The sequence below is a fragment of the Chanodichthys erythropterus genome, chromosome 11, assembly GCF_024489055.1.
Source record: "Chanodichthys erythropterus isolate Z2021 chromosome 11, ASM2448905v1, whole genome shotgun sequence".
Taxonomy (NCBI): Eukaryota; Metazoa; Chordata; class Actinopteri; order Cypriniformes; family Xenocyprididae; genus Chanodichthys; species Chanodichthys erythropterus.
The window spans coordinates 11,430,943-11,503,031 of record NC_090231.1 but is presented as its reverse complement, the minus strand read 5'-3'; the positions used below and the strand labels follow the sequence as shown (position 1 = coordinate 11,503,031).

The following is a 72,089-nucleotide window of genomic DNA, read 5'->3' as shown; positions in this document are numbered from 1 at the left end:
AAGACTTTAACAGCCAATGATATTAACAGCTGAAGAGACTCTGGACTGATTTTGTTTAGTGTCAATCACTATCTAACTCAGCAAGTTAAGATGTACATTAGATGTTATATGAATATGGTCTCTGGATCATAGGTTTTATCAGCTGGCAAGTTTCAATGCACATTTAAGAGTTAAAGTTACAACAATTATTACAAAATGCTGGGTTAAAAACAACCCAAGTTGGGTTGAAAATGGACAAACACAGCGATTGGGTTTAATGTTTGCCCAACGTCCTGGGTAGTTTTATTTAACCCAACTATTGTGTAAAAATTGCTGTATTGCTTGCTTAAAATGAATCCAAAATATGTTGGAAATTTAATATATTAAATTATTTAAAATATAATAATTCAACAATAAACATTTATTAAATTGTTTATTAATAAATGATCACCTTTTGATTATTATTGTTGCCTCTAGTAATTGTCTGATTTTTAATTTCCAACCTATTTTGGGTTCATTTTGGCCAGCCACAGTTGGGCAAACAACCCAATCGGTGGGTTTGCCCACTTTCAACCCAACTTGGGTTGCTTTTAACCCAGCATTTTTAGAGTGTAACAATAATGGAATATGAGGATTATCAGTATATCCTGCCAGCCTGTCATCATAGTTATGCATTTCAATTCACTAACTTGAAATTCGATTCAATATCAGTTATTTTGGATATACTGGTCTATATGGCAAATTATTTCAAGAAAAAAAAAATCTCAACTAATGCTGTAAAACACATGGGAATCAGTTACTACATTAATATTGAAGGTTAAAATGAACTTTGCATACGAACTTAAACTACACTTAAGGAAATGTTTGTAATAATACAATAATAAAGGCCTACTCACTTTAAAATGATTTCTACTCCAGTTCGTTTTTTGAAATATAAACATTTTGTGGCTGTCAACTTGACAGATTTTTTCAAACATGCATATTGAAGAACATTAAAAATTATAATTAATGTAATATGGTGCATATATTAAGCTAAATGCTCCTCTCTAGATTTCATTTTTCTAGCTGACTAACGAGTTCATGGTCACCGAATATGTTACGTTAATAACGTTAGCCTAAATGTGACATTACCTGACATTGTTTACAAGCTGTTTTATTTACGTCTTTCCGCGGTTGAAACACTGATAGGCTACGCATCTTTCGTATTCACACGAGACATGATATGGATTTCAGTAAGTTGAACCGTAACTTTTATCATACCTTCAGAAGTTCTTTCTTGTTTTTTTCGCGCAGTAACTGGTATTAAAGCGGAGGAGAGACTCAGTTCACGCGCGCTTCACGCTGCCGCTTCTCTTGAACTGATGATGCGATACAGCGGTCACACATTGAAGAGAGCCAAAACAGTATTTAGGCTAGGTTTTTTTATTACGTAGTAAAAAGGGCAGAATTTGAAATATGAGACTTTGTTTCATGTCAAAAGCAACAAACCACAAATCTTATTGTGATTTATTGGATGGTTACGTATCCTCGCGCTTTTTTAAGTGGGTATATGGCGTATACCTATGGCGGGCCGGAAGGTCCAAAAATATGGCTACCGACTTGTCGCGGGAATTCACTATTCAATTCCCAGTAGCCACTGAGTTTACCACTGATAGGCCGGCGGCGCATCTGTATCAAGCGGCAACCTCCCCCTTTCTCTCGTGAAGCCAATACGGAAGTAACTTAAACTGCCATTCATCGACTGGCCGCTAGGGACAGGCTCCAAAAGAGAGCAGAATCTCATAGAGTCCCATGTTAAATTGGCCAAGTTTATAGCAGAAAAAAACATGTTTACAAGTTGGTTCAAATTGTGGTTTTGGTCTATACTGCTATTTTTGCCCTTCATGACAACTCTGAGGGGGGTGATTTTTTTAATAACTTATCCGTTTAAATTATATTAAGCCTTAAAAGTTCTGCATAATTAAGGGCGTGGTCACTTGAGTGACAGGTAGATTGCTGCTGTCTGTGAGCCGTCATGTTACCTCAGCTGCCGCTGAATTTGGCATCTCAGACGTTTTTGTGCTTTTTTTCTCGATTATTTTATACAATTATAAAATATGGCTTGCTGCATAATATTCGAGACTGATGTGTCTGTGTGCATGCATGCGGAAGAAACAGGACACACGTTGGATCGTGGCATTGGCTGAAAGTTTTGATTGCGAGATTATCTACAATGACAATACCAGGAGGATATACAACTCTGACAGCACTGCTTGGATATTATAACAAACTGCTGCACTATTTTGAAAAAAATATATACTTTGGACACAGGCTCATTTGTTTGTTAGATACGATCGCTGCTCAGATTGCATCCTTTCTTGAAGAACGATGACAGAGAGCAGATCATTCAGAAGAAATGTGAAATGTTTTTTTTTTGTTTTGTTTTGCGATGGACATTTATATTTTACCCAAGTGCCACAGATTGGTTTCATCTCGCGATCTCTATTATAAAGGTATGAAGTCCCATTTTATGTTCCATGTTGTTATTTGCACACCCAACACTGGTGTTGGAGCATCTATATCTTAAAAAAAACACCGTAAATTGACAGTAAACCTTTAGAACTTTCTGATGTTAAAACTTATCTTTATTAATAATTTAGATAGTATCTAGATAGATAGCTCCTTTGCTTGCTAACGTGGTCACGTCGAGCTAGGCGGGCGTGGTTTCAGCAACCAATCACATCAGCTCAAACCACCTCCCCGCCTCTTTGCCCATTTTCAGTTATCCGGGAGTGACGTGCGGTGACGCGCAGCTAAGATGGCCGCGTCCTCATTTTCGCTTCAAAACTGCTTATCAGAACTGAGGGCGAAGATGGCGACTGAGTAACATGCACGTGCTGAAGCTCTGCATTCAACTTTAGTTAACAGAAGATTTAATATGTAAAAGGACACAAAATAACTTCTTTATTGGTTTGAGCAAGTCGTTTTTCATTCTTTCGTTTTTCTATCTTTTCAACGAGCGTGATGGATGTAGATAAACCTACTCGTGGTGCAATGCACTCGTACGCAAAGAAATCTCTGAATGCTGCGTTCAGAGTCAACGACGCTTCAAATGCCTCGGGGCTTAAAGTTCCCTTGCCTGAAACTAGTGATGGGCAGAGCGAGGCTTCGTGAAACACTGAAGCAGTTGAATCAAATGTGCCGTGATGATTCGAGGCTTCGAAACAATCTGACACTTGACTCCACGGTGACCCCTAGTGGTCAAAAGAGTGTAAATGCAACAAAACTCAAACTAAACATGCAGTAAAAACACCTTTTACAAATCTATTGCAAATGTTTTATTGAAAGTAAAATCTATTAAATGCAATTAACTAATTCTCTAATAAGATTAGGCTACATATAGAGTGACTGTATATCTGTTCTTTTATCAATTTTCAAGGCTTGTTTCTCTGTTCCATGGCTCAAGCTAAACAGGCCAATAAGAGATTAATAACTACCATTATTCATTTTAATTATTCTAATGTCTAATTAAAACATCTACAAATTTATAAAACTGATCAGAGATCAGGTAAAACCCATAGACACTCGTTCAATGCTTCTCAGGTGAATCTGCATGATTCATGGGTTAACTTTATCATCGCCCTCTACTGGTGAACCTCTGAAATTTCGAACTGTTTTGAAATGTTTCGAAACAGTGATGACGTAATGAAGCCTCGTTTACTAAAATCACGTGACTTTGGCAGTTTGATACACGCTCCGAATCACTGATTCGAAACAAATGATTCATGAAGCTTCGGAGCTTCATGAAGCATGTGTTTCGAAATCGGCCATCACTACCTGAAACTCCTAAACCGCCTCCCAAAAAATCAAAAATGAGTGACAGAGCGGCATCGGATAATCAGACGGTTTCCAATTCGCATTTGATGGAAGTTTTGCAGAGAGTTGGAAATATGCAAACGGAAACTCTGAATCGTATGCAAACTCTGGAAGCAACGGTTAAAGACAATACAAGTTCGCTAAACAGCGTGACTGAAGGCGCTTGAGTTTGAGCAATCAAGTTGAAGAGGTATCAAGCAAGGTGAATGCATTACAGAACAGGGTGGAAACACTAGAAAAGGAGAATTGTGTGCTGCGTGACAAAAGCGAGGAACTAGACTCTTACAAAAGGAGGTGGAATCTGCGAGTGGCCGGTATTGCGGAGCAGAGAGGAGAAGATGTCCGGAAAATCCTACTCGACTTATTCGGCAAAGTGTCTCCAGAGATTACAGACCAGCTTGTTTACACTCTTGATGTCGCCCACAGACTGGGCCCACGTTCTGAAGGAGCGCACTCGAGCCGTCGCATCATAGTTCAGTTTCTGTCACGCAACGTCCGAGATAAAATCTGGAGGGATGCCAGAACCGCGGCCATTCTCAAAGAAAGGAAGATACGAGTTTTTGAAGACTTAACCCAAAGCACCAAAGACGCCAGGAACAAACTTTGGCCACTTGTCGAACGCGCACGAAAGGAAGGGAAGAGAGCAGGCTTCAGAGGCCCCTTCGCATATATCGACGGTAAAAGGATCTCTGCAAGTGATCAGAAAGGCTGATTAAAGCTGTGGCATCTTCATTGAGATATCGTCGCACCAGTTGACTTTTGGCACTCACGGGTAGGCACGAACTGCTCCAGGTTTTTTGTTGTTGTTGTTGTTGTTGTTGTTTTGTTTTGTTTTTCTCAGACATGATGGATAGACTTTGATCTAGCATCACTGTTCTTTTTTACATGATGGATCTTATAATTTTATTTTTATTTTGGGACCAATGCATTAATGACAACGATCATAATGGAATATTTCCATTTTAAGTTACGTTTTCAGCCGACCATATACTCGTTCTGAAGAAGAATCCACAAACTGAATGTCTGATAGAGGAACGAAAGTGTAAATAAACAAACAAAATATAAATGGGAAGATAAGGGAGAAAGACTTGTGCATGACTTACTATTGTTCTTTTGTATTGCAGAGTCAGGCGATCTGTTGCTTTTTTTTCGTATTATTCTAGAGAAGTTTCTTCTGTTCTAATTGATATCCTGTTCTGTACCTTGTTCGTTAGGTATCGGATACTCTTGTTTTCTTTTTTATGTCTTTGTCTCTATTTTCTTTAAATGCCAGGGGTTTGAAAAACAACGTCAAAAGGAAGGCTTTATTTCTTTTTTCTAAGAGGCACAAAGTAGACTTCTGTTTTTTTCAGGAAAGTCACTCTACATCTAAAGATACCAAATTTTGGAGGTCACAGTGGGGCAATGAAATTTGGCTATCACATGGGTCAGAACATTCTGCCGGAGTAGGGATAATGAGGTATAATTTTAATGGTAATATTCTGGAAACCAGTATTGATCCTTCAGGACACTTCTTACTAATGATAATTGTCATCAATCAGTTTATTTTAATTATTGTCAACATCTATGGATACAATTCTGTTGCAGAAAACTGATTTCTTTAACACGCTAGATCAAAAACTCTCATATGCATTAGGTAAATATCCTACTGCCTTTCTGATTTTAGGAGGTGATTTTAACATAACAATGAATAACATGCTAGATAGGTACCCTCCAAGGAAAGCAGTTTCTCCAAATTCAAATCTTGTAGCATTTATGGATAAATTTGACTTGGTTGACATCTGGAGAGAAATGTATCCGGATGTAATGCAGTATACCTGGAGTAACAAAGACCGTTCAAGGCGATCAAGAATTGATTATTGGTTGATTTCGAAAACATTAAGTATTAATAATATCTCTATTAATATTAGCAACAGCCCACTGACTGATCACAATGCTATTTATATGGTAGTTAATTTATCGCAAAAAACAATTCCTACCTCCAAACCGTTGCTCTGGAAATTAAATAACTCCCTTCTTAAATACGAAAAGGTCAAGCAACAGATTATTGAACTAATCCAAATTTACTGGGAAAGGGCTAAATCACAAAATAATTATGGACGTAATTGGGAGCTTTTAAAATATGAATTGGGTAAATTCTTAAGAAAATTTGGAAGTGAGATGGCAAAGCAAAAAAGATTAATAGAGGATGAAGTTCTTTCACAACTTTCTGCTTTATCATTTAAGGAACCACTGACAGACGTTCAAAGTGTTGAATATTCCAATCTACAAAATAAATTAGACGACATGTATAGATCCAAAGCTAAAGGAGCCTATGTTAGATCAAGGAAAAAATGGCTGGAAGAAGGAGAGCAGAATTCAGCCTATTTTTTTAGGTTGGAAAGATCCAATGCTGTGAACGCTTCTATTGATCGTCTCCGTACAAATGACAAAGTTCTCGATAATCCTAAGGACATAGCTTCTTTTTGCTCTAAATTCTATAGTAATTTATATACATCAAGATATTGTGAAAATTCAGCCAAATCCTTTTTTGAATCTATTAATCAAAATAAAGTTATTTCTCTAGAGGACAAAGAAGCTTGTGATTACAATATATCCCTATCAGAAATTATGCAGGCTATTAAGAGTCTAAAAAATAATAAAAGTCCCGGCTGTGATGGTTTAACCTCTGAATTATATAAGATGTTTGCTGATAACTTATCTCCTTTTTTACTAAAAGTATTTGAAGAAAGTTTTGATTTAGAAGTACTTCCACCTACAATGACTCAAAGAGTTATCACCTTAATACCCAAACCCAATAAAGATAAAGAATGTCTAGAAAATTGGAGACCAATTTAACCCTCTTAAATAATGATTACAAAATTTTAGCCCTGATTTTAGCAAAAAGAATTAAAGACGTCCTTAACTGTATTATCGATGAATCACAGTCAGGTTTTATGGAAAAACGTCACATTACAAATAATATTAGATTAGTCCTAGATATCTTGGATTATGAAGATCTTATCCTTAATGACAGTTACATGCTTTTCTTAGACTTCTACAAAGCCTTTGATTCACTCGAGCACAACTTCATATTTCAAGCTCTTACCAAATTTGGGTTTGGAGATTCATTTTGTAAAGCCATCAGGACATTGTATATAAATAATAATAGTGTTATTAAATTAAAATTCGGAACCTTACCTAGATTCAATCTGTCACGCGGAGTAAGACAAGGCTGTCCTATATCTCCATATTTATTCTTGCTTGCCTCTCAATTCTTAGCTCTGCATATTTCTAGTAGTAATTTACAAGGTATTACAATTGACGATAGACAAATTATTGTTAGCCAGCTGGCTGATGACACCACTTTGTTTTTGAATGATGCCTCTCAAATTCCTTTAGCTTTAAGATTGATTGATTTCTTTTCCAGAGCTTCAGGTCTCTATTTAAATATTAACAAATGTGAGTTGATGTCTGTTAAAGGCTGTAATGCTCCCTCCATATGTAATATTCCTGTGAAAGACCAAGTTACATACTTAGGAATTGTAATTAATAAAGACCAAAAAATAAGATGTAAACTCAATTTCGATCCTCTAGTAATGAAAACCCAAAAGAAACTAAATTCTTGGTTGCAGAGAGACTTGTCGATAAGAGGAAGAATTTTACTCTCTAAAGCCGAAGGATTGTCGAGACTAACGTATGCAGCTCTTTCCTTGGAGGTGAACAATAGAACATTAAAAAAGGTTGATAGCATGTTAAATAATTTTGTTTGGAAAAATAAAACCCATTTTATTAGAAAATCTGTACTGATGAATCCATTAAAACAAGGGGGGTTGGATGTTTTAGATTTTACTACTTTAAATAATACTTTTAAGATTAATTGGCTTAAAAATTTCCTTAATAATTCGTCCTCTCTTTGGAGTATTATCCCTAACTATATTTTTTCTAAAGTTGGTGGCCTGAATTTTCTCCTACTCTGTAACTATAATATTACAAAGATCCCTGTCAAACTTTCTAATTTCCATAAGCAGATGCTCTTGGCTTGGTCCCTGATATACAAACACAACTTCTCTCCGCACAGATATTACTTACCGGTATGGAACAATAAGGATATTCTCTACAAAAATAAGTCACTTTTCTTTGACAACTGGTTCAAAAATGACCTTCTGTTAGTTGGACAGCTTTTTAATTCACAGGGCAGACTTTATAATTATTCAGATTTTTTACAGAAATATAAAATTCCTGTAACTCCTAGTGAATACGCTATTGTTTTCAATGCTATTCCTTCCGGTGTGTCTTTTCTGTTGCAAGGTTCTACACTTCCATGGCCATGTACTCACTCTTTGAACCTAACTGACACAATGATTGGAAATGTGTGCTTTTCTGTAGAGCAACATAAAAATAATTCTAAAATCAGAGCCCTCTTCCAGAGAGAGTTGATGACTATTCCTTATATAACACCATATTGGAATAATATTGTAGAGAATTTACCGTGGGAGAAAGTGTGGTCCTTGCCGCATAAGTATCTGCTTACTAATAAAGTTAAAGAAATAACATTTAAATTAATTCACAAATGTTACCCGACCAAAGCCTTTCTTAAGAAATATAAGTCAGATATTGAAGTGAATTGTTCTTTCTGTCACTCTGCTGAGGAAGATTTCATTCACTTGTTTTGGCAATGTACCCACACAGAGAAATTTTGGTCAGATGTTTTATTGTTTATTCAGTCATATTTTATAAGTGACTTTTCCTTTTGTTTTAAAGATGTTTTCTTTGGATTATTTGACTACTCTAAAGAGAACATAGGGAAATATTACATAATTAATTTGTGTTTCCTACTGGCTAAGTTTCACATACATAAACAAAAATTTACTGGCTCTAAGCTTCTCTTTTCTCTATTCAGAGATGATCTTGACAGGTATATTGAAACTATCCAATGCTCTATTAATCCCAAAGCTATGAAAACTGTTTCTCTTTATTCATACTTTTTGTCCTCTTAAGGTTTACATAGCCTATATTGCATTGTTGTTGCTTTATTACCCTGGCAACTTATCTGTGTCTGTATTTTTTTTTTTTTTTTTCTTTTTTGTGTTTTACATGTATTAGTATTGTAATCTTGTATATTTTTTAATAAAAAAAAAAAAAGTAAAAAAAAAAAAAAAACTGCTGTTCAGAACTCTATGGGTGACGTCACGGACGCTACGTCCATATTTTTTTACAGTCTATGATCTGTATACACACTCTCCTCACGCAGCGAACGACTCACTTTCCTCACGCAGCGAACGACTCACTTTCCTCACGCAGCGAACGACTCACTTTCCTCACGCAGCGAACGACTCACGCAGCGAACGACTCACGCAGCGAACGACTCACTTTCCTCACGCAGCTGACCACTGACTCTCCTCAGCGAACGACTCACTTTCCTCAGCTGGCGACTCACTTTCCTCACGCAGCGAACGACTCACTTTCCTCACGCAGCTGACCACGACTCTCCTCAGCTGGCGACTCACTTTCCTCACGCAGCGAACGACTCACTTTCCTCAGCTGGCGACTCACTTTCCTCGCGCAGTGAACGACTCAATTTCCTCAGCTGGCGACTCACTTTCCTCACGCAGCGAACGACTCACGCAGTGAACGACTCACTTTCCGCAGCCGGCGACTCCCTTTCCTCACGCAGCAATTGACTCTCCTCACGTTTCTTTTCAAATACTGTGATGATGCAATAACTAACTACATCGAGTAAAGTTTATCATTTTTTGTGTTGTAATTGTAATTTATTCTGAAGCAATATTCCAATCAGTGTTCTGTAAACTGTTAAGATGTAAACTGTAAATCATCAGATTTGTAGCTATACGCTCCCTTAAAGGGATAGGTCAATCAAAAATAAAAATTCTGTCATCCTTGCCTTAACTTCTAGTTGTTCCGAACCTGTATGAGTTTCTTTCTTCTGTTGAACTAAAAATATATTTTGAATGTCAGTAAACAGACAGCTGACTGTAGCCAGTGAGTTTCATAGTAGGAAAAAAAAATACTATGGAAATCACTGGTTACCGTCAACTGTCTGGTTACTGACATTCTTCAAAATATTATCATTTTTAGCTAAACAGAAGAAAGAAACTCATATAGGTTTGGAACAACTAGAGTGTAAGTCAATGATGATAGAATTATCATTTAGGTTTAACTATCCCTTGAAATTGATTGTCATGGCATTTTTAATAAATGATCCTTTATAAATGGCCTTTATAAATGATCTTTATCTTGATCTATAACGCGAGATGGGCGCCGCCATCTTAGTTTGCCCCGCAGTTTCCTGAGTCCTGTCAGTCGGATTTACAGCAGGTGAATTCATAATTTTCTCCCGAAATATATGCAAGTAAGTGGCTGGTGAACTGGAAGAATAATAGAGTAAACTTTGTAGTTACTTGGGCCCGTTATGTGTGTCTGATATGAACAAATATCGGCAAATTGTATATGAATGGATTGTTATTGCTCCTTCCACTGATGTCTGACATCAGTGCATTTTATAAACTCCAAATATATTGTTTTAATGGTGCTTATGCGTATATAAATGTCTGAAATCTGAAAAGAAACGTTATGTTGCTGAAAACACTGCATAGTTGTGATATATGACAAGAGCTGCGCGCTTCCGTCTCGCAGCCAGAGCGCGAAAGCACAGTTTGAATCTGGCAGTTATGTGATGTCGCTGAACGTTCGAAATTCCTTATGTAGGACCGTACGCCCAGGGGCACTGAAATAAAAATCCCATATGTGGGACCGTACCGCTCAAAGGGTCATACAGTATGCTGCTACGAAAACGCAATAGAAGATTGTTCAATGTAAAAAAAAAAAAAAAAAAAAATCATACTTTGTTAGTTTTAATAAATAAAACATAAAAAAAAATCAAGGAAATTTATCTGCCAATTTTTTCTTTTTGCTGTATCTAAAACGTACCGAACCGAACCGTGACACCAGTGTATCGTATCGAACCGAACCGTGAATTTTGTGAACCGTTACACCCCTAATTTTGAAGAATGTCAGTAACCAGACAGTTGACGGTAACCAGTGACTTCCATAGTATTTTTTTTTTCCTACTATGAAACTCACTGGCTACAGTCAGCTGTCTGTTTACTGACATTCAAAATATATTTTTAGTTCAACAGAAGACAGAAACTCATACAGGTTCGGAACAACTAGAAGGTAAGGCAAGGATGACAGAATTTTTATTTTTGATTGACCTATCCCTTTAAGGGAGCGTATAGCTACAGATCTGATGATTTACAGTTTACATCTTAACAGTTTACAGAACACTGATTGGAATATTGCTTCAGAATAAATTACAATTACAACACAAAAAATGATAAACTTTACTCGATGTAGTTAGTTATTGCATCATCACAGTATTTGAAAAGAAACGTGAGGAGAGTCAATTGCTGCATGAGGAAAGGGAGTCGCCGGCTGCGGCAAGGGAGTCGCCGGCTGCGGAAAGTGAGTCGCCGGCTGCGGAAAGTGAGTCGCCGGCTGCGGAAAGCGAGTCGCCGGCTGCGGAAAGCGAGTCGCCGGCTGCGGAAAGTGAGTCGCCGGCTGCGGAAAGTGAGTCGTTCACTGCGTGAAGAAAGTGAGTCGTTCGCTGCGTGAGGAAAGTGAGTCGTTTGCTGCGTGAGGAAAGTGAGTCGTTTGCTGCGTGAGGAAAGTGAGTCGTTCGCTGTGTGAGGAAAGTGAGTCGCCAGCTGAGGAAAGTGAGTCGTTCACTGTGTGCAGAAAATGAGTCGCCAGCTGAGGAAAGTGAGTCGCTCGCTGTGTGAGGAAAGTGAGTCGTTCGCTGCGTGAGGAAAGTGAGTCGCCAGCTGAGGAGAGTCAGTGGTCAGCTGCGTGAGGAAAGTGAGTCGTTCGCTGCGTGAAGAGAGATGCACCGCCGGCCTATCAGTGGTAAACTCAGTGGCTACTGGGAATTGAATAGTGAATTCCCGCGACAAGTCGGTAGCCATATTTTTGGACCTTCCGGCCCGCCATAGTAATGTAAACTAAGCGGTGGCATATTCTTTCCTAATCATCCTGTCATGGCAACATCACAGGCTTGTTTGAGATGAGCAAATTCTGCGCAGAACCGATCACCGGTGATCACCGCGAGATGCATGCCGGTTAGAAATGTGTCCGAGGGTGGTCCGCCTTGCTCTGATGTCATACTGACGTGTGTCAAAAACCTCTCGCGAGTGCGAGGCGGACGTGTCGGATTCTGCAGTCGAGCGCAGTTGCTCTCCACTGACTGCGCTGACTAAAAGCATGATGGGAAATGACTTGATGACGACACAGGATAAAGCTTATTGGTTTAAACAACCGTGATGTAATGATCTCTTTTAAAATGTTTGATTTTAAAACACTAATACCATGATTTTATGTGTATAAATTATGTGTGAATATTCCAAAAGTCTCTGACAGTGTGATCTCTCTATGGGTTATGTGATTGTTATCATATTTATAAAAAATATATAAAAACATGTCTTTAATTAAAATAAAATTGACTGATACACACATCCTTCGAATGGAAATAAATATCAAGTACTTTGGGTGTATTGTTCATTATGTTTGTTTTCATATAAAAGCAACAGAACGTAATTTACATCCAGTTTATCAGCAACACAGCGCACAAGTGTGAATCCCGCGATATCCGCCTTAATCTCGCAGGTGTCTGATGCACTACGAGAACGGAGAATTGTCCGTCTTGCCTGCACTTTTTTCACTCCTCCCCTCACTGCAGCCGCCTACTCTCGGCTGAACTTCAGGCGAGGCAAGGCGCATCTCAAACAAGCCTTACTTTTCGCCTCGACGAGAAATCTCGTCACCTATTAGTCTCGCGAGATCGTCACACCCCTAGTGGCAGCCTATCACGGTACCACCTATTTTTTTTTACAGTCTATGGGTACCACGCTTGAATTCACTGAGCTCCTGAGAGCGACCCATTCTTTCACAGATGTTTGTAGAAAAAGTCTGCATGCCTAGTGCTTGATTTTATACACCTGTGGCCATGGAAGTGATTGTAACACATGAATTCAATGATTTGGAGGGGTGTCCCAATACGTTTGGCAATATAGTGTATTTTGAAAGTAGAAAATAATATAGTAAATTGAGTAAATTGTAAATTGAGTGATAGAATATACAGTAAGGAAAAGCCCCATGAGCACTAACAAAGTAAAACCTGTAAAAAATGATGCAACATATTCTTATTTTGCTACCTTCATTATTTTAATAACATAATATCTGAAAGGAAGCAAAGTTTCACTGCTTCTCTTCATCATGTGATCAAACACAATATGGACAGACAATGTTTGTCACACATCTGAGATACAGAAAATATGCACAATTGTACTATTACTACATTTTATGGTATAAAAAGAAATTCCTCGCAATTGACTTGAGATTGATACATCAAGACTGGATATTTTTAAAGCATCCAAGTAACAGATACATTCAATATGTAAAACAGAGCCATTCTACTTGTGTTAAATTCCATACATTTCGAATATACCTTAAATAGATGTCCGGATCTGAGATCTGTTCATATTCATCTGTTAAGAGCAAAAGACATAATGAGGAATTATTGAAAAGCCATGATAGTAGTGATGCTACAATGCTAATATTAAATTGAATTCAACAGTAGAGAAAAAAAAATTAGTGGCTACTTATAACAGGTACCTTCCATAGACATATGCAGTTGTGCAGTAAAAGGAGTCAAATCAAAACTCGTCCTTTATCAACCCTGTTGCTTCACGTAATGGCTTTAGATTTGTTTACTTTGTAAGAACAAAATATGTATATGTATTTATCTGTCAGTACTCACAAGCTGGTCTCTCTGAAGACTCTGGAGATTAATATCAGGTTCAGGTGAGAAATTCTGGTTGCATTTTCGATCCGCAGATAAATTAGGTTTATCTTCTCCGAAACTGTTCTTCTTACGTATGCCTCCTGGTGAGTATATTGGATTATCATACATGCCAACAGGAAATATAAAAAGGCATGTTAACTAATCAGAGACTTGTTCAAACGAGTCAACACAACTGTTAACAATATTGTTAGTTGTGCACAAAAATAATTTGGTGAATGATTTAAATGTTCAATTACTGCCTACAGGCAACAACTGTTGAATGAATTGTTAAATGATAGGGTACCTGATGTTTTCTTTTGTGGTAGCCACTTAAAGACATTATCTAGCTTTTGCACAATATAATATTTCCTGTAAAACAAAGAAATAGAGTTATGGACATAAGAACACTTACTTTTATTCCAATACACATTTGAAAAAGATAATGTTTTCAGTAAACCTGAGCGATCGATTGCATTTTCCCAGATTTTTAGAGGGACTGTCAGAAAGATTGTAGTCCTCATACATTTTAATGGTACAGCTAAATAAACAAATGGTATTAGAAAATTATCAAACAAACTGTCCAAGCAAACTGCCTTTTCTGGACTTGAGAGTAGCTGATGGATAGTTCCCTTTCGAAGGGAACTTCTACTCTGTGTTGTTGACGCAATGGGGGGAACGTTCACGTGACCCAGTGTTTCGAAATCTGACTACCAAAAACTCCAATCCTATTGGCCGGCGACAGTCATATGGCTCGACCTGGAAGAATAAAGGTGCGCCTATGGAAACAGTCGGTATGCATCGTCTTTTCGGGACTGCTGTGTCTGCTACCGTGTATTCTTTGTTACTAAGAATCCGTGCCAATCCTTCAATATGTCTGAGAAAGGTAAGAGCTTTAGGAAGTGTGCTGATCCGTGTCCGGATTCTTGACACCAGAAGATACACACACCCTATGTGTTCATTGTTTGGGGGAAGAGCACGCACGGACAGTGCTCGAGGGCGCTGTCTGTGTTAACTGTGAGGGTTTCCCTATCAGAACGCTCCATTCTCGCCTGGCCCTCTTCTCGTGCTGAGGCAGAGCGAAGACTGCGTTCGTGGGGCTCACAGGTGGAGCTCGCCGCCGAGTTTGAGAGAGGTGTAACCGTCTCTCAGCATCAGGCGGTGGCTGGTGAGGACGCGATCCTGGATGATGAAGATGCCGTATCTTTGACATCTTCAGATCCAGGAACGAGTGCTCTTCTGGCTCCCAGCCCCCAAGAGCAGGAGATGGCGTTGGAGGAGGAAGCGAGTGAAACAGCTTCCTTCTCCAGACCTCCCTGTTCAGAGTACGCTGAGTTACTGGAGGTTATGGAGCACGCTGCCGGCAGGCTGCAGCTGCCGTGGAAGCGCGAGAGGAGAGAAACTGTTCGCGGCAGGCTGGACGAACGCTTTCTCTCTGACCATAACCCTGTAACTCCGGTGAGCCTCCCATTCCTTCCAGATCTCCACGTAGAGATCGAGAAAGCATGGAAGAGCCCATACTCGGCGAGGATCCATACACAGCAGCGAGGTAATTTCGCTGATGTGAAGGGATTACGCCAGCATGGGCATGTGGCGATGCCGCCTATTGACGAGACGTTTGCGAACTATCTCGTCACAGGCAGTGCACTGTCACTGAAAGCTCCGGTCCTGCCGTCCAAACCCCTTAAGATGACATCACGTTTTAACAGCAGGGCGTACGCTGCAGCAGGTCAGGCTGGCGCGGCTTTGCACTCTATGGCGGTGTTTAGGGGTGTAACGATACGCACAGGTCACGATACGGTACGTATCTCGATACGGAGTTTACGATACGATACGTATCACGATATTTTGAACAAAATGAAACTAAAATTCAAACAAGATTTATTAATAAAACATGAACAAATTTCAATAATTTTCCTTGTTGTACATACAAGATCACATTTCAATAAAATAAATAAATATAAAATTTTAATAAAAACCTTCTGTATTCAAATTAACAGTTGAATAGGGCTGTCTGTCACTGAAAAAAAATGTTAAATTTAACATGAACTTAGAATTATGAATTGGGGCCGTTCACATATCGCGTCTAAAAACGCGTGGAAGGCGCGGCCGCACCGCTTCTCCTTCTTTCCAAAGCGCTTGCGCTCCCGTGGCGTCGGTCGTTGCTATGCAACCATGAACTGAGCTCTCCAAGAGGATCAGGATGTTTCTGCAAAGGATAAATGATTTCTAGCCCTTGCATTAGTTTTACTACGAGATATATTGATGGAGATAAGATATAAAAACCACCATGTACAGCTATGATCAGCTGTTCGGCTGAGCTTTTGATGTTTTGTTACGGAAAGGCCATAGCTGATCGGTTGATTCTTGTCACACGACCTGCGGTGCGCTTGCGGCATTCTGAGAAGTTGAGAATTGCATGCGCGTCGATCCCATTATGAGCGCGCCTGCCGCACAGCTACATTTGAAAATAATAACTGACTTGCACGCGGAAAAGACGCAATATGTGAACGGCCCCACAGAACTTCTTAAAGCAAAGCATCGCAAGCGTCTTTTGCTTTTCTGTGAGCACAGCTGTTGCTGTGCACTGCGGTGAAAGAAAGCCACGACTTTTCTCACGCGACCATGCAAGGGGCAGGGTCTGTCCCCTGATGCGGTGGCTGAGCTGCGCCGCACCACGGATCTCGCTCTCCGGGCCACCAAACAGACGGCCGCCTCGATCGGGAGACATCTGTGGTTGAACATGGCGGACATCGGGGAAAAAGAGAAGGGCTTTCTCCTCGATGCCCCAGTCTCGCCTTCTGAACTTTTTGGCGGTTCCATTGAGACGGTCGTCGGGAAGTTCAGAGAGGCGAGGGCACGCTCAGCAGCTTATAAGAATTGCATACCGCTCAGATCCGATTCTGGGCCCAAACACCCGGGAGGCCCAGGACCGTCTCGAGCTGAGGGTCAGAGGCAGGTCCAGCGATCCAGCGTCGCCGCTCGAGCGCCTCCTCCTCCGCGGAGCAAGTCGCAAAAGCGGCAGGATACAAGGAATAGGAAGCTAGATCTTAGGGAGGTGATTGAGAACCGGCATCAGAATAATTCTCGCCGGTAATTGATCTCCTCCCTGGCGGGGGCACATTTCATCTACCCTCGCCGCTATTCCTCGGCCTTCCCGGGGACCTTTTGTGAATTACATGTTCAGATGACACCCTTGAACAGTCAGGACTGACGGTTGGGCCCATGATGAGTTTTTCTCTGATGGCCCGCCTTCTGGCTTGATAGTGATCGGGGTTTGTTGGCCTAAACCTGAATTATCTTCCCACCACGGTCAGGAGGAGGATTCGTTGGTCTATGGAGCCAGGGAAAAGGTAAGCAGGGCCAACTTATTGCTTGTTGGCCTTGTTTCTACTATTCCTGTTTTTTCTGAACATGTGACTGTAAATATGTAAGGGATCTTATGGGCAAACTGGGGTAGTTTTTAGAATGGCTGAGCGGGCCACAAAAGCTAAAAGCTAGGAGTGTTATTTGCTATAACCTTTATATATTATCCCTTGTTAATGGATATATATTCCTAGTTTTGACCTCCTCCCGAGGGAGCAGTTAGGCCGTATGCCCATTATCCCCTCAGTATGTAGGTGCTTGGGTTTAGTTAACAGATAGGTTGTTTAACCGTCAGTGTAACTTCCTGTTATCTCAGGTGGATTAGGCCCTTATCCTGTTGAGACAGAGCGTTCTGCTAGGCCCCACTTTCTAGAAGCCTTTTTGTCATTAGGGAAATAGGTTTTCCTCCGAGCCACTTGTTGTGTTGTTACAATCAAGTTGAGTTGACCTTGCTATCTGTTAGCTTTGTCCTCTAAGGCTTTTATACAGGTTTGAGAATCTGTATGGAAGATCCTTTTTTCCCTGCCTTTTAAAAAAAAAGGTAAGTTGACATTTCAAGCCATATCTACTGTCGGCTTTAGGCTCTAGACCCTTGCCCTACATTAACGTATGTGAGCTGTTTATGCTGCCACAGGTTGGCACTTGTACATATAGTTGGGATTCCACTATATTAGACATTGGTAACCCTATATTCCCCATGGTAAGGTTATTGGTGTTATTGAGTGCATCACCTGCTGGTTTGCATACTCAGGGTAGCTTTGCCACTTTCTGAGGAAAGTTGTTTTTTCTTGCTTCCTGTTTTTGATCATCCTTGCGGCTGTTTTCTTCTAGCTAGAATGTTGGCCTGTTTTCACATAGCCTCTTTTTGGTTTGCATTGTTAACATGCTGTAGTCGATCGCTCTTTGCTCACATTTTGCTTGCACTGCACAGCTTGCGCCACGTGTTGTTTAAAATATAGGCCCCTTCGGCCTTCTTTAGACCGTGTTGGCTGTGATTGGTCCCTAGCCAGCTATTCTAAAACTGCCTGTTGCAATGTGTATTAGGGGTAGCTCAGGACTAGCTTCCCATAATTTTTGGAACTCCTTCCTGTAGCTTGGTTCCCTATTAGTTCACGACTGTTGCCATATGTGGCGTGAATGGGTAGGCCCTCTTCGGCCTCCCTTCCTGTCCTATTATGGCACGGTGTGCATCTTCAGTGTTACCAGAGTAGGCGTTTGCCTCTTGGTTCTGATTTGGTTCGCTCCGAGGAGCTTCCTTGTTAGTTCTTTGTTGGCTCTTCTGCTTATTACAGTTGCGAAGCCACCTGTTTCTAAAATTGTTGGCCCCTTTAGGCCTTCCTTTTTAGTTGTCTGGTTGGCTCAGTTTGTTCTGGTATTTTATGATGGCTGAATGCCACACATCTCTAGGACTGTAGGCCCTAGCGGCCTCTTTTCTGGTTGATCTGCTGGCAGGATGCTCAGTATCCGACCACTTCAAGAGCCTGGTTGTCCCAAGCAAACTGGCCGCCTTTGCCGGGCCAGTTCGCATTGGATTACAGTGTTGTGTATCTCTTCCGAGGAAGTTTATACACTGCTCTTTGGTGGTCTTGATACACCACAGCCACTTGCTGTCGCCAGGTGCATACTAAGGAAGGCCTTCTTTTTGGCCTCCAGTGTAGCATCTGGAGTTGAGCTACAATGCTCTTCTCTCTGGAAGGAGAACTGTGTTCTTATGTATTGAGTGGCTAGCCCCTCAGTGGGATTGGGGCGGACCTTACCGAGATTTGGTCGCTTTCCTTCTCACTCGACCTAAAAAAATGGAATGTGCTAGTCGAGTCTCGGCCACCTATTTTCAAAGGTGGACCCTTATGCTCCTAGTAAAGGCCAATAGACTTATGCCATATTGTCAAGAAAGGTTTTAGGCCTTGCAGGCCACCGTTCTTAACATAATGGTGCTTGTTAACACTCTGAGGTCTGAAAACGCGCCGGCGCGTTTTGCAGGGTTTTCTTCACATTGCAGCAAAACAGACTTAAAATACTCCACCATTTTTTGTCATAGAGACATAAGTAATATATCAATTGAAACTATAGAATATCTTCTTTTATTTGTATACACTCAGAGTAAAAACAAAATGTTGTGCTTTTTGTAAAATAAAGAAAACTAACATGATGCGTGATCTCTCATCTCCCTCTGAACGAAGTCCAATCTGATAGTTCTCAGAAAATTAACTGTAACTTAGTGAATACTAATCACAGAAAAATTACACTTATGTCTAAAAAAACGTTAAGATGTCAGGTTTTAAATCATGTAAGTCAAATCGAAAACAAACCTTCTGTGTTTATGTAATCTGTATGAAAAGAGAGCCATGTCAGAAGTCCGTGATTCAGCTCATTATCCGCTAATGCGGCAGCGCCCACGGAGCCAGCGCTATTCAGAGGCAAATTCAGAGGCAATACATGCATTCATCATCTCAATCGTGTATTTATTGTCTTGAAAAGTGTTTATCTGGATGTAAAAGTCATGGTTAGCGAGCTCTAGAAGACATGCAGTTAGTTCCTGTTTACTTTTCTTCTACAGATGAATTTTAGATGAGTTTTTGTTTCTTTAGCGCCCTCCTGCTGCTGTATGAATTGGAAACTCCATTCATGGAATAGCCTCTTCTTCTTTTAGATGAATTTGTGGACAAAAAATACACATAGCGCCCTCCGACTTCAAGGATGAATTGAAAACACCAGCGCTCATAGTAATGACAGTGAATATTAAATAAAAATAACTGCTCTGTATAGAAAATTGACATAAACATATGAGAATCCAATATTTCTCCAAATGTGCATGCTTTTAAAGCCTATATTCAGACTCTTTGCATCACAGAAACACATTATATTTTAAAGTATAATATAAAACCATTATTTTATTTTGTAATAATATTTTTCTGTATGTTTCATATATCATGATGAGCTTGAGACATCACAGAAGGTTTTTTTCACAGCCTACCTGACTGAAATGCCTCATTAATATGCAAGTCATTTCAGCTCATTACTATCCAATTCTTTTGTCTTCTCAGGTGAGAATGGCCCATTTTCAGTGGTGATTCACGCCTCCTCGCATACTGTGTTTCTTGGCAAAAAGTGTCTTACCAAAACTAAATCAATATATTGTTTTATATGTAGGCAGCATAATTTTTACATAATTTTGAAGCAAAAACTCTAGTCTACAACCTCCAATACCCCAAATTCTTGTGAACACAGATTTACTATACTTTTTTGGCCTTATATCAGTGACTTAAGTTTTTTGTTTTTTCAATAACCACGCATAAATGTTATTCCTTCAAAAACACAAACATGTACATACATGTTCCTCACATATTATTGTAGCCTAATTTGTGCTGAATACAGTGTAATGACAATTTTTCCATTAATACTGTGTCCAGGATCTAAGAACACTGCCATGAGCTGATGCCACGTGTTTATTGAGGTTATAGGCCCCTCCAGGGCTTCCTTGATTCATGTTGGCATAAGTATGTACTCCTCTTGCTTAAAGAGTAAAAGGTGCTTTTACCGAGTACACTGCTCAATGGATTGTGTTAGGTGGATTTCATGCGAGCGCCTTGTAGCCTCTTATGCTGCTTTTGAGGTGTTCAGAGTGGCCCCTCCAGGCCACTTTCTGATCGCACCCTTGTTCTGTGTATTCTGTCATGCTGTAGGCCCCTCTTTGGCCTCCATGATTAGGTGCCCTTTGCATGATCTACCTGTTAGGTGAGCTTGGTACTCCCCTTTTTGGTTTATCTACGTAATAGTACTTAGCTCCCTAAGCTGATCATGGGGGTTGGCCCTGGTTAGGCCTCCTCCTAAGTTTCAGCCCTTGGGCTGGTTTGTGCTTCCCTGAGGTGTCAGGTGTGTTAGCGCACAGCCCCCCTTAGTACAATAATGAGGCACTAAGAAGATCCTAGGTGAGCGGTTTTACACTCCCTGAATATGAGGATTCATAGCACTTCTAACTGAGTTCCTCTCTCTGGGATGCCCGTCTCTTCGCACGGGTTTGAGTGCTCCTGCCCTATTGCAGTCACTCTTACCTGTATCCTTCTGTGAAGGTTGCGTTTGGAGATTCTGTGTTCAGACAGGGAGGAGCTGGACTTAGTATGTCTGGTGACGAGACCAGGTGGCTTCCCTGGTGGCATTAAGGGTGACTTTGTCCCTTTTTAGTGGCATGGGCGGGGTTCCTCCGGGTCCCTGCCCTCATTCCCTAAAAGAGACCACTCTGTCTGCGTAAGATATGGTCTCAGAAGCTCTTAGCGGCCTTGTCAGGCCTTCTCTCTCTTCGAGGAGGGCCTCTTTTTGGCTTAGCTTGGGCTGTTGGCCTTAGGGAATGTTGTCACTGACAGTCTGTTGTGACCCGAGGGGGAGTTGCTACAGTTTCTATTGAACTGTAAGGGCTTCTGTCTCAGCCATTGTTGGCATGCACTCCCCTAAGCATGGCGGCGTGGGTATATCGTTCCCCATTGCGTCATCAACGCAGAGTAGAAGTTCCCTTCGAAAGGGAACGTCTCGGGTTTCGTATGTAACCTTAGTTCCCTGAGAACAGCGTTTCCTTGCCATGCTTGGGGCTGCCTGTGGAACAGTCCCTCAAATATGATATATACCGACTGTTTCCATAGGCGCGCCTTTATTCTTCCGGGTCGCGCCATATGACTGTCGCCGGCCAATAGAATTGGAGTTTTTGGTAGTCAGATTTCGAAACACCGGGTCACGTGGACGTTCCCCCCATTGCGTCATCAACGCAGAGTCTCGTTCCCTGTTCTCAGGGAACTAAGGTTACATACGTAACCCGAGACGTTTTCATTTCTTTTCAGGGCAGTCGCTGAACAAATCTACTGTGGGTTTGTGTTACGTTTACTGTGTACTGTGTTCTCTTTTTTTTTCTTTCTCAACTGTCATAATTCTTAGGTTCATGACTAGCACGTCAATCATCATTATTCAATGGGTCGACACCTGCCCCTAAGGAACTAATCCGAACCAAGCAGCAACCTCCCCCTGTTTCTCGTGAAGCCAATACGGAAATGAATTAAACAGCAATTCATCTACTGGCCGCTAGGGACAGGCTGCAGAAGTGAGCAGAATCTCATTGACCATCATGTTAAATTAGCCAAGTTTACAGCAGAAAAAAAACATGTTACAGTCTGGTTCATATTGTGTTTTTGGTCTATACTGCGAATTTTGTCCTTCATGACAACTCTAGAACTCTATGGGTGACGTCACGGACACTACGTCCATATTTTTTTACAGTCTATGATCCGATCCCCGAACTCGCCTGTATGCATCAAAGTCACTTTCCCGCTGAAAGCGCGCTCCCTCAGCTGGACTGAGTGTCAAAAGAACCAGCTGCGTGACTGGATTTAATAGGGGAAACTGCGAAAACGCAGAGTAAAACTAACGAATTACACTAAAGGTTGGAATTAAATGTTTTCCTTACAACTTGTCAAATACACCTAATTCATGGATATTGACATGCAGCCACGAGTCGTGTTTCCTGACATTCATATGTGCCTGATTTCGACGGCGGGGATACACATAGCTAAAGCAAATCTGCCTGTTAATATTTTATATAACTACAATATAGGTAGGTTTAAATCCGCGTAATCATGTATATCAATGTTATTTCGTCATATTGTCCAGCCCTAAAACATATATAGTTTTATAGTATAGTTTTTGTCAGTGTTATTTATTGAAAAACAGCCAATTATGCAGAATATAAGATCGAAAATATTTAATTGATGAGTTGTCAACATAATATATAACAATACAATATATACACTACTGTTCAAAAGTTTGGAATCGGTAAGATTTATAATGTTTTTTAAAAAAGTTTCCTCTGCTCACCAAGGCTGCATTTATTTAATTAAAATTACAGTAAAAACAGTACTATTGTGAAATATTATTACAATTTAAAATAACTGTTTTCTATTTGAATATATTTTACAAAGTAATTTATTCCTGTGATGTCAAAGTTGAATTTTCCGCATCATTAGGCTACTCCAGTCTTCAGTGTCACATGATCCTTCAGAAATAATTTTAAAATGCTGATTTGCTACTCAAGAAACATTTCTGATTATATCAATGTTGAAAACAGTTGTGTACTTTTTTTTTTTTAAGATTCTTTGATTAATAAAAAGTTCAAAAGAACAGCATTTATCTGAAATACAAAGATTTGTAACATTATACACTGCCGTTCAAAAGTTTGGGGTCAGTAAGAATTTTTATTTTTATTTTTTTTAAAGAAATGAAAGAAATTAATTCTTTAATTCAGCAAGGATGCATTAAATCGATCAAAAGTGACAGTAAAGACATTTATAATGTTACAAAAGATTATATTTCAAATAAATGCTGTTCTTTTGAACTTACTCAATCCTGAGAAAAATATTGTACACAAATATTTTGTACACAATAAATGTTTCTTGAGCAGAAAATCAGCATATTAGAATGATTTTTGAAGGATCATGTGAAACTGAAGACTAGAGTAATAATGCTAAAAACGTCTCGGTTATGTATATAACCTTAGTTCCCTGATAGGGAACGAGACGCTGCGTAAAAACGCTATGGGAACGCCTCTGCGTGATGTCGTCTGAAGCATGTATACAATCTGTCCAATCAGGAGACGGAACGTCATAGGCGGGTGACGTCACTGACCAGGAACCATAAAGCCAGCCCGAAAACACTGTCATTCAGCTTCTCAAAGTCTTCTCAGCTTCTCAAAGTCTCAAAGTCTCAAGTCACTCTAGGGCACGCAGGGAGTATGGCAAAGTTATAACCTTAGTTCCCCTATCAGGGAACTAAGGTTATATACACAGGGGTGCACATAACTGGTACGCAGGTACGCATGCGCGACAAAAATCAGGAATGCTTAATGCCTCCTGTGTTACTCCGCGCCTTTGCGTACTGACCAATTTTTTCATCTAGACTTACAACTTACATGTTACTTGTCAACTACTGTCCGCGATGTCCAAAAAGCAACAGACATTAAGCAGCTTCTTTGGCGTTTCGCCACCTACAAAGAAACGCCAATTGGAGCCAGAGTCGAAAAAAAGATTTTTTTTCGGAAAAGTGGCTCAAAGATGTGCCGTGGCTTGAAGCTAACGACGAGCGCACTGAAATGTGGTGCAAGATTTGCCGCTCAAATCCACATCTAGCAGACAAAACAGGTGCGTTTTATAAAGGCTCAAAGAATTTCAACCATCCTTTATTTGAAAAACATGAAAAGAGCAAGGAGCACACGAATGTGGTGCAAGCCATTGCTAATAAACATGCTAGCCAAGAAGAAATGTCCAGTCGCCCACTTGCCAGATGGCGAGACAAGCTGAATGAAGAACAACGGCAAGCTCTGTTTAACATTTTTCTCCTCGCCTTCCATAAAGCTAAACACGCACGTCCCATGTCTTCTTATTCTGAGGATATTCAGTTACTGAAGCGGCTAGGAGTAAATGTCGGAGGTGCTTATCATTCACGTGAAGGGGGCACACGGATCATGCAAAGCATCGCCCACGCCATCAGCGGGGATTTACGAGCCAAGTTGCAGTCTGCTGAATTTTGGGGGCTGCTTTTTGATGGATCTGAGGACATCACAATAACTGAGCAGGAAATCGTTTACATTGTGTCTGTGTCCAGCAACGGAGAGTTTACCGCAGACTTTATTGGACTGATTGAATTGGGTGCTGACCGAACTGCGCAGGCCATAACAGACAGACTTGTGAGACTTTTCCAGGACACAGGCTTGGATGACTGGACAACAAAGTTGGTCGCTGTGTGCACGGACGGGGCTGCTGTCAACGTCGGTATGTACAACGGCGTTGTGCCAAAACTCCGGCGACTTGCTGCGGTTGGAGACTCACTTGTGCACATTTTGTGCACCGCACACACACTGGAGAATTGCGCAAAATCAGCTGATCACAACGTTCCTTACTGTGAGACATTTATTCGCTCTGTGGTCAAGCTGCTGCAGTTTTATTTACAAAAAGGTGGAGCAAAAAAACCTGCTGAACTGAAGAAGCTGTGTGAAGAAAATGGGATCTCTTTTGTGAAACTGGGTAAGTTTCATAATATCAGATGGTCTGCATGGAGGCATGAAACACTGTTAAAAATATCAAGACTATTGCCAGCCATTAAAATGCAACTGGCTACAAGTGATAACAGTGACTTGCAGCATATCTGCACTGAGCGTTTTCAGTGCTTTCTGTCAAACATGCTTGACATTGGTAACATTTTGAAGACCACATCCATTAAGTTTCAGAAGGAAAAGCTGACCATTGGAGAATGTAAGGATGAACTTATGGTTGCCATTGGACAGTTCACACTTCTGCTTGATGGTGAAGGCCACAGGGCACACACTGTTTCTAATGCTGATGCTGACAGAGACAAGACAAACTTACTGAGAGGATTAATTGAGTTTGAAATCAGATATGACTCCCTCAAGTCATGTGATCATTTATTAGTATTTGATCCTTCAACATGGCCTCAGGAAATGCAAGACCTCCACAGTTTTGGAAACGCAACAGTTTGCAGCATTCTCAAGAAATATGAGGCCATATTGCAACTTGACAAAGACACCACTGTGACAGAATGGATGCGCTTAAAGCAGGCAGGAAAACGCCTGGGAGCCTCTTCTGTGTATGACTTGGTCCAAATAGTAAATACAAGTAACCTAGTTGCTTACTCCTACATCAACAAGGTGGTTAAGCTGTCCCTTACACTGCCTTTAAGCAGTGCAGCTTGTGAGAGAGGATTCTCACATCTCAACATAATAAAAACCAAGTACAGATCCCGTCTGTCACATGCTCGTCTCTCAGCCCTGATACAGATTCACCTGTCGAAGCAGACCACAGAGACATTTGACCCAAAGCAAGCTGTTGACCTGTGGATGGAGACAGCTAAACGTAGGCTAAACCAAGGACAGGGAAGTGCATCTTTATCATCTACCATGCAGGAAGCTGAAGAAGAGGACAGTGGGGGTGGACACTGAGGAAGGCAGTGAGGAAGACTGCACTTAAGACCACACTACATATGGGGTGAGTACCAAACACCATCTCCTGTTCCTCACTTGAGTAACTGACCCAAAAAGTTATGTGCACCCCTGTATATACATAACCGAGATGTTCCCTTTCAAGGGAACTCGCTCTGCGTAAAAACGCTATGGGAACGCCATACCAACGTCGCCATAGTAACAAGTGACCGATCGTGTGAAGCCAAGGCGCACAACTCACAGTAACACCTGTGCCCCTGGAGAGGAGCCGAGATCCAACTCGTAAAATTTCACAAATGTGTGTGGTGAGGACCAGCCTGCCGCATCACAAATGTCAGAAAGGGAGACCCCCGAAATAAATGCCTTGGAGGTGGCCATACTCCTAGTTGAGTGCGCTCGGACAGCCAACGGTGAAGGCTGTCCGACCGCTTCATAAGCAAGTGAAATGGCCTCGACCACCCACTTGCTCATTCTCTGCTTAGATGCTGGTAGACCTTTTCTGGTGCACCGAAACATATGAACAGCTGTTCATCTTTTCTCCAGTTGGCAGCTCTATGAACATACGCATCCAATGCCCATACTGGACATAGCAGATTTAGTTTTTCCTGGTCCGATGACATAAACGGAGGAGGACAGAAGGCCTGCAGCATGATAGGTCTCGCAGTATTATTGAGAACCTTCGGAATATATCCCGGTCTGGGATGTAGAAATGCCTTCATATTACCAGGCGCAAATTCAAGACACGATGGAGCAACCGACAGGGCTTGAATGTCTCCAATTCTTTTGAGAGACGAGATAGTGATGAGAAACACTGCTTTTAGTGTTAGAAACTTTTCTGCAACCTCTTCGATAGGTTCGAAGGGAGCCATAGATAGGCCCTGTAACACAGTGGCCAAATCCCATGTCGGTACCCTCGTGTGAACTGCAGGTCTTATCCTCATAGTGCCACGAAGGAAACGTGTTATATGTGGGTGTCTCCCCAAAGAGACTCCACTGAAAGGAGCGTGGTAAGCAGCTAAAGCCGCCACGTAAACCTTTAGTGTGGAGGGGGATAGCCCTTTGGAAAATCTCTCCTGCAGGAAGTCCAGCACCGCGCTAACCGGGCAGTTAACTGGATCCCACTGATGATTCTCACACCAAGAAGTGAATAATCAACTACCTCAGTAGATAGACCGGAATCTATGAGACGTGCCCCCTCAGAGGCCACGCCCACAACTTCCATAACTCTGGGCGGGGGTGCAGTATCAGAACGCCCGCCTGTGAGAGTAGGTCCTCCCTGAGCATTATCTCCATCGGAAATCTGTCCAGGAGAGATACCAGGTCCGAGAACCATACTCGGGCCGGCCAGTACGGGGCTACCAATAATAGCCGAACCCCGTCCCGGCGAACTCTCTTCAGAGCGATCGGGGGAAATGCGTACAGCGGTAGCCTCAGCCACGGCTGTACCATAGCATCCAGCCCAAGAGGTGCTGGGTTTGACATGGAGAACCACAGTGGACAGTGAGTCGTCCCTCGAGAAGCAAACAGATCCACTTGGGCTTCGCCGTAGTTCTCCCAAAGGAGCTTCACCACCTCGGGATGAAGTCTCCATTCCCTGGGCCTCGGTCCCTGCCTCGACAGGATGTCTGCTCCCACATTCAGGTACCCTGGGATGTAAACTGCTCTGAGGAATAGCAGTTTCCCTTGGGACCACAGGAGAATCTGATTTGCCAGCTTGTAAAGCGGGCGTGATCTCAGACCCCCCTGGTGATTTATGTATGAGACTACTGATGTGTTGTCTGTTCTGACCAGCACATGTTTGTCTCTGAGGTCTGGGAGGAAGTATCTCAATGCTAGAAATACCGCCATCATTTCTAGACAATTTATGTGCCAAGTGAGATGATGGTCCTGCCACAGACCCCGTGTCGAGCGACCACTCATGATCGCCCCCCAGCCCGTGAGGGATGCATCTGTCGTTAGCGTGACGCGATGACTGAGAGCCCCCAGCACAGGTCCCTGGGATAGAAACCAAGGTTGCTTCCATATGTCTAGAGCATGTAAGCATCGCCGCGTGACTCTGATCATACGAAACGGATTCCTCCTCGGTGAGAACCCCTTGGTTTTGAGCCACCACTGCAGCGGTCTCATGTACAGCAGGCCGCAAGGTATAACGTTGGACGCTGCTGCCATCAGACCCAACAGTCTCTGGAACTGTTTTGCAGTGAGTGACTGGCCTTGCCTTATGTCCGAGACGGTATTGAGAATTGATGTTATTCGAGCCGGAGATAAACAGGCTCTCATAATCACCGAGTCCCATACCACGCCCAGATAAGTGGTTCTCTGTGCAGGAGAAAGCACACTTTTCTTTGCGTTTAGTCTCAACCCCAACTTTTCCATATGAGCGAGAACAACACCTCGATGTTGAACCGCTATCTGCTCTGATTGAGCGAGAATCAACCAATCGTCTATGTAGTTCAGAATGCGGATGCCCTGCATGCACAAGGGCGCCAGCGCTGCATCTACACATTTGGTAAATGTTTGGGGTGACAATGCTAGGCCGAAGGGGAGAACCCGATATTGGTATGCTTCGCCCCCGAAAGCAAACCTCAGGAATTCTCTGTGATGTGGGAGTATTGACACATGGAAATACGTTTCTTTCAGATCTATTGTCACAAACCAGTCCTCGGATCTGATTTGTGACACGACATGCTTTATTGTGAGCATTTTGAACTTGAGCTTTGCTACTGTTCGATTCAGTTGCCGTAGATCTGAAATCGGATGTAATCTCCCATCTTTCTTTGGCACAATGAAGTAACGGCTGTAAAAACCCGACTCCTTGCTGGGAGGAGGAACCCTTTCTATTGCTCCTTTTTGCAAGAGTGTCTAAACTTCCTGTGCCAACATCAGAGCCTGCTCGGGATCTACCACTGTGGTCAGAATCCCGTTGAATCGGGGTGGGTGTGTTCGAAACTGAATTGCATACCCCTTTTCTATAGTTCGCAGGACCCACTGAGATACTTTTGACAGAATTTTCCACTCTGACAAAAAATCAACTAAGGGAACCAGCCCCTCGAGGCTGGCCTCTGGTGGAACATGAGCACCCAGCACAGTGCCCTGTAACGGCTGACCGGCAGGGAACAACTGATCTGGATGACTCATATTTAGAGACCCTCGGGTGACACGCGGGGAAGCACTGCGCCCCGGCATAGCGGTGGGGTTGGCAGAGACCGCCCTCAGAATCCTGACGGTTCTTATAGTGTTAGGATTTCTTCGAAGCCCTCTTAGCGGCAATGACGGCCCTCAGATCTGTCTTGCCCTTCGAGGACTTCGGCTGAGCACGCTGATCCGGTTCCCAACTCCTCGGAGGGGGACCCCGGGTAGCAATACTCTGCTTTTGGTGTTGTCTGTGTTGCGAGGAGCTTGTACTTTGTCCCTGCTGCACTCGCCCGTCAGCAGGGGGAATTTGGGCCCGTCGAGGGAGAAACTGCTGCAAGATCGGCAGTAAGGCGTAAATCCTGGATTAGATCAGCCCCAACTTCATCACTTTCCCCCAAATTCTTCAGCAGATCAGCCTGATATGCTTGCAAGATGGACATCGTATGCAAGCATGCTGCAGCCTGACCTGCTGCCGAGTACGCTTTGCCCACTAGCGCTGAAGTTGTCTTGAGTGGCTTAGTGGGCAACGTTGGGGCTTTAAGGGACGATGCCGCCTGCGGGGAGAGCTGGCTCACAAGCGTCTCTTCCGCTCTTGGCATCGCCCCATACCCGTGTTTCCTCATTCCTGCCACATTGCTATATATGGAGGTCTGAGGTGTGTAAACACGGGTAGATACCGGCTTCTTCCATGATCTCGACACCTCAGTGTGGAGATCTGGAAAGAAGGGTAATGCCCGACGTGGAGGCTGAGCAGACCGAGATGGCAGAAAGCGTTCATCCAGTTTACTTTTCATGGTCTGCTCTTGCTTTTCGGCTGGCCAGTCGATGTTTAGCTTAGCAACAGCATGAGAAAGCACCTCCGTAAGCTCCTCGCTGGCGGGAGACTGAAGTGGCGGATCTTCAGACTCCCCTGTGGCCACGCTAACAACATCTAGCTCCTCAGAACTAGACGCCATTAACGGGACCGTATCCACCGGAGCGGAAGAAACCGCAACGCGTGCTTCCTGCCTCCGGATAGATACACTTCCAGATGCAACAGGTGAGGGCAGAGATAAGGCTGGGCCCGTCTCTAACCCCTCTGTTACATCCATCTGCGAACCCCAAGACATAAGGTGCCGCCCTGCCTCAGCAGAAGCGCAGCGTACGCAGAGGCATCTGCTCACAATGCACACAAGCAGCCCCCTCGAGAGCTGCCTGGGCATGCTGCACTCCCAAACAAACAACACACATTACATGTGTGTCCCCGTCCGGGATAAAAAGCTGACAAGGGTGCACACACTTCCTGTAGAGTTGTTCACTCGCCATTTCACAAAACAGTTTTGCAATAGACAGACAACAATAAATAGGACAGACAGTATCACACGAAGCGCTTGCTGAAGACACAGAAGCTGAATGACAGTGTTTTCGGGCTGGCTTTATGGTTCCTGGTCAGTGACGTCACCCGCCTATGACGTTCCGTCTCCTGATTGGACAGATTGTATGCGTGCTTCAGATGACATCACGCAGAGGCGTTCCCATAGCGTTTTTATGCAGCGCGAGTTCCCTTGAAAGGGAACTCAGCTTTGCCAACACAAGAATGAATTACATTTTAAAATAATTTCAAATAGAAAAGTTATTTTAAATAGTAACAATATTTCACAATATTACTGTTTTTACTGTATTTTTAATTAAATAAATGCAGCCTTGATGAGCAGAGGAAACTTATTTTAAAAACAGTAAAAATCTTACCGATCCCAAACTTTTGAATGGTAGTGTACGGTATGATTTTACCTCAAAATCCAACAATTTGACACAAAATGATACCTGCAAATCCATGTTTCTCTGCCTAGAGTCCAGCTGTTTCTGTGAACTGCAGTGATCCATTAGCGTTTTTCCCTGTTGCTTTCTGCAGTTTTTAAATATATTCCTCAGGGTTTGTGTCAAAGCTATTTGTACAGTCAATCACAAAGCTCTTTCCCATTTTGGATGTGTTTTGTGTGTTTTTCGCGGCATTCACGCTGAAAACCAGTGCTACCGCTCTTAGGGGGCTCGCACACCGGATGCAAAGCTCAGCGCCGCGCCATGTCTTTAACATTTGAACGCATTGTTTTCTATGAGTGTATGCACACCGGCGGCGACATTCGACACCTGTCCTCAGCGCCCAGCTATGACTCAAAAAACAATGCGTTCGAATTTGAAAGACGTGTCGTGGCACTGAGCTTCACATCCGGTGTGTGAGCCCCTTCAGTCTTTTGCCACTCAGTGGGGGTGACAGCAGTCGTAACGGTCAACGTTGACGTCACGTGCATACCATCTATAAAGACCCAGAAGTGACGAGAGGAGAGAAGCGCGTGCTTTCTCTCGTCTGACTTGCTGTCTGTTGCTAGCATTCTCGATTTACTTTTCTTAGTTTGTTTTTCTTTGTTATTTTACTTCTCTAATCTTGTTTTGTTTATTTTGGTTGTGACTAGGTTCATTCAAAAGATTTTCCCGGACTCAGAGGAGGGATAGTTAGTAGTGATGGGAAACTGAGGACATCTGGTGGTCAGACTTGTTTTCCCCACCATATCTAAATAATCACGGATCTGTGTAGCGTTTCCCAAAAGCATCGTAAGCCTAAGTTCATTGTTGCTCCATTGGTGGCATTTTGGGTGAGCTGTTTAACCCCTGTTCTGTTCAGGGTCTCTGAGACCCCAGCAATAAATCATGATTTATCAGACTCAGACACTACTGCTTTTTCCATCACATTTCCCGTTATGAATTATCGTTTGGTTCGTTGGTCCGTTAACTGGGTCCAAACTGCTCCACAGTTCGTTTCAAAGTGTACCAAGACCGCCTCTTCAAGGAGGTCTCTGTACTCTTGTTTGGTCCGCTTTTGGTGCGCACCTGAGTGTGATTGCTACTTTCACACCTGCCCAAACAAACTGCACCAAAGAGGATAAGGAACTCTAGTACGATTCAACAATGTTTCAGAATGGGAGGTATGTCAAACCCAAGAAAGCATGGTAATGGGAATATTCACACCAGACGCGACTTGTGCGAATAAATTACGTGTAGTAGTACGCTTGAACATTTTGAGTTTACTCGCTTCATTCGCGTGTGAAATTCACTTCACAACAGGCGGACTTATACAAAAAGTAAAAGTCTGTCAACAACAAACAGGAATTTTACAATTTTACACGAAGTTTAACCCGTCCACCAATTGATGCTCAACAGATGTCGGGTGATGCAACAAGACAACGAACCAAAGCACAGGAGTAAACAAACAACTGAATGACGAAGAACATTGGCCTTCTGGAGTGGCCCAGTTTGAAATACCTTATAACCTCAAGAGAACAACTCAGACCATTATGCCAAAAATATTGCTGAACTGAACAGTTTTATAAATTGCTTACCTTTTTACAGCCAGTTTATTTTTCGCAATATAAACTGTCAGGAATGCTATAGTTATTACTATTACTGTTCCCAATCCACCATAGAATCCGTCCTTGTGTACCAGGAAACTGCAATCCTCTCCCAAGTACCAGTTATCATCGAGGCAACTAGAGTAAATTATAAGTCCTTTTCAATTTTCAGAAAAAAATATCTGTACATATGTGTTATTTAGCAGATGCTTTTATTCATACTAAAAGTATACTTAAGTTGGGGACAGACATACAATCTTTGAGTGTCCAGCCCAGAACTTTAACCACCACTATATAGTTAAATATTTAAATATAGTTAAAATAAAAGTACGTACTTGCAGGATGGACCTTGTTTAGTAACTTCACAGATGCCATTGTTCCAACACGTTTTTGGCTCACTATGAGCTCTATTGCATCCAGTCACACATGTCACTTTGCGATCCAAAAGAACTGTTTCATAATACTTTTGATAGACTTCACCTAAATCTTCTGTAGCCTTGAGACACACCTCTTTGATCATGGAAATATAGAGACAGTTATAATAAATAATACAATTAAAAAGTAATAAATAAATAAAGTATAGAAAATTCCCTGATTGTAATAGAAAATATTTGTATGCTACTATCATTTTTTAGCACTAAATTAAAGGTGCTCTAAGCGATGTTGCACATTTTTAGGCCAAAACATTTTTTGTCACATACAGCAAACATCTCCTCACTATCCGCTAGCTGCCTGTCCCCTGAACACGCTGTAAAAAAAGGTCTCGGTTATGTATATAACCTTAGTTCCCTGAATAGGGAACGAGACGCTACGCTGTCGTCATGAAGCACGTATGAAATCTGTCCAATCAGATGATCGAACGTCATAGGCGGGTGACGTCACCGACCAGGAACTATAAAGGTGGCCCAAACGCACTCACATTCAGCTTCTGAAATACTGAAGCAAGTCGCTAAGGGCATGCTGGGAGTATGGCATAGGAACGCAGCGTCTTGTTCCCTATTCAGGGAACTAAGGTTATATACATAACCGAGACGTTCCCTTTCAAGGGAACTCACGCTGCGTAGTCGCTGTGGAAAAGACAATACCAATTTCCACCATATGAGCAAATGACCTTACGTGTGAAGCAGAGGCGCACACACTAGAGGAACACCTGAAGTGGAGCGAGGTCTAGTTCATAGAACCTCATGAACGTATGTGTTCATAGAACCCCAGATATATAAGCCTTAGAGGCAGCCATACTCCTGGTAGAGTGAGCTCTAACAGCCAATGGTGAAGGCTGTCCAGTCGACTCATAAGCAAGTGAGATGGACTCAAACACCCACTTGCTCAAAAGGGAGACCTTTTCTTGGTGCTCCAAAACATACAAATAACTGATCACATTTTCTCCACATGGCAGCTCTGTGGACATACACATCCAGTGCCCGTACTGGGCACAGCAGATTAAGTTTTTCCTGGTCCGGCAAAACAAAAGGAGGCGAACAGAAAGCCTGCAGCACAATAGGTCTCACAGGATTATTGAGGACCTTAGGGATATACCCTATCCTGGGATGTAAGAAAGCCTTCACATTCCCAGGCGCAAATTCTAGGCACGAAGGAGAGACTTGAATTGAATGTCTCCAATTCTCTTGAAAGACGAAATGGTAAGAAGAAATACTGTTTTTATTGTTAAAAATTTTTCGGGCACTTGTTCAATAGGTTCGAAGGGTGCCATAGATAAGCCTTGTAATACAACGGCCAAATCCCAAGCCGGTACTCTCATGCGTACAGCAGGCCTGAGCCTCAAATTGCCACGGAGGAAACTAGTTATATGCAGGTGTCTCCCCAAAGAGACTCCACTGAAAGGAGCGTGGTAAGCAGCTAAGGCCACCACGTACACCTTTAGCGTGGAGGGGATAACCCTGAAGTGAATCTTTCCTGCAGGAAATCCAGAACTGCCATAAGACATAACAGTTTTTCAAACTGTTTGACAGTGAGTGACTGGCCTAGCTTCACCTGTGAGACTTTTGATAGGATTGATGTCATGCGCACCGGAGACAGATGGGCCCACATGATCATCGAGTCCCATACCACGCCTAGATAAGTGGTTCTCTGAGCTGGAGAAAGCACACTTTTCTTCGCGTTTAGTCTCAACCCCAACCTTTTCATGTGAACAAGAACAACATCTCGATGTTGAACCACCATTTGCTCTGACTGAGCTAGAATCAACCAATCGTCTATGTAGTTCAAGGGCGCCAGTGCCGCGTCTACACATTTGGTAAAGGTTCGAGGTGACAGTGCTAGGCCGAAGGGAAGAACCTTGTATTGGTATGCTTCGCCCCTGAAAGCAAACCGTAGGAACTTCCTGTGTTGCGGAAGGATTGATACATGAAAGTACGCGTCCTTTAGATCTATCGTGATAAACCAGTCCTCGGACTTGATTTGTGACACGATATGTTTCACTGTCAGCATTTTGAACTTGAGCTTCGCTACTGTTCTGTTCAGCTGATGAAGATCTAAAATCGGACGCAACCCTCCGTCTTTCTTTGGCACAATGAAATAGCGGCTGTAAAATCCTGACTCCCTGCTGGGAGGAGGAACCCTTTCTATAGCCTCCTTTCGCAAGAGAGTCTCTACTTCTTGTGCCATCACCAGAGCCTGCTTTGAATTCACAACTGTTGAATTGGGGTGGGCGTGTGTGAAATTGAATTGCATACCCTCTTTCTACTGTGCACAGGACCCATTGAGATATCTTTGCCAGATTTTTCCACTCTGACAAAAAATCTACTAAGGGAACCAGCCTCTCGAGGCTGGCCTCTGGTGTTATATGGACAGCCAGCACAGTGCCCTGAAGCGGAGCCCCGGTAGGGAACAACTGAACTGACTGCAGAGAAAGGGACCCCGGTACCCCGGTTTGACAGCGTAGATAACAGAGTGCCTCTCTGAGGGATTCACGGGCACCGAAGGAAGTGATGAACGCGCGTTTGTCTCCGGAGGGGACCGCCCTCAGAATCCTGACACTCTTGCCGTCAGGATTTTTTCGCCGAAGCACTCTAGCTAGCCTCTGTTTTGTTTGACAACATTTACTCCACCCAGGATCGCTTAGAGCACCTTTAATTGTTGATCTCTGTTTATAGCTTCTCTCCCAATTCTCTCCTTTGTTCACTGACTCCTCTTAGAACCTTTTTTAACCTTTAAATAGACTATTGGAGGTTTGATATCTTCTAGTTCCTAGTAAAAATTAAATTACTAGAATTGTGAATTCTTTGATACTATATTGTGCCCATTTTCTGATTTATATATCATATATTGAGGCCAGTCGTAAGTTAACTGTGTAAACTTTAAGGTTTTTCAGAACTGTGAAAAAAAAACATGCAGAATGTTTCAAATATTTCAACATCAAACATTACACATTAAAACGCATTTCAGATATTTCAGTAGTTCACTCAGTACTTAAAAATAAGATTTTTTGTTTGTAAAATATGCAATTCAATAAAATTACAAAACTGATTAATAGAATACCTCACTATTCTTTTTTGCCCCTAGCACAATAAGTGAACCAAAAACTCACCATTGAGGTCAGTCTTTGTTGCATTGGCATTATTTACAACTAAGTCACCACCTAGAATACAAAAAAAAACAAAAACAAACACAGATTAACAATGCATCTAATAACTCTAATAACTTCAAAATAGAGAAAGGGAGGAGATATGCATATGACAACCTACCTGGGTCATTTATTATGGATTCAAGAGCCTTATCCACCTCTTTGGTTAGATTATCATAATTTTGAACGACATGGACATCATTTGTAATGTTAAGAATAACATCATGCTTAACATTCAGACTAGCCACATGATGTAAAAAAAGAGAGAGAGAGAGAAATATATAAAATCAGTCCCAGTTTTTTCCAGTGTTTAAGCTGTATAATTTTTTATTATACATATATACATATAATGTTTTAATTTTTCTTTTTAAGCATTTATTATACATTTATTACATTTTGTACTGTTACCTTTGAGTTTCCTTCAAAAGCAAGCTTCTTTTTCCTCTTTGCCTTCTAATTGTTTTTATTGGTCCACCAGCACTTTGACAGGACAAAAAACAAACAAACAAAAAAACAGATTGCATTTAGACCTATAGTCAGACATTATATGGGCATAAATATAATCACAAAATTGCTTGTGCTAAAGAAGAAGAATTACCTTAGAATTATGTTGTCCACACGATCAAAATTAGATATTTTACTATAATAGGGTTCAACCTATAAAATGAAAATTTATCTTTAATATTTCAAGTAGTAAAATGTATGTTATTGCATAGGTAACGGCATATGAAACAAAGAGGCGTTTGCAAACAAATGATTAAAAGCTAGAGCTTTTCTTAAAACTAATTTCACTTTTTCACTTAAATTAACTTCACATAAATTACTTTTAATCAACTTGTCCCAAGCTGATTTTTAGTTAATATATGCAGTTAACTCCAATCTCCAAGTTAATGGGCAATAATATGTAAGTGATCAAACATGAGACAAAGAGAAATAGAAAATAAAATGTAAGAAGTGTTGAAATGTATTATGTTAGTAACTTTTCTTGTGTTAACCCTGCGGAATAAGTAATTGTATTGTTACAATTGAGACTTTAAGATTTAAGGCCTTTACTTAAATTAGATGTCTAGTACCTGAAAACCATAGGCTACTTGAGTAAATGTACAGAGAGTCTACCCTACAACGAAAATGACTTAATTACAAGTTACAAGTCACAAATTCTAATATGATTGTAAAAGCCTCTTGTATTTATACACCTAAATGCATCTTAATACCAGGTCTAAACAGGGCCTTGACCAGATTGCTTGTAGTGTAGACGCTCATTTGGTCAATGCGTTCGAAGAGCTGAAGACCGCCTACTCTCTGCCTACTGACTTAATGTGTAAACATTCACGAGTTCACACAAATAATCAGATAGTAAATAGTATGCATAGTAGTATGCGTATTTGGCGTGCTGTCCAAGAAGAGGGCCCGAGCCTGGTATTTGGCCTGAACCCAGAGTACTCCCCAAAAATTGCAAACCAATGCAGGGCAGCCGGAAACATTACTGATGATCCCTAAAAATTGCACTGCGTAGGCTGGTTTGAGGGTTAGTTTGAAGGACCGGGAAAGTTCTCATCATATTGGATGAAAACATTACTGAGCTCCTGCAGGAGCTGAGGCGACATCACTGCTGTGGCAGTGGAGAGAATAGCCAGAAGAACTGAGCTCCTGCGGGAGACGAGGTGACATCACTGCTGCAGCTGTGGAGATATTATCCAGAGAATCTGAGCTCCTGCAAGAGCCGAGAGGACATCACTGCTGCTGCATTGGAGATATTAGCCAGAATAACTTAGCTCCTGCAGGAGCCGAGGCACATCACTGCTGCAGCAATGATAGAAAAATTCTGTGGTATTGGAATGATGGTATTAGTTGAGTTGGATATCTTTGCTTGCAGGTATGTGTGAGAGAATGAGCTGGAGCTGAAATTAGCTGATAAGGGTTTGTTGGGCTTCTTTATTATGGAAGCGATTAGATTGTATGTAGTTCTTAAAAACTTCTGATGACCAGTGACCAAGTGTTTGAATCTGATGCTGGGAGAGGCCTTTTTGGGTGGCTGTAGTTGCTGCTCTTATGCGGAATGGACTGCAGGGTTCTAGGGGAGGCAACTTGAAGAATGTAGTTGAGAGGTGTCAAGGAGAGTTTTCAGCTGGTGGTTTATGGGAATTTCAGCTCTGAATAATAATGTACCGGGGTTGGGAATGTGTCCTCCTCTGGTGCCAACAGCTTGAATTTCTAAGAAGACTTGATGTTGTTGGCAATGGGGTTTGGTTTCCAAGGCTGTAGCATTTGGTGGAATGGGCATCAGATTATAGTAGACAGAGTGAACGGCGTTGTTTGTGGGACAGTGATAGGAGGAAGAAAGGCTGGGACCAAGGCAGTTAGCGGAGACAGCCTCACGCTCGGCTCAGCCCCTGGAGCCAGGGAAGGGATGAGGAGGTTAGAAAATAGGGAAACTGAGAAAGGGAAATTGAGTTCCTTATGTCACGCTTGTTAAGTCGTGACATAAGGAACGCCATTTCCGGGTCCAAGCATCAACTCGTTTCTATTGAGAATGCCATCTTGACGTCCATTTATGAGCGCTATTTATTCATAATAAACATTTAACATTTTAATGTTAAAGGTCTACACAACAGTCTCCATGCTCACAGCGTTACAGATATTAATATTTTAACGATTTAAAGAAAGATGAATCACTATCTGGCTATCTGGGATTTTGGTATGGAGATAAAGGTTATGATTATTATATTTTTGATAGCATCATGTGTGTACATTAGCACCGTTTGTAGTTTTCTTGTGGTATGAGATAGAGCGTTTGGACTCAGAAGCGCTGCCGCATGACATCAGACTTAAAGTTGCCCAAGAATGCTTTTTCACAAGATGTAATATAAGTCTAAGGTGTCTCCTGAATATGTCTGTGAAGTTTCAGCTCATAATACCCCATAGATTTTTTTTTATTAATTTTTTTAACTGCCTATTTTGGGGCATCATTAACTATACACTGATTTTGGCAGCGCCGCCCCTTTAAATGGCATGCTCCTTGCCACACGAGCTCTTGACTATATTACAGTGCATTTACAAAGTTCACACAGCTAATATAGGCTGACCATATGCGCCATTCTCCCAGGACACGTCCTGTCCAGGATTTCTAAGTTGCATAAAATGTCCCAGTTTTGGTTTTGTTTTCATATTTGCGGAAGGTAACGACTGAAAAATAATTTGACCAATAGCATGCATTATACATAATCAACCGATCGTGGCTTGCAAGAAGGCTGGATCTACAGAGAACGGTCAAAGCATTGCAAATACGACAACATTTTAATGCATTGCATGAAGAAAGTCAATATGAACAGTGGCTTGCACTGACCTCCGTGTAGAAATCGCGTTCCGGGAGCACATCAATATGACCACTTTCACAGTTAAAGAGGCAAGGGCTCAAGCCATTCTAGGCAATTTAAAAATCCTGGACAGGACGCGTCCAGGAAGAATGGCGCATATGGTCACCCTAAGCTAATATAACCCTCAAAAAGATCTTTACAAGATGTTCGTCATGCATGCTGTATGCATGCTTCGAATTATGTGAGTAAAGTATTTAATTTGATGTTTACGTTTGATTCTGTATGAGTTTGAGGCTGTGCTCTGTGGCTAACAGCTAATACTACACTGTTGGAGAGATTTATAAAGAATGAAGTTGTGTTTATGGATTATACAGACTGCGCATGTTTAAAAATGAAAATAGCGACGGCTCTCTTGTCTCCGTGAATACAGTAAGAAACGATGGTAACTTTAACCACATTTAACAGTACATTAGCAACATGCTAATGAAACATTTAGAAAGACAATTTACAAATATCACTAAAAATATCATGTTATCATGGATCATGTCAGTTATTAGTGCTCCATCTGCCATTTTTCACTGTTGTTCTTGCTGGCTTACATTGTCTATGCACAGATCCAGACGTGAATACTGCCTTTCCTTGTCTAATGCCTTGAACATGGGCTGGCATATATGCAAATATTGGGGTCATACATAATGATCCTGACTGTTACGTAACAGTCGGTGTTATGTTGAGATCCGCGTGTTTTCCGGAAGTCTTTTAAACAAATGAGATTTATATAAGAAGGAGGAAGCAATGGGGTTTGAAACTCAATGTATGTCTTTTCCATGTACTGAACTGTTGTTATTTAACTATGCCAATATAAATTCAATTTTTGATTCTAGGGCACCTTTAAGGGGACCTATTATGCAAAATCCACTTTTACATGGTGTTTGGACATAAATGTGTGTTGGCAGTGTGTGTACACAACCACCCTATAGTGATAAAAATCCAACCACTCACCCGCCCACGAATGTTGACAGGCACTGCCGTTTTAACATAGGACCACCCTGAGCGCGTTCACAGTGAGTCCGCCATTGCTGCACTGATGATAACGTCTCCCAAGTGTTTTCGGTGTTCTGTAGCTGGATGGATTAATCCAAATAGCTCTCTCCATTTACTCCCTAAATCTGAGCTGCTGAAAACGAGGTAGATTAACTTGGCTTTCCAGGAAATTGCTCCCTCAGTTCTGCCGAAATTCGTTTATGTCTGCGCGAATCATTTCACACCGGACTGCTTTGTGAACGAATATCAATACAAAGAGACAATACAAAACAGAGACTGTGCTACAAAATGTGCTACTCAAGGATATAAGTAAAAACTGTTCATGATGCAGGTAACAGTCTCCAGAGTGATACTGGATATGGCAGTAATGAAGGTGAGAGCACTTTATTACAGTTCATCAGAGTTGATTTACAGACATAAAGTTTATCAGTCAATTAACCATCACACAAAAAGTCATAATGTCTTTATATATTTGTTTACTGTTAGTTGTAACGAGTGTTTCTGTGTACTTCGCTATGTATGTTGGTGATAATTCAAGGGAGAGAGAGAGTTTATGGATAATATTTGAATGCACACTTTCACTGTGTTTTATTAAGCTCTTACAGTACAATAAACTTTATAAAACTCATCTGTAAAGTTTTGGCCATCATTTGGATGGTACAACAGGCTTGTAGTAACATAGTGGATAAAAACAAGAAGACAATATAACCGTAACTGAACTAAACTATACCTGTTCTATCTCCATGCAGCATATATTCATAATTTCTGACATTATAGTGTGTCCTATGGTTCTGACTGAATCCTGACACTGGAGAATCAGCTCTTGAAGCTCCACCCTCTTAGGGGCCCACACTGAAAAGGCACGTTTTTGCTCAACCACTAAAAGTGGCCATTTTAACATGCTATTAAAAATTATCTGTGGGGTATTTTGAGTTAAAACTTCACATATACACTCTGGGGACATCAGAGACTTATTTTATATCTTGTAAACTGGGGCATAAGAGGTCCCCTTTAACAGCCGAATAGCCTTGTTGACAAGTTTGATAGAATTAAGACAAAACGCACAAGATATAGTACCGATGTTGCTTCTTTTGTAACAGAATTAATCTGCTACAAAAAAAAGTTAGATGCCATGCAAAATGTAAAGCATAATTGCATTACATCTCACAAATGTATTTAAAACAGTACATATACTTATTCAAAAATGTAGTCAAGCAGACAGAAAAAGTTGCTAATATCTTTGATAATCAAAGTACAGTGCAGCCAAAAATATTTACTCAAATACTTCTTACCACTGACTTAAATTATGTTGTTTTAGAAAAGGAAAACCATCTAATCCCCAATACTTACCTTTTTATTGAATCTTTGAACAAATTCTTTATATTGATCTGATGATGGGTTTTCATGTTCAGGAGTAAATTCTTCATTTATTTCCATATCAACTTTGACTGTCCTTTCAATGTTGTCTGAAATAAAAGTTTTAAAAAATAAAAATTTATTCTATTGAACAGAATTGAAGATGAAATTGTAGCAAAATCAATCCAAAGAAATTGTAATTTCAAGCCCAAAAAAACGTGGCATTTGGGATAGAAGTTAATATTATCATTTATTTATTTTCATAAAATTTATTTGATAGACTTTTCAACAAACCTTTGAGTGTAATTTGAGGTTCAACAGTATTGCAGTGTGTCCCTGTAAAACCAGGGGGACAGATACAAGCCAGGTTGTTTGGTTGTGGAGTTCCACCATTTTCACACACAATAGAATTGGCAATTGTGGTTTTGGTTGTTGACTGAGTAGATGTTGTTGTTACATAAACCGTGGTCATAACAGAATCTTTTGTAGTTGTGACATCAGTTGAAGCAGGATCTGTCATAGCTGTAGTAGGATCTTCTAAAGTTACACTGGAAATGCTTGTTGTACTTTCACATGGAGTTACAGTGGTTTCTGGTGTATTTGAAGATTCACTGGTTGCTGTGGTTTCAACAGTTGTTAAAATATCTGGTGTAGGAGTGGTGTCAACTGTAGTTGTTGTAGGATCTTCTGAAGTTACACTGGAAATCCCTGTTGTACTTTCACCTGGAGTTACAGTGGTTTCTGGCGTAGTTGAAGTTTCACTGGTTGCTGTGGTTTCAGTAGTTGTCAAAATATCTGGTGTAGGAGTGGTGTCGACTGTAGTTGTAGCAGGATCTCCTGAAGTAACACTGGAAAGCCCTGTTGTACTTTCACCTGGAGTTACAGTGGTTTCTGGCGTAGTTGAAGATTCACTGGTTGCTGTGGTTTCAATAGTTGTCAAAATATCTGGTGTAGGAGTGGTGTCGACTGTAGTTGTAGCAGGATCTCCTGAAGTTACACTGGCAATCCCTGTTGTACTTTCATCTGGAGTTACAGTGGTTTCTGGTGTAGTTGAAGATTCACTAGTTGCTGTGGTTTCAATAGTTGTCAAAATATCTGGTGTAGGAGTGGTGTCGACTGTAGTTGTAGCAGGATCTCCTGAAGTTACACTGGAAATCCCTGTTGTACTTTCATGTGGAGTTACAGTGGTTTCTGGTGTAGTTAAAGATTCACTGGTTGCTGTGGTTTCAATAGTTGTCAAAATATCTGGTGTAGAAGTGGTGTCGACTGTAGTTGTAGTAGGATCTTCTGAAGTTACACTGGAAAGCCCTGTTGTACTTTCACCTGGAGTTACAGTGGTTTCTACTGTATTTGGAGATTCACTGGTTGCTGTGGTTTCAACAGTTGTTAAAATATCTGGTGTAAGAGATTCAACATTACTGCAGTGTGTCCCTGTAAAACCAGGGGGACAGATACAAGCCAGGTTATTTGGTTGTGGAGTTCCACCATTTTGACACTCAATAGGTTTGGCAGTTGTGGTTTTGGGTGTTGACTGAGTAGATGTTGTTGTTACAACAACGGTGGTCATAAGATGATCTTTTGGAGTTGTGACATCACTTGAAGCAGGATCTCTCATAACTGTAGCAAGATCTTCTGAAGTTACACTGGAAATGATTGTTGTACTGTCATCTGGAGTTACAGTGGTTTCTGCTGTATTTGAATGTTCACTGGTTGTTGTGATTTCAATAGTTCTTGAAATATCTGTTGTAAGAGTCATGTCGACTGTAGCAGGATCTACTGAAGTTACATCAGAAAAACTAGCTGAAATTAAGTGAGATTTGTTGTGGAAATAGAAACAGTTCTTGTTATTGGTCTAGCACTGGCCGTATTTTTGCAGAACTCAGAGGAAAACATGTTAAAAACACACAATAAACCTGTTAATAAATATTTTGCAACATAAAATAATCAGCACACTTTTAGAAGGTTCTATATAGAACCGTAAAGGGTTCTACTAGGCATGTGACGGTATCAAATTTTCATGTTGCGATTAATTGATGAAGCTTTTATCACGGTATACGGTATTATCACGATATTAAAATAAGTTGCAAAACCATTTTTGTCATAGTTTAACAGGTTTAAGAACTCTTTTTGTAATAAAACAAAAACAACTCTGACTGAAATTTTCAAACAGATTAAAATGCAAAAGAATTAGGCTATAAAGAACAGATAACACTTTACTCTATTTAAAGGTGCCCTATAACTTTTTTTTAAAAAGATGTAATATAAGTCTAAGGTGTCCCCTGAATGTGTCTGTGAAGTTTCAGCTCAAAATACCCCATAGATCGCGCTTGCCTTGAACAGTGCATAAACAAAGCTTACACAGCTAATATAACCCTCAAATGGAATGGATCGTTACAAAGTGTTCGTCATGCATGCAGCATGCATGCGTCGGATTATGTGAGTATTGTATACTGTTATATTGTTTACATTTGATTCTGAATGAATTTGAGGCTGTGCTCCATGGCTAACGGCTAATGCTACACTGTTGGAGAGATTTATAAAGAATGAAGTTGTGTTTATGCATTATACAGACTGCAAGTGTTTAAAAATGAAAATAGCAACGGCTCTTGTCTCCGTGAATACAGTAAGAAACGATGGTAACTTTAACCACATTTACCAGTACATTAGCAACATGCTAACGAAACATTTAGAAAGACAGTTTACAAATATCACTAAAAATATCATGATATCATGGATCATGTCAGTTATTATTGCTCCATCTGCCATTTTTCGCTATTGTTTTTGCTTGCTTACCTAGTCTGTTGATTCAGCTCTGCACAGATCCAGACGTTCTCCTCTTGTCTAATGCCTTTCATAATGTTGGGAACATGGGCTGGCATATGCAAATATTGGGGGCGTACACCCGACTGTTATGTAACAGTCGGTGCTATGTTGAGATTCGCCTGTTCTTCGGAAGACTTTTAAATAAATTAGATTTATATAAGAAGGAGGAAACAATGGAGTTTGAGACTCACTGTATGTAATTTCCATGTACTGAACTCTTGTTATTTGACTATACCAAGATAAATTCAATTTTTCATTCGAGGGCACCTTTAATGCATTAACTAAGATTGAGCAATAGCTACATTTGTTACAGAAAGTGTTATTTTTTGTTAATGTTAGTTTAGAAACATAACTGATCATTGTTAGTTTTATCTCAGGTCCATTAAATAAGTTATTTTGATTTTAGTAATGTTATTAAGTAGTAACTAAGAAATTAACATTAATTAATAATAATTAATACTTTATAAGTTTTTTTATTGTCAGTTTAGTGATAATGAAATAACATGTTAACTAATGAAGCTGTATGTTTTCAAAGTTTTACTGAACAATAACAAATAATCAGAACATTTCTAATCATTAGGGCATGTTGTAGTCCAGAATAAAATATAAAAATGTTTAGGTTTGAAAATAAATATCCTTTTAAGTCTTTTTTAAGTATTCAGTATTTGGTGCTGTGATGAACAACACTGAGATTACAAAAAAATGAATGGCTGTTTGAAGCGTTTTAAAAACTTCACTTGCGCAGTTACTTTGCACGGTTTCCGTGGTAACCGCTGCATGCTGCTGTTCCATCAGCGCCCTCTGCTGTCAGAGAGTGAACACGCACTTTCATTCAGCTCGTCTCCTTCACTGGTTCCGCCATGTGCTTCTCGTAAGCATTGGTAATAAATTATTATTTACGGTATTCTGAAGTGCCGACAATTACAATATCGTGCATATTCATTATCGCGATTTATCGCATTACTGAATATCGGCACAAGTCTAGGTTCTACACTTCACATAGAATCTTTTAGTCTTCTTTTTAATGGTTTTCATTTTATGGATTTAGTTTTAATTTTTTTTTATTCATTTTAACTTTTATCAAGTTATCTAAATCTTTATCAATTTTTTTAAATAACCTGTTTAACATGAAAGTATTATGTAATTATTTAAGACATTTCTCTTTATATAGAACCTTTTTGCCATAAAGTGTTCTTTAAAATTGAATCAAGAATTCTAGGGTTCTACAGATGCATCTCCATAAATTAGAATATCATTAAAAAAAATCTGTAATTTAATACAAAAAGTAAAACTTAAAGGGATAGTTCACCCAAAAATGAAAATGTGATGTTTATCTGCTTACCCCCAGGGCATCCAAGATGTAGATGACTTTTTTTCTTCAGTCGAACGCAAATTATGATTTTTAACTGCAACCGCTGCCGTCTGTCAGTCAAATAATAGCAGTGATTGGGAACTTGAACAATAAGAGTCGAAAAAACTTCCATAGACAAATCCAAATTAAACCCTGCGGCTCGTGACGGCACATTGATGTCCTAAGACACGAAACGATCGGTTTGTGCGAGAAACCAAACAGTATTTATATAATTTTTTACCTCTAATACACCACTATGTCCAACTTCGTTCAACTTCCGGTTAGTGAGCTCTGATCACGCTCTGACAACGGAAGTGATGTCTCGCGCTCTGACAACGGAAGTGATGTCTCGCGCTCATTGAAGTATATGGGCGAGACATCACTTCCGTCACCAGAACGCGTTTTTTGACCTCACTAACAGGAAGCTGAACGAAGTTGGACATAGTGGTGTATTAGAGGTAAAAATGATATAAATAATGTTCGGTTTCTCGCACAAACCGATCGTTTCGTGTCTTAGGACATTAATGTGTCGTCACGAACCGCAGGTTTTAATTTTGATTTGTCTAAGCAAGTTTTATTTACTGTTATACTTGAAGTTCCCATCTACTGCTATTATTTGACTGACAGACGGCAGCGGTTGCAGTTAAAAATCATAATTTGCGTTCGACTGAAGAAAAAAAGTCACCTACATCTTTGATGCACTGGGGGTAAGCAGATAAACATCAAATTTTCATTTTTGGGTGAACTATCCCTTTAAATATATTCTAGATTTACTAGACAAAGTAAAATATTTCTAGACTTTTTTGTTTTCATGATTAATAAATCATGCTCATCAAAATACAAAAATCAGTATCTCAAATTATTAGAATATTTAATTTCAAGTTCTATTAAATTACCATTCTCAGGGTATAAATACTGGGTTTAGGTCAGTAATCCCATCGGCAGTCATGGGGAAGTCTGCTGACTTGACAGTTGTCCAGAAGACGATCATCAAGACCTTCTACAATGGCTGAGAGTGCTGTGCCAAAGCATATTCATGGAAATTGACTGGAAGGAAAAAGTGTCATAGGAAAAGGTGTACAAGTGAAAGGAATGACCGCAGGCTTGACAAGATTGTCAGGCGAAGCCAATTTAGGAACTTAGGAGAGCTTCAAAAGGAGTGGACTGAAGCTGGAGTCAGTGCATCAAGAGCCGCCACACACAGACATCTTCAGGAAATGGGCTACAACTGTCACATTCCACGTACCAAGCCACTTCTGAACCAAAGACAATGTCAGAAGCGTCTTACCTGGGCTAAGGAGAAGAAGAAGAACTGGACTGTTGTGGTCCAAAGTCCTCTTTTCAGATGAAAGTAAATTTTGCATTTCATTTGGAAATCAAGGTCCCAGAGTCTGGAGGAAGAGTGGAGAGGCACAGAAACCATGTTGCTTGAAGTCCAGTGTGAAGTTTGATGATGATTTGGGCTGCCATGTCATCTTCTGGTGTTGGTCCACTGTGTTTTCTGAAGTCAACAGTCAACATAGCCATCTACCAGGAAAACCTGCCTACACTGCCAAAGGTGCCAAAAGCTGGTTCAATCACCATGGTGTTAATGTACTTGATTGGCCAGCAAACTTGCCTGACCTGTACCCCATAGAGAATCTATGAGAGGAAGATGAGAGACACCAGACCCAACAATTGAGATTATTAATTTATTGGGTTTTTGTTAAAGTCCCCCTTTAATCAATTATTTTATTCCTTAAAACTCTTCTTTGATCACAAAAATGAAACATCATGCCTTAAAATAGCTTGAATGTAACTCTAGACCCTTGTCTCATTTAATATACACGGATCAATGAATATGTAAATCAGCTCCACCTCCACTCACTCACGCCAGCTCGGAGAGTCTACTGTTGCTGTAGCAATGAGCAATTTGTTGTTTGTGTTGGATAATTAGGAAAAAAGCTTGCTTTGCTTAATTTATTCAGTTTAACAGCTGTGCAACTGAACTGCTCACATATTTTCTGATGCTTAAATTGTGTTAAATTATGAATTGGAAAACGCCTTTGCAAAACGGTCTGAATCCACTTGTATTCGTTTGGACTGCTCTTTCACTGAATCACCTGAAGCGATTTCTCAGTAAAACAGACAGCATCGAGAGAACAAGCAGCCGTTTTCCTCTGTGAACATGCGCTAAATGGATGTTTGACAATTTCGTTGCTTTTTGGAGTTTTTAGATTAAAAAAACATTCAGATGAAATAACGTAGGCACCTGCAGGCACCTGTGCCTTTTCCATACATTAAATAAATGCACATTCTTGAATGAGCGCGGATTTCCATCGTATTTACTTGAACTTATCAGGTAGGCTAATATCTATGGTTTGATCCATTCCAGAGCCGGCCAAAATCAGAATGTATAATGGACTGAATAGCTCTCTCAGAACTTGACGTGCGATTCCACACTGACTGAATATGCACATGAATCACGGTCACACGCTCAAAGCAATATTGTTTTAGCTATGTTTTATAGTATTAAAATATTTTGAAGGACAAAAACATGAAATTAATTGGCTTACTTCAAGTCATCTGTCACTTTACTTTGGCGAGAGCCACAATGTGCTCGCACACTTGGCACAGCCCTTGCGACGGTTGCTTGACTACATTATCAAACAGCTTATAATGTGTTGCTAATGTTGCAGACAAAGCCACTGGAAGGCAAGCCTGCAATGTTTAGCCAAAATAGCTAATGGCTAATGCTAACGCTCCACCCCCAGAGGTATGCAGAGAAGGAGACCAGAGGCTGTTTTTTGAATGGATGTCAATGAATGAGAGGCTTCACTATGCTAATTAAACAGCTTTTGTGAGGAAATAGCTAATCGTTTAATTAATCGACAGCCTGTTTGTTAATCTTCATCATGTTTTACACTAAACAATACTTTTGTTGGGAACTATATGTAGATTTTATCTTGATTTTTATCAAGCTAACATTACATGATAGGCTGAGAGGTGCAGCACGTGATTAAGTTAGCCGTTACGCTTTTTCCAATGGTAAGAGATACAGACCCTCTTATCTCCCTATAATAATATGATAAACTCTGTTACAGAAGCCATGTTCACATTCATGAGTCAGACAGCTGCCTTCTAACAATCAGTATCCTTACAAACGCTTTGAACAACTCAGAACGTCAGTGGAGAAAGGCATATAGTTCATCATAACATCGTAATAGACTCACTATATTGCTAAATCTACACAATTTTTCATATCAACAGAAAATATACCGGGATAACCTGGCTTCTCTCGAGACTTTTCTGCAGTCATAGTTAATGATATGCTAAAGCCTGCCGGCACATTGTTGTGATTGGTTACAAGGTAGTCTGTGACGTCACAAACACCACCGATTTCAAACCGGGGGTTTTAGACTGTCTTTGGTTTACTGCAGTTTCAAACATAAAATACTCATGGTGCTGACTTATGTATTTGCACATGGTTTGTCTTAAAGCATATTAAAAACACTTCATAGGCATATAAACAACATTAAAAACTTGATTTTAACCTCAGGGGGTCTTTAAATATTAATAATAATTTAAAGAACCAAAGACTTAAAGTACTTCAGTCTGTGTGCATTGAATTTATTTACTACACGAGTTCCACAATTTGAGTTGAATTACTGAAATAAATGAACTTTTCCATGACATTCTAATTTATTGAGATGCACCTGTAGAATCCCACTAAACCTTTCCCTAAGTGTGCACTTTCTATTTAGTAAATCTGACTGAATCAAGAAAATTTAAGCAGTTCATTGGTACAATTTGGGCTTTGGGTCCCATTCTGTGCACATATGTAAAAGTTGACCATGATGATCGTGCTCTCAATTGCCCAGTCCTAATAACAAATGTGTGATTTAAATATATAAATTACCTGTTCCAGCAGTAGCTGAAATAGTAATTTCTGTAGATGAAACTTCTGGAGAAGTTGAAGTAGCATTTGCTGTGGATATAGAAACAGTCATGAAGCAAAGCTCAAGTTATGAAGCAAACATGCAGTCGGTCTAAATGTGAAACAATTCAATGTGATATCTAACAGTTCATGTTTTATATATCAACTAGTTAGCTTTGTTGGTTATTGTGGTTTCAGAGGAGGCCAATGTAAATTTAGTGGCATTTATGTGCCTGCAACTAATAGTATAAAAGAGTATCTAACGATATTACTCCAGGCATGATTCTCCCATAGCTTCACAAAAATATTTAGATAATATCTAGTGATTACCATTTTGATGGTGTGTAAATGTTTCAACTCTTGGACAACACTTCTCAAACTTTTCCTTCAAAAATACACTATTCTTACATTTCCACCATGCAATGTCATTTAGATGAGGGTTTATACATGAAACCAGATTAATCATCATAAAGTAAATCTTCCTCCACACCCTTTTCTAACATTTACATTTCACTGAGAGCGCATTTGGTACACATATGTTTTTAACAGACATACTGTATTTCTTTTAAACACCCTTTCAGGACTATGTAGGCTAATCTTGTTTCTGGATGAATCAATGTATGAAAGCAAGAAAACATTTGGTCCTTTCAATTGGCCCAAATTCATCCAAATTCACATTAAGACTTTATTAAATTATTTGTATTAAATTATATTTTTACAGAATGTCTACTGTTTACTGTTTAGTACACATATCTAATAGCCCAACCATTACTAGCCTTATAACATGCATGCAACACTTGTTGTTACATCATGAGATGTAGAATTCACTTTGTATTCAAGATTTTTTCCAAAAAGCCTGCAAATGACTTAATTGTTACAAATGTTCTCATATTATCTCTCATTATTTGTATGAAACAGTATTTAGAATAGATCTTTATGTCTGTCAGCCTGCCTATTAATATTTTCATATTCAGCAATTCATATTTGTTTAATGTTTTAAGTCCAGTGATGATGAAGATCACTGTAAAAAATTATGTGATGGATTTACTTAAAATACATATGCACCATTTTTGCATCACACTTTTTTCAGCTTGAAGCAAATTTATGTAAAACTAACAAGAAATCCTTTGTTATAGGTACTTAAATATATTTGTTTACTCAACATTCTTTACTTAAAAACACAAGTTGAATTTACCAAGTAATACCAAGTTGTTTTAACTTAACATTTAAGCTAATTTACATTAAAAAAAGACAGTTCATTGAGTTGAACAAACTTAAAATTTTAATTAATTTTAGACCTTGAGCTATTGAATAAAAGTTACTGTACTGCTAACATTCAATGTCTTAAAAAAATAAGTACAACACATACAATTAACAACAGCATTTCAACAAAATGGTTTCACACAATTGGTACAATTAGTAAAATCAGTACAAAAATAAAGCATTTAGGTTTTATATATATATATGACCATTTGAAATATATTTTCTCCCTACCTGAAGTGAGAAAAAGACTCAGGATCAGAAGGAATGAAGATGTGTAGCTTTTCATTTCCCCAAATGATACCACTATGAGTCCAAACACATGAAAAATAATACCTGTCTTTAACAGGTTTAGCCACTAACACATCTCAGCCTGTGCAACTTTCAGTGTCCAACTCAATGTGATTTACTGACCCAAGTACATGATTTAGTATCAAAGTCCTCTGTGAAAGACAGTTTGTATAGATCATAAAACACTGATAAAGACTCATTTTCCTTGAACCATTTCACATTTCTACTTATTTCCCAACGTCATAATACACTGATATTACACACTGTCAGAAAAAAATATGCAAAATTTGTACCTTTAGGGGTCCAACGGCTTGTCACTGGGGCAGTACCCTCAAGGGTACACCTGTTGTACCCTTTATAAGTTTAGTACTTTTGTTTTGTTTGTACCTTTCAAAGGCAAATATGTACTTTTGGTGACCAAATTGTACCTTGTAGCGCTATGGTACCATAATGTTCCCCTAAAAATGGTACAGATTTGTCCTTTTAAGGGCATTGCCCCAGTGACAAACCCTTTGTACCTCCTGATGGCACATTTGTACCCCACACAACATATTAAAAAGGTCATACTGCTGTTTTAACACATTTATTAAATAACATTAAAATCTATTTTAAACAAATTTTAAATATTTTTAAATATTTATTAATATTTTTATTCTATTTTAAATATTACAATCTCACAATTTCATGCACAGATTTCAAAGAAAAAAAACATTTTAAACATTGTATCACAAAGCATCATCATTTATTTCCAAAAACAGTACACACATTACCTGTAACTCAACTTAAAACATTAAACAGTACTACACATTTAATTTTAACTGTACATGAATCACAATTTATCATAGACTTAGCAATGTTTCAAGGGTTTTTTTTTTTTTCTTTTTTTCTTTTGCCCTGTTAAATTATACTCCATTCAGGTATGCATGGAAGTGTGAAGCATAAGACATTGGGTTTAAAAGCTCACCACACAGAAGCCAAAAGAGTTTGAAAACCAAGGTGTTTGGTTGCATCTTATGAAAATCCATTCACATGACCTTCAATCAAGGATGCATCCTGACCAGTGACTACAAACTCCTGTTGGAGACAAATTAAAAATTAGTACAACCTTTTTTCTTTTTTTAACTTTCCATTTTTGTAACCACAATAGAATAAAAAAATTAAATCAAGGCTAATTCATACCAAGGACAATAACTACAACCATAAAATGATATAACATAAATTTGACTTTCATTCTTAGACAATAATGATAACTGTACCATAACTGTAACAATAATGACACAAGAGGAACAATATCATTGGAATCACTTTTGGGGGAACTTTTTTTTTCAACTTTTTTTTTTCAACTGAAATGAACAAAAACATTGGAAGCCAATCAGAAATAAAGAGCTCAAGCATTTAAAGCAACAGATAATTTTGCTGCAGCATTTGCTTAAAATAGAGAACATTATCTTCCTTTTTTTCTGCAAATGCTAAAATAGTTATTAAGTCAAAGTCAAGTCAAATTTATTTATATAGCGCTTTTACAATTGGTAATTGTTTCAAAGCAGCTTTACATATTAGAAGCACAGAAAAAAAGGGAAGTGGTTAAAACTGTACAAACAAGCGTGGTAATATGTAACATATACAAGATGGTGCTACATTAAGCCAATGTCGGCTGACTTCCAGGGGTTGAAAAAACCCCCTAGGAGAAAAACCCAGCGTGCTAGCACTGGGAAAAAAGTCCTAGGAGGGAAAAAACCCCTTGGAAGATATATATATGTAAATGTATATGGAGATCAAAATCTGAATTGTACATTTTTATTATAGAGATTAAAAATCGATTATATATAAATATATGTAAGCGGATACGGGGATCCTGGGCTACGTTGTAGTCAGGTCCAGACGCAGGTTCTCCATCTGACCTGGATACGGCCTGGATCCAGCACCCGGCAAACCTCAGGATAAGCAGAGAGACAGATATTAGCCTAGATGCCATTCTTGTTCTGATGTACAGGTATATCTAGTGTTATAGGAAATGTTCTCGGTTCCGGCCGACCTAATTATTGCAGCGTAACAATCCTTTAACGGATTTGAAAAATGTTAATGTATTGATAATGTGTTATGTGTATGCAAGAGCAAAGAGATGTGTTTTTAGTCTAGATTTAAACTGACAGAATGTGTCTGCTTCCCGAACAATGCTAGGAAGATTGTTCCAGAGTTTAGGTGCTAAATAGGAAAATGATCTGCCGCCTTCAGTTGATTTTGATATTCTGGGTATTATCAACTGGCCTGAATTCTGAGATCGCAATAAACGTGAAGGACTATAATGCATTAAGAGCTCACTTAGGTACTGGGGAGCTAAACCATTTAGAGCTTTATAAGTAAGTAGCAAGATTTTAAAATCTATACGATGTTTAATAGGGAGCCAATGTAATGTTGATAGAACTGGGCTAATATGGTCATACTTTCTGGTTCTAGTAAGAACTCTAGCTGCCGCATTTTGAACCAACTGTAGTTTGTTTAAAAGCCGAGCAGAACAACCACCCAGTAGAGCGTTACAATAATCTAGTCTTGAGGTCATGAATGCATGAACCAACTGTTCCGCATTTGTCATTGAGAGCATATGTCGTAATTTAGATATATTTTTTAGATGGAAGAAGGCGGTTTTACAGATACTAGAAACATGACTTTCAAATGAAAGATTGGTATCAAAGAGCACACCCAGGTTCCTAACTGAGGACGAAGGTTTAATGGAGCACCCGTCAAGTGTTAGAGAGTATTCAAGGTTTTTTCGTGAGGAAGTTTTTGGTCCAAAGATTAGGAAATCAGTTTTTCTGAATTTAATAATAAGAAATTTCTTGTCATCCAGTTTTTAATGTCAGCTATGCATTCTGTTAGTTTTGTGAATTTGTAGGTTTCGTCAGGGCGCGAGGAAATATAGAGCTGAGTATCGTCAGCGTAGCAGTGAAAACTAACACCATGCTTCCTAATTATCTCTCCTAAGGGCAGCATGTACAGAGTGAAAAGCAACGGTCCTAATACTGAGCCTTGTGGTACCCCATATTTAACCTGTGATCGATACGACATCTCTTCATTAACTACCACAGACTGATAACGGTCAGATAAGTATGATTTGAACCATGCCAAAGCAATTCCACTAATGCCAATATAGTTTTCAAGTCTTTTTAAAAGAATGTTATGATCGATAGTGTCAAAAGCAGCACTGAGATCTAATAACACTAATAGAGAAATACAGCCACGATCGGATGATAGGAGTAGATCGTTTGTAACTCTAACGAGAGCAGTCTCAGTACTATGGTATGGTCTAAATCCTGACTGGAAATCCTCACAGATTCCATTTCTTTCTAAAAAGGAACACAGAAAGAAATGGAATTACTAGGGTTGGTGGGTGAGGGTTGGTCAGGACAGTTTGTAGCAAAACAGTAGGGTTAGTTCACACAAAAATGAAAATTCTGTCATTTACTCACAGTCATGTTGTTCCAAACCCATAAGACTTTCATTCATCTTAATATATTTGAAAATATTTTTTAATGAAATCTAAGCAATTTCTGTCCCTCCATAGACAGCTACAGAACTAAAAGAGTTGATCAGAATCAGAAAGAGCTTTATTGAATTTGTTCATAAAGAGATTGTAAATTGAGCAGTTTAGTCCACATTTACCAAAGAGACTCAATTGATAAGATGTACAGATTTTATTTAGGCTTTTAATTATACAAATATTGATCAGCAAACATAAAGCTCAAACAAACCTGCTTGACAAACAAGAACAAACATTTTGTTGAAGCTTAAACTTGATGTGTAACACACGAGAATGAACACATTGGTTCTCGCACGTCAAACAAACATGTTTGAGCTTCCGTTTAACACAACTGATGTTTGTGTTGATGAGTGTTAATATGTGAATAAAAGCCTAAATGAAATGTATTCATCATATAAAGTGATCAAGTCTCTTCAAAAAAATTGGACTGAACTGCTAGATTCATATGAATTAGTTTTATGATTTCTTTATGAATATTTTGAAGCATCAAAGTAGTAGTTGCATAGCTGTCAATGGAGGGACAGAAATCACTTTGATTAAAAATATCTACATTTGTGTTATGAAGATGTACAGGTAATTAATGACATTCATTTTTAGGTGAACTAACCCTTTAAACTATAAGAATACACACCTGTGACAGGCTCCTGGAGTTTCTTCAGACAGCCTCACTGTCCTTGCTATTCCTGACCTCATCTTCAAGAACCAGATGTGCAAGCTCCGAGTTTATGTCTGAAGAATTTTTTTTTAATTTTTTTTAATGTATATAAACAGGTTCTATCAACTTCTGTTCATTATAACTTATTAGATGTCCTTTTGAAAGAACAAAGTGTGTTGTGTGTCTATGAATAGGAAAACATTGAAAAGTACAAAAATAACTAATAAAGAGACATGCATGCATGTGTTAGTGCATGATGTGGCTTATACATTAAAATCTAAGATGTTTAATCTCTATTTGATGTTTTCTTACTGCCAGTACACAGCTCAAGAATATAATTTTGTTGTTCATGTATTTTATTGCAATTACAGGGAAAAAGAAGATAACTAAAACAATTGAGAATATATATATTTATATTTATTTATTTGAACATAAGCATGTGTCAATTTACAAAGGTGTGGAATATAATGATAATAAATAATTTCTGGAGTATGTTAATAAATAATTTGTGGTTAATATGTAATTTACAAACCAATTCATATTAATACAATGTGATAAAGAACAACGTTAATAAAACACAAGGACTCCTGAAGGAGCACTAACAAAGTAAAACCTGTAAAAATGATGCTACACTATATTCTTATTTTGCTACCTTCATTATTTTAATAACATATCTGAAGGGAAGCAGGACATTTCTAAAGTTTCACTGCTTCTCTTCATCATGTGATCAAACACAATATGGACGGACGATGTTTGTCACACATCTGAGATACAGAAAATATGCACAATTGTACTATTACTAAAAAAAAATTATGGTAAAAAAATTGAACTCTCTCGCAATTGACTTGAGATTGATCGTCAAGACTAGAAATTTTTAAAGCATCCAAGCAACAGATACATTCAATATGTCAAACAGAGCCATTCTACTTGTGTTAAATTCCATACATTTCGAATATCACTTAAATATCAAAAGATGTCCGGATGTGAGGTCTGTTCATATTCATCTGTTAAGAGCAAAAGACATAATGAGGAATTATTGAAAAGCCATGATAGTAGTGATGCTACAATGCTAATATTGCACTGAATTCAACAGTAGAGAAGAAAAAAAATCAGTGGCTACTTGTAACAGGTACCATGGACATATGCAGTTGTGCAATAAAAGGAGTCATAAATTAAAACTCGTCCTTTATCAACCCTGTTGCTGCACGTAGTGGCTTTAGATTTGTTTACTTTGTATGAACAAATTATGTTGATATGTATTTATCTGTCAGTACTCACAAGCTGGTCTCTCTGAAGATTCCGGAGATTAATATCAGGTTCAGGTGAGAAATTCTGGGTGTAGTATCGATCCGCAGAGAAATCTGGTTTATATTTTTCTAAACTGTTCTGCTTATGCATGCCTCCCGGTGAGTATACTGGATTATCATACATGCCAACTGGAAATAAAAAAAAGGTATGTTAACTAATCAGAGACTTGTTCAAATGAGACAACACAACTGTTAACAATATTGTTAATTGTGCACAAAAATAATTTGGTGAATGATTCAAATGTTCAGTTACTGCCTACAGGCAACAACTGTTGTATGATTTTTGGGTACCTGATGTTTTCTTTTGTGGTGGCCACTCAAAGTCATCATCTAACCATTCTTTCACTAGCTCTTGCTTAATGTCCTTATTCCTGTAAAACAAAGAAATAGAGTTATGGACATAAAAACATTATAAGAACACTGTCTTTTATTTCAATACACATTTGGAAAAGATTGATTGCGATTGATTGCATTTTCCCAGATTTTTAGAGGGGCTGTCATAAAATTTTGAATCTTCCACAGATTTAATGACAGGATTGTAGCCCTCATACATTTTAATGGTACAGCTAAATAAACAAATGGTATTAGAAAAATATTAAACAATCTGTCCAAGCAAACTGCCTTTTCTGGACTTGAGAGTAGCTGATGGATAGATTTTTTTTTTTTTAATTTTTCAGGGAAGTTGCTGAACAAATCTACTGTTAGGTTTGTCTGCAAATCCGTCAGAACATAATGATCTTGTGTTCACAGGGCCTGAAGCTGTCATCATCAATGGAAACAGGAATTTTACAATTTTACATGAAGTTGAACCTGTCCACCAAATGATGCTCAACAGACGTCAGGTGATGCAACAAGACAACGACCCAAAGCACAGTAGTAAACAAACAACTGAATGACTTCGGCAGAAGAACATTGGCCGTCTGGAGAGGCCCTTATGACCGCAAGAGAGCAACTCAGACCAGATATGCCAAAAATATTGCTGAACTGAACAGTTTTATAAATTGCTTACCTTTTTACAGCCTGTTTGTTTATCACAAGATAAGCTGTCAGGAATGCTATAGTTATTACTGCAACGGCTGCCACTGTTCCCAATCCGGCATAGAATCCAACCTTGTGTACCAGGAAACTGCAATCCTCTCCCAAATACCAATTAACCTCAGTTTCGAGGCAACTAGAACAAATTATAAGTCCTTTTCAATTTTCAGAAAAAAATAGCTGTACATATGTGTTATTTAGCAGATGCTTTTATTCAAACTAAAAGTATACTTATGTTGGGGACAGACATACAAGGCATTGCACTCTTTGAGTGTCCAGCCCAGATCTTTATCCACCACTATATAGTTAAATAATTAAATATAGTTAAAATAAAAGTACGTACTAGCAGGATGGACCTTGTTCAGTAACTCCACAGGTGCCAGCGTTCATACACATTTTTGGTTTAGGATAATTGCTATGGCATGCAGTCAGACATGCCACTTTGCCGTCCACCACAAATGGTTCATAATACTTTTGGAAGACTTCACCTAAATCTTTTGTAGCCTCTGTACAAACCTCTTTGATCATGGAAATAAAGAGACAACAGTCATAATAAATAATAATGATACAATAAAAAATAATAAATAAAGTATAAACAATTACAAAAACAAAAAGAAAATCTTTTTGTTAATTTGACCTTGTGCTTTGGACCTATACTACTGTCATTTTTAGCTTCACTAAATTAATTGTTGATCTTTGTGTATAGCTTCTCTCCCAATGGACCCTTCGCTAAGACACACCCGAAAACCGCCACAGGCCAATCGTGGTTTAGCAACCGTTACTAGGCGCAGGAGGTCTGTCAAGCTTTCGAGCGAGGGAACATGCCGAAGTGTTGTGCTTATGGATTGCGTTAACCTGATACCAGGTATCCTAACAGTTTAGACGGGGTGGTGGAATTTTTTTCCCCTTCTCGAAACCTAAAACCCAAGGGGAGAAGTGCCGGTGTTCTGACAATTTGTGCTACCCTTTCAGATTTTATTACCTCCCATTGAAACAGTGGGTAACGTTAGCAAAATCTGAAAATGCTAACGTTACCTATCAGATTGTGCTTCCAGCGTGATATTAACGTGGTTTATGGCTTTATTAACATCTACACTTTCCCCAACCCTAAACCTACCCTTAACAATAATGCAAGTACAGTAATTGTGTGTTATTTATCATGACAACAATGATGTAATATTGATGTATGCATATGCAGTAAGTCCGGGTAGGTTAGCAACAGGCACGTGCAGGGGGGGGGGGCACTGGGTGCTTGAGCACCTGCCCCTTTGCCCCTTGGTGCTCAAAGTGCCCTTTTGTCAAAGCAAAATTTCCTCTATTTTTTTGTAATAACATGACCTTTTGTGAATGTCTAAATATTAGTAAAATTTATTAATAATAATTTAGCCGTAAATAAAATGACCCACATGATGACCTTTTACCTGACGATGACGACCTCATCCGACCGGGACGATTCCCCACGCCGCACGCGCATTTTAGTGGTGTTTCATTCTCAGCGAAGTGATTTTGAAGTTTATTTACTTATTATTATTTTACAAGAACGATGTGATGTGAGAACATTCAGATGTGTTGTTTATATTGCTGTGTGTAGTCTGTAGTGTAGAAGTAACGTTAGCGTGCTGTTTGAGGGAGAAAAGTTTCACAGGCAGACATCGAGGGGTCTGTTCTTTTTTATGTTATTTGACTAAACTATTATTATATTACAATATTTATTTATTTTTTTTTAAACGTAGAGTGCCTTAAAAATAATTATCACAACACTGGTAAGACTTATTCAAATTTTCTCATTCTCTGAATTATCATTATAAAAATAAAAACAATTCAGAAATGAATTAAAATATAATTATATTTTAAATGTGACACACATTTTTTTTCCTACAATAGCAACATGGTTTACAACAGCAAGACCACTTTAACCTGTAAACTCAATAATATCTCTCTAGAAATAAATGTAAAAATATCAATTTCAATATAAAATGAATAATATACCTGACCTGACATCAAAGTGCAGTGTGAAGGATATGTGACCCTAGTGACAATGATGTCATTAACATTTTTAAGGACATGTCCAACAGGAAACTTCTGTTATAAGTGCCTTCAACCACTCATCCTCCACTTATAAAATTAATGCTACACTGTGATTTTTAGTGGGTGCCATCAGAATGAACACACACACACACACATTTTAGTTTCTTTATTTATATTTTTGATGATTTCTCACTCTTACCCCTTACATGGCCACCATCATCATATCCCCCAATTAATGTTTTTTTTTTTTTATTATTTTTTTTAATCAGATAATAAAACTATATTGCACTGTACGAAACATGGGCCACGTCGATTTTACTATAAAGTTTTCTATAGTTTTTACTATAACAGCTGTTCTTAATTATTCTGTAAAACAGAGAAGAAAAAGCCATCAACTTAAGACAACTTTCTAATCCCAGAGTTATTATTAGGTGGAAAGAAAATATTTTTTTTAACTTTTAAACTTTCCCATTCTGTTTCTTTTTCAAAACTGCATCACAGCATTTGCTGCTGTATCAATACATAATCATCCATATCGATACGCGGATCAGCAAGGAATGCATCACAATATATTGCTGTATTGATATTTTGAGCAGCGCTAAAGCCTTGTTCCATGTGCCCCTTTTATACTTTGAGCACCTGCCCCTCCAAAGGTCTCTGCACGGCCCTGGTTAGCAAGCTAGCTAACTCAGCACATCGTTGCTTGGAAATAATGACGGTTCTTTGTTCATAATGCATATAACGTATTTTAACGTAAAATAATATGATTAAAGACAAGACGGAGTTATGTTAGCCTGACGTGCTAAAATTATAAGCGGAGAGAATGTTATCATTGCAAAGTGGTCAGGCTAACGTCTTGTGTTTATTCCACAAAACTTATGGATAAGCTGTTTGATTTATAATTATTAGGTTATTTTCACAAATTTCACTTAACCTGCCGTGGATGAACAAAGCTTTTCCTCAACAAAAATGTGTTTCCCATTTGAATGGTCAGCGTATGAGGCGGCTGCTGCTCGCACTCGGAGCTTTAGCTCCCATTTTGATCAAATTATTTTCTAATCGGTTGCATATTATGTCGTGGATATATCCCTCGAATGCATACTGCAGTCCCTTTTGTCTTGCTCTCTCAGATATTTCACCTGTTCACCAAAAATGACTAATTATCTCCTTGGAAATGTCTGACACCGGTGCATACACACTGTAAATGTTAAAAACATGCAGAATGTTTCAAATATTCCAAATCAAACATTACACATTAAAACGCATTTCAGATATTTCACTCAGTACTTTTTTTTTTTTTTTTTTTTTTTTTTTTGTGAAGAATATGCAATTCAATAAAATGACAAAACTGATTAGTAGTATATAAAATAGCTCACAATTCTTTTTTGCCCCTAGCACAATAAGTGAACTAAAAACTCACTTTTGATGTCATCTTCGGGGTCAGTCGGTGTTGCTAAGGCATCATTTACAACTAAGTCTTTGACTAGAATACAAAAAAGGACAAACAGGTATTAACAATCTAATAACTCCAAAATAGATAAAGGGAGGAAATGCATATGACAACCTACCATTGTCTTTTATGTCTTTGAACACCTCATCCATGTCTTTGACTAGATTTTCATAAGTTTCTTTGATGTTCTCATTTGTAATGTTAAGAATAACATCATGATTAACCTTCAGACTAGCCACATGATTTAAAAAAAAAAGAGAAAAAACAAAAATATAAAATCAGTCCTTCATTTTTTTTTTCAGTGTTTTCAAGCTGTATATTTTTTTTATTGTGGATGTAATACAAGGTTTAACACTGACATTTTTCTTTTTAAGTATTTATTATACATGTTTGGTTATTACATTTTGTACTGTTACCTTTTTATAGTTTCCTTCAAAGACAAGCTTCTTATTCCTCTTTGCCTACTTTGTTTTATTGATCCACCAGCACTTTGACAGGACAAAAAAAAAAAAAAAAAACAGACATTTAGATCTATAGTCAGACATTATATGGACATAAATATAATTACAAAATTGCTTGTGCTGTTAAAGTAGATGAATTACCTTAGAATTATGTTGTCCACACGCTCAAAATTAGGCATTTTCCTATAAAAGGGTACAACCTATAATAGAATGAAAATGTATCTTTAATATTTCAATTGGAAAAAAAAAGGTTCTCCACTGTTGAAAATAGTTCGTGAAAGTTTTGTACACTTAAGTCACTCTTAAAAATGTATGTTATTGCATAGGTAACAATGTATGAAACCAAGAGGCCTCTGCAAATAAATGATTAAAAAATAGAGCTTTTCTTAAAACTAACTTCACTTTTTCATTTAAATTATCCCGTAAATTACTTTTAATAGTTTAGAATAGAAAATAAAAAGCCAGATGTGTTGAAATGTAATATGTTAGTAACTTTCCTTGTGTCAACCCTGTGGAATAAGTAATTGTATTGTTACAATTGAGACTAAATCCTTTACTTAAATTAGAGGTGTAAAAAATACCTGAAAACCATAGGCTACTTGAGTAAAAGTACAAATGAAAATGACTTCATTACAAGTTACAAGTCACAAATTCCAATATGATTAGAGTAAAAACCTATCGTATTTAACAGTCCTTAAGTATTTTACTTGTGCTGAATGTAGGCTCAAAGGCTCTGTTTACACCTGGTATTAAGATGCATTTTGGTTGCTCCGATCGCAAGTAGTGAACCCAATATACCTGTTTACACCTGGTGTTTTAATCCGTCTCTTTTGTCCACTTTCAACCATTTCTGTTCTAATTTCTTTGTGGGGAAGGTCTATTGGTGGGTGAATTATGTTTTTTTTTTTAGATCTTTCGATCTAATGGACAAAATGAGCTTACACAATTTACATATGGACGTGCCCAGAGATGATGGGAAAACATACAATGAGCATCAGCTTTCGTTTCTGCCCTGATAGCCGCAAGTCCACGCCGAGCACTGTGAGTGTGTGTTAGAAATCAGGAATGGTGAGAGAACATTGTGCTTGGTACATTTTTCGCCTTCAAACTAAAGTTATATCATATATACTTATATTATATCCAGCCGACAAAGTTAAATCCCACCTCCTCAATGCTCTTGTGGTCGAATGCATTCGAACAGCCGAAGACCACCTACTCTCTGCCTACTGACCTAATGCATAAACATTATGGAAAGCGCACTTGCCAGACGGGATTTCAACTTTTGCCGTCTGAAGACCCAAGTTTGGTTTGAAGAGGAAAAACATACAAAGCACAATGTTCTTTCACCATTCCTGATTTCTCTTCTGACTGTTAGAGCAGAAAAAGCTGCTGCTCACTGGGCACATTCATATGTAAATTGCACAAGCTTATTTTGTCCATTGAATGATCTGGTAAAAAAAAACAACAACAACATAAATTTACCCACCCATAGACCTTCCCCATGAAGAAAACAGGATAGACATAGTTGAAAGTGGACAAAAGAGGGATTAAAACACCAGGTGGAAACAGGAATGTTCTACTGATCTCTACCTCGTCTACTACTGATCCGATCGACCAAAACGCATACCAGGTGTAAGAGAAGTGCAAGTGATAAACAGGAAACACTTGATCTGTGAGAAGTTGCTTCTTTTGTAACAGAATTAATCTGCTGCAAAAAAAGTTAGATGCCATGCAAAATGTAACGAGTAATTGCATAAGTCATCACAAATGTATTTGAGTAATCAGTACATATACTTATTAAAAAATGTAGTCAAGCAGAGAGTAAAAGTTGCTAATATCTTTGATAATCAAACTACAGTGCAGCCAAAAATATTTACTCAAATACTTTTCACCACTGACTTAAATTATGTTGTTTTAGAAAAGGAAAGCCATCTAATCCACAATACTTACCGTTTCATTGAATTTTTTAACAAAACTTTTATATTTCTCTGATGATGGGTTTTCATGTTCAGGAGTAAATTTTTCATTCACTTCCATACCAACTTTGACTGTCCTTTCAATGTTCTCTGAAAAGTAAAGGAAATTTTACTCAGTACTTAAATGTATAATTACAGTGTAACAAAGACACCTTAAAATAAAGTGTAACCACAAAAAACAAAAAAACAAAATTCAAGCTATGGTATTATTAAGCCGCATCTTTGAAAAAAAATTGAATGCACTATATTTTAATTAAGACCATTCTTACTGGAAAAACAACTGAAGGAATTTAAATCTGGTGAACTTATTCTTTTGAACAGGATTGAAGATGAAATTGTAGCAAAATTAATCCAAAGAAATTGTCATGTCAAGCCCAAAAAACGTGACGTTAAGATAAAAGTTAATACAATAATTTATTTATTTTCATAAAATTTATTTGATAGACTTTTTAACAAACCTTTGACTGTAATTTGAGTTTCAGCATTACTGCAGTGTGTCCCTGTAAAACCAGTCCGACAGATACAAGCCAGGTTGTTTGTCTGTGGAGTTCCACCATTTTGACACTCAATAGGTTTGGCAGTTGTGGTTTTGGGTGTTGACTGAGTAGATATTGTTGCCGTTACATTAACGGTGGTCATAGTATGATCTTCTGAAGTTACACTAGAAATCCCTGTTGTACTGTCGTCTGGAGTTACAGTGGTTTCTGGTGTATTTGGAGATTCACTGGTTACTGTAATTTCAACAGTTGTTAAAATATCTGGTGTAGGAGTGGTGTCGACTGTAGTTGTAGCAGGATCTCCTGAAGTAACACTGGAAATCCCTGTTGTACTTTCATTTGGAGTTACAGTGGTTTCTGGTGTATTTGGAGATTCACTGGTTGCTGTGATTTCAACAGTTGTTAAAATATCTGGTGTAGGAGTGGTGTTGACTGTAGTTGTAGCAGGATCTCCAGAAGTAACACTGGAAATCCCTGTTGTACTTTCATCTGGAGTTACAGTGGTTTCTGGTGTATTTGGAGATTCACTGGTTGCTGTGATTTCAACAGTTGTTAAAATATCTGTTGTAGGAGTGGTGTCGACTGTAGTTGTAGCAGGATCTCCTGAAGTAACACTGGAAATCCCTGTTGTACTTTCATTTGGAGTTACAGTGGTTTCTGGTGTATTTGGAGATTCACTGGTTGCTGTGATTTCAACAGTTGTTAAAATATCTGTTGTAGGAGTGGTGTTGACTGTAGTTGTAGCAGGATCTCCTGAAGTTACACTGGAAATCCCTGTTGTACTTTCATCTGGAGTTACAGTGGTTTCTGGTGTATTTGGAGATTCACTGGTTGCTGTAATTTCAACAGTTGTTGAAATATCTGGTGTAGGAGTGGTGTCGACTGTAGTTGTAGCAGGATCTCCAGAAGTAACACTGGCAATCCCTGTTGTACTTTCATTTGGAGTTACAGTGGTTTCTGGTGTATTTGGAGATTCACTGGTTGCTGTGATTTCAACAGTTGTTAAAATATCTGTTGTAGGAGTGGTGTTGACTGTAGTTGTAGCAGGATCTCCTGAAGTTACACTGGAAATCCCTGTTGTACTTTCATCTGGAGTTACAGTGGTTTCTGGTGTATTTGGAGATTCACTGGTTGCTGTAATTTCAACAGTTGTTGAAATATCTGGTGTAGGAGTGGTGTCGACTGTAGTTGTAGCAGGATCTCCAGAAGTTACACTGGAAATCCCTGTTGTACTTTCATTTGGAGTTACAGTGGTTTCTGGTGTATTTGGAGATTCACTGGTTGCTGTGATTTCAATAGTTGTTAAAATATCTGTTGTAGGAGTGGTGTCGACTGTAGTTGTAGCAGGATCTCCTGAAGTTACACTGGAAATCCCTGTTGTACTTTCATCTGGAGTTACAGTGGTTTCTGGTGTATTTGGAGATTCACTGGTTGCTGTAATTTCAACAGTTGTTGAAATATCTGGTGTAGGAGTGGTGTCGACTGTAGTTGTAGCAGGATCTCCAGAAGTAACACTGGCAATCCCTGTTGTACTTTCATTTGGAGTTACAGTGGTTTCTGGTGTATTTGGAGATTCACTGGTTGCTGTGATTTCAATAGTTGTTAAAATATCTGTTGTAGGAGTGGTGTCGACTGTAGTTGTAGCAGGATCTCCTGAAGTTACACTGGAAATCCCTGTTGTACTTTCATTTGGAGTTACAGTGGTTTCTGGTGTATTTGGAGATTCACTGGTTGCTGTAATTTCAACAGTTGTTAAAATATCTGTTGTAGGAGTGGTGTCGACTGTAGTTGTAGCAGGATCTCCTGAAGTTACACTGGCAATCCCTGTTGTACTTTCATCTGGAGTTACAGTGGTTTCTGGTGTATTTGGAGATTCACTGGTTGCTGTGATTTCAATAGTTGTTAAAATATCTGTTGTAGGAGTGGTGTCGACTGTAGTTGTAGCAGGATCTCCTGAAGTTACACTGGCAATCCCTGTTGTACTTTCATTTGGAGTTACAGTGGTTTCTGGTGTATTTGGAGATTCACTGGTTGCTGTGATTTCAATAGTTGTTAAAATATCTGTTGTAGGAGTGGTGTCGACTGTAGTTGTAGCAGGATCTCCTGAAGTTACACTGGAAATCCCTGTTGTACTTTCATCTGGAGTTACAGTGGTTTCTGGTGTATTTGGAGATTCACTGGTTGCTGTGATTTCAACAGTTGTTAAAATATCTGTTGTAGGAGTGGTGTTGACTGTAGTTGTAGCAGGATCTCCAGAAGTAACACTGGAAATCCCTGTTGTACTTTCATCTGGAGTTACAGTGGTTTCTGGTGTATTTGGAGATTCACTGGTTGCTGTGATTTCAACAGTTGTTAAAATATCTGTTGTAGGAGTGGTGTCGACTGTAGTTGTAGCAGGATCTCCTGAAGTTACACTGGAAATCCCTGTTGTACTTTCATTTGGAGTTACAGTGGTTTCTGGTGTATTTGGAGATTCACTGGTTGCTGTGATTTCAATAGTTGTTAAAATATCTGTTGTAGGAGTGGTGTCGACTGTAGTTGTAGCAGGATCTCCTGAAGTTACACTGGCAATCCCTGTTGTACTTTCATCTGGAGTTACAGTGGTTTCTGGTGTATTTGGAGATTCACTGGTTGCTGTGATTTCAACAGTTGTTAAAATATCTGTTGTAGGAGTGGTGTCGACTGTAGTTGTAGCAGGATCTCCTGAAGTTACACTGGAAATCCCTGTTGTACTTTCATTTGGAGTTACAGTGGTTTCTGGTGTATTTGGAGATTCACTGGTTGCTGTAATTTCAACAGTTGTTGAAATATCTGGTGTAGGAGTGGTGTCGACTGTAGTTGTATCAGGATCTCCAGAAGTAACACTGGCAACCCCTGTTGTACTTTCATCTGGAGTTACAGTGGTTTCTGGTGTATTTGGAGATTCACTGGTTGCTGTGATTTCAACAGTTGTTAAAATATCTGGTGTAGGAGTGGTGTCGACTGTAGTTGTATCAGGATCTCCTGAAGTTACACTGGCAATCCCTGTTGTACTTTCATTTGGAGTTACAGTGGTTTCTGGTGTATTTGGAGATTCACTGGTTGCTGTGATTTCAATAGTTGTTAAAATATCTGTTGTAGGAGTGGTGTCGACTGTAGTTGTAGCAGGATCTCCTGAAGTTACACTGGCAATCCCTGTTGTACTTTCATTTGGAGTTACAGTGGTTTCTGGTGTATTTGGAGATTCACTGGTTGCTGTGATTTCAATAGTTGTTAAAATGTCTGTTGTAGGAGTGGTGTCGACTGTAGTTGTAGCAGGATCTCCTGAAGTTACACTGGCAATCCCTGTTGTACTTTCATCTGGAGTTACAGTGGTTTCTGGTGTATTTGGAGATTCACTGGTTGCTGTGATTTCAATAGTTGTTAAAATATCTGTTGTAGGAGTGGTGTCGACTGTAGTTGTATCAGGATCTCCAGAAGTAACACTGGCAATCCCTGTTGTACTTTCATCTGGAGTTACAGTGGTTTCTGGTGTATTTGGAGATTCACTGGTTGCTGTGGTTTCAACAGTTGTTGAAATATCTGGTGTAGTAAGTTCTGAAGTTACATCAGAAACACTAGCTGAAAATGAAGTGAGATCTGTTGTGGAAATAGAAACAGTTCTTGTTATTGGTCTAGCACTGGCTGTATTTTTGCAGAACTCAGTGGAAAACATGTTTAAAACACAATAAACCTGTTTATCAATATTTTGCAACATAAAATAATCAGCACACTTTTAGAAGGTTCTATATAGAACTGTTAAATGTTCTACATTTAATATAGAGTCTTTTAGTCTTCATTTTAAAGGTTCAGTCAATCTTTTCATGGATTTAGTTTTAATTATTTTTTAATTAATTTTAACTTTTGATTGTATCAAGTTATTTAAAACTTTATCACTTCAAAAAAAAGTTTCCTGGTAGATGGCTGCATTGACTGTGGACTTCAGAAAACACAGTGGACCAACACCAGCAGATGACGTGGCAGCCCAAATCATCAGTGACTGTGGAAACTTCACAATGGACTTCAAGCAACATGGTTTCTGTGCAGTATTATGTAATCATTTAAGACATTTCTCTTTATATAGAACCTTTTTGGCATAAAGGGTTCTTAAAAAGTCAAGAACTCTAGGGCTCTACAGGTGCATCTCAATAAATTAGAATATCATGAAAAAGTTTTTTTCTGTAATTTAATTTCAAAAATCTAGAATATATTTAAGTGTTACTTTATTAGACAAAGTAAAATATTTCCAGACTCTTTTGTTTTCATTTTGATGATTGCAGCTTGCTGCTCATCAAAATAAAAAAATCAGTATCAGAAATTATTAGAATATTTAATTTCAAATTCTATTAAATTACCATTCTCAGGGTATAAATACTGGGTTTAGGTCAGTAATTCCAACAGCAGTCATGGGGAAGTCTGACAGTTGTCCAGAAGACGATCATCAAGACCCTCTACAATGAGGGTAAGCCACAGAGGGTCATTGCTGAAAGAGCAGGCTGTTCGCAGAGTGCTGTGCCAAAGCATATTCATGAAAAGTTGACTGGAGGGAAAAAAGTGTGGTAGGATAAAGTATACAAGTGAAAGGAATGACTGCAGGCTTAAGAAGACTGTCATGCAAAGTTGATTTATGAACTTATGAGAGCTTCAAAAGGAGTGGACTGAAGCTGGAGTCAGTGCATCAAGAGCCACCACACACAGACGTCTTCAGGAAATGAGCTACAACTGTCACATTCCATGTACCAAGCCACTTCTGAACCCTTACCTGGGCTAAGGAGAAAAAGAACTGGACTGTTGTGGTCCAAAGTCCTCCTTTTAGATGAAAGTAAATTTTGCATTTCATTTAGAAATCAAGGTCCCAGAGTCTGGAGGAAGAGTGGAGAGGCACAGAAACCATGTTGCTTGAAGTACAGTGTGAAGTTTCCACAGTCAGTGATGATTTGGGATTGCCATGTCATCTGCTGGTGTTGGTCCACTGTGTTTTCTGAAGTCCACAGTCAACGCAGCCGTCTACTAGGAAATTTTAGAGCACTTCATGCTTCCTTCTGCTGACAAACTTTATGGAGATGCTGATTTCATTTTCCAGCAGGATTTGGCACCTGCCCACACTGCCAAAGGTACCAAAAGCTGATTCAATGACCATGATGTTACTGTGCTTGATTGGCCATCAAACTCGCCTGAGAGAATCTATGGGGTATTGTCAAGAGGAAGATGAGAGACACCAGAACCAACAATGCAGATGACCTGAAGTCCGTTATCAAAGCAACCTGGGCTTCCATAACACCTGAGCAGTGCCACAGGCTGATCGCCTCCATGCCACGCCGCATTGATGCAGTAATTCATGCAAAAGGAGGCCCAACCAAGTATTGAGTGCACAGAAATGAACATACTTTTCAGAAGCCTGACATTTCTGTTTAAAATATCCTTTTTTATCAATCTTAAGTATTCTAATTTATTGAGATTATTGAATTGGTGGGGTTATCACAATTAAAAGAACCAAAGACTTAAAGTACTTCAGTCTGTGTGCATTGAATTTATTTAATACACAAGTTCCACAATTGTATTTTCTATTCAGAATAGAATATTTATTCATATTCAGTTCTACTCTTTCTATTCAGTAAAACTGACTGAATCAAGAAAATGTAAGCAGTTCGTTGTTACAATTTGAGGTTTGGATCCCATTCTGTGAATATTCTATGTTAAAGTTGACCATGATGATTGTGCTCTCAATTGCCCAGTCCTAATAACAAATGTGTGATTTAAATATCTAAATTACCTGTAGTAATTTCTGTAGATGAAACTTCTGGAGAAGTCGGGGTAGCAGGTGAAGAAGCATCTGCTGTGGGTATAGAAACAGTTGTTTCTTTAAGGGGATCTGATGTCTGTCATGAAGTCATGAAGCAAAGCTCAAGTTATGAAGCAAACATGCAGTTAGTCTTAATGTGAAACAATCCAATGTGATATCTAACAGTTCATGTTTTATATATCAACTAGTTAGCATTGTTGGTTATTGTGGATTCAGATGCATTTCCACCATGCAATGTCCTTTAGATGAGGGTTTATACATTAAACCAGATTAAAGGTTCTCTAAGCAATCCTGAGCGGAGTAACTTCCAGTTGACGTTCGAAGTGTTGTCAAACAAAACAGGCTAGCTAGACCCTCCCTCCACCTCATCCTCCCCTCCCATCCGTGCTTCCTGAAACAGTCATGAACGCGCATTTAAAATCATTCTTGTCGTGTTTTTTTACAGTGTGTTCAGGGACAGGCAGCTAGCGGATAGTGAGGAGATGTTTGCTGTATGTGACAAAAAATGTTTTGGCCTAAAAACGCGTGACATCGCTTAGAGGACCTTTAATCATCATAAAGTAAATCTTCCTCCACACCCTTTCCTAACATTGACATTTCACTGAGAGCGCATTTGGTACACATATGTTTTTAACAGACATACTGTATTTCTTTTTAAACACCCTTTCAGGACTATGTAGGCTAATCTTGTTTCTGGATGAATCAATGTATGAAAGCAAGAAAACATTTGGTCCTTTCAATTGGCCCAAATTCATCCAAATTCACATCAAGACATTATTTTTATTAAATTGTATATTTACACAACATCTACTGTTTACTGTTTAGTACACATATCTAATAGACAAAACATTCAGCGCCAAACATTACTAGCCTTTTAACATGCATACAACAGCTGTTGTTACATCATGAGATGTAGAATTCACTTTGTATTCAAGATTATTTTTTTCTATTTTTTAATTGTTACAAATTTTTAACTGTTACAAATCTCTTATTATTTGTATGAAACAGTATTTAGATCTTTATCTCTGTCAGCCTGAGAGATAAAGGTTTTGTTAAATAAAGCAAAATGGATATCCAAATGGATGCCAACAAAAAAACAGCGAACAAGACAACGAGCTGTAGGATTCAAATACGAACAATTAATCAAAAACCATAGTAACCAACAAAAAGTTAAAACAGGTAACAAGGTAAAACAAACTAAGAGTGCATTAAAACGGCAAACATATACAGCTATGGAAAAAATTAAGAGACCACTCCAAGTTCAGAAATCAATGTTAAGTGGTCTCTTAATTTTTTCCATAGCTGTATATATATTATATTTATTTTCTCCCTACCTGAAGTGAGAAAAAGACTCAGGATCAGAAGGAATGAAGATGTGTAGCTTTTCATTTCCCCAAATGATGCCACTATGAGTCCAAACACATGAAAAATAATACCTGTCCTTAACAGGTGTAGCCACTAACACATCTCAGCCTGTGCAACTTTCAGTGTCCAACTCAATGTGATTTACTGACCCAAGTACATGATTAAGATATTACAAGTCACACATACAAGTATCAAAGTCCACTGTGAGGGATGGTTTGTACAGATCATGAAACACTGATAAAGATAAAGACTCATTTTCCTCGAACCATTTCACATTTCTAATTATTTCCCAACGTCATTTTATAATACACTGATATTACTCAATCTGGTGGATGCAAACTGCATGTTTAACTCAACTGAGCACACCAAACTATAATGCTGTGAAAACCTCTCATGATTTTGATATGATGACTGACAAAATGAACACAAATGTTATCCACACACATTCTTGTTACAATAAAATGATAAATTAT

The 72,089-nt window shown here is 39.1% G+C and overlaps 2 protein-coding genes across 4 annotated transcripts; both read right to left on the bottom strand.

The window, feature by feature from the left end:
• Window positions 1–13,138: 13,138 nt before the first annotated feature.
• LOC137031071 (mucin-17-like) lies at window positions 13,139–51,988 on the bottom strand. 2 transcript variants are annotated; one of them, XM_067401680.1, is made up of 13 exons: window positions 51,427–51,988; window positions 49,915–49,983; window positions 42,137–43,642; window positions 41,837–41,952; window positions 36,724–36,782; window positions 36,534–36,605; window positions 36,247–36,365; window positions 36,090–36,140; window positions 32,878–33,052; window positions 32,534–32,680; window positions 13,977–14,041; window positions 13,649–13,773; window positions 13,139–13,376 (listed from the first exon to the last, which is right to left on the bottom strand). In XM_067401680.1, exons 1-13 carry the CDS (start codon window positions 51,479–51,481, stop codon window positions 13,338–13,340), a joined length of 2,598 nt encoding a protein of 865 aa, XP_067257781.1. In that variant the 5' UTR covers window positions 51,482–51,988; the 3' UTR covers window positions 13,139–13,337. The 2 variants fall into 2 exon arrangements, with proteins under 2 accessions (XP_067257781.1, XP_067257782.1); XM_067401681.1 differs by having other exon boundaries at window positions 42,137–43,618.
• A 4,079-nt stretch (window positions 51,989–56,067) lies between these two features.
• muc3a (mucin 3A, cell surface associated) lies at window positions 56,068–71,774 on the bottom strand. 2 transcript variants are annotated; one of them, XM_067401674.1, is made up of 13 exons: window positions 71,586–71,774; window positions 70,222–70,281; window positions 64,392–68,048; window positions 63,908–64,023; window positions 62,099–62,157; window positions 61,913–61,984; window positions 61,615–61,727; window positions 61,467–61,529; window positions 58,362–58,536; window positions 57,993–58,154; window positions 57,275–57,354; window positions 56,955–57,112; window positions 56,068–56,680 (listed from the first exon to the last, which is right to left on the bottom strand). In XM_067401674.1, the coding sequence occupies exons 1-13, from the start codon at window positions 71,638–71,640 to the stop codon at window positions 56,636–56,638; spliced, it is 4,815 nt and encodes a 1,604-aa protein (XP_067257775.1). In that variant the 5' UTR covers window positions 71,641–71,774; the 3' UTR covers window positions 56,068–56,635. The 2 variants fall into 2 exon arrangements, with proteins under 2 accessions (XP_067257775.1, XP_067257774.1); XM_067401673.1 differs by having other exon boundaries at window positions 56,076–56,680; window positions 70,222–70,284.
• Window positions 71,775–72,089: the final 315 nt, after the last annotated feature.

Coding starts and splice junctions, on each gene's coding strand:
- LOC137031071 (XM_067401680.1), bottom strand. CDS start 51,481: ATGAAAAGCTACACATCTTCATTCCTTCTGATCCTGAGTCTTTTTCTC. Junction 49,984..51,426: donor GAGTCTTTTTCTCACTTCAG/GTAGGGAGAAAA, acceptor CTATATCCACAG/CAAATGCTACTTCAACTTCT. Junction 41,953..42,136: donor ACCTCAAATTACACTCAAAG/GTTTGTTGAAAA, acceptor CTTTTATTTCAG/ACAACATTGAAAGGACAGTC.
- muc3a (XM_067401673.1), bottom strand. CDS start 71,640: ATGAAAAGCTACACATCTTCATTCCTTCTGATCCTGAGTCTTTTTCTC. Junction 70,285..71,585: donor GAGTCTTTTTCTCACTTCAG/GTAGGGAGAAAA, acceptor CTATACCCACAG/CAGATGCTTCTTCACCTGCT. Junction 61,728..61,912: donor TTGAAGGAAACTATAAAAAG/GTAACAGTACAA, acceptor TCATGTGGCTAG/TCTGAAGGTTAATCATGATG.